Here is a 72,089-nt window from a genome sequence, read left to right as displayed (position 1 = left end):
TTCCATATGATGTTCCAGGAAGTGATGACAAGAGATGGACAAGAGGGAATGGGCTGGGGGGCTGGGTTCCATTCTCCGGCATCATTCACATGTAGCGAGCAGGATTGCAGATGTGAATCAAGCCCACATTCTAATGAAAATAAGTAATTTATGTGCATATTCATGGATGAAACCCAGATCCTGATATCGAACTTAACTACATCTCCCCACAACTTTGAGTACTCAGCTTTTCCATTTTTTGGAAAGTCCCAGTGATATCAACCCGCTTTCCCCAAAGACTCATCATTATCAATGGAATAAAAGTAGCAAAATATGTTATTCCGATTTATTATGTTAACACATGTCTAATGCCACAGAAGTTGCTTAATTTTCACCGTAGTGCTCCCTTTTTGTCCTTTGTGCTCTTTGAACTCTTCTGCTAAATATAAACTTCAGGTACCATTGAGTTACAAGAAACTTCAACTTCAACATTCGAGATGAGAATTTGTTGTTCCTTTGCTTTGCACTTGGAGACACAGCATTGCTATAGTAATGATTAATCTTTGAAACTCATACTCGTATTTCTGAAGTCATTATCTGTCTAATTTGCAGGTCCCCTTTTATTCACATGTTGTACAGCCCCACGGAAACGAGAGATAAAATACATCTCCAATTTAAAGATGCCAAGTGACTAGGAGTTGTTTTGATAGTTCACCATCAGATAATAAACTACTCAAATGCAGTATTCAAGGTCACAAAAGGATTCTGTTCAATAATTATGGTAACAATTACAAATAACTATCTTTTCTTACACTTTGCTTATTCCATGTTTCATAAACAAATCAATGATGACTAAATAAATATATAAAAGAAACTTGAAAATTGTTCCTTTCAACACCAAATAAATGCATTTGCATACTGTTGCAATCTATGTCAACATGGCAGGCAATGTGTGTACAGAAATGCCTCACAAAGAGCAATGAGATAAACGACCAGATAATCTCTTTTAAAACTATTGGTTAAGGGATAATTGTTGGTCATGACCCCCTAAGAATTCCTCAGCTCTTCTTCATATAGTGCCATTGGATCCTTTACTTGAGCAACTTGCCTTTGTTGAATGCCTCATCCAAAAGGTGGAATCTAACAGTGCCTACATCAGCTCATGAACTGATACTTGAGTTGACTTCAAAGTGAAAAAAAAAAATCAGGTGGGGTGTAAAATGTGCCACCAATTCACTATGGTCCGTTTTGTGCTACTTCCCAAAACGAACTTCACCCCCATTTTCTATACATTGAGTAACTCATTCTTTGCATGCTTTCATATTTCAGATAAACAATATGTAAAAGGATTTTACCATGCGGATTTAAATTTGGAAACGACTGACTTTCAGACTATTGCTGAATATGTAAAAAGATTAGTTTTCCCTGCTGTTGTTAATATCCCTGGAACAAGTACCACTCTTACTATATTTAATTTAAACATCAGAAAGGGTAAGTTATATTTATTGTTGCACAAAGATGTTAATATTGGAGTAAAATATTTGAATTTAGCTAATTTGTTAACTGCATTTTGGGGATGAATTTAACCTTCCCGGGTGGACACTTAAAATCATCCAGGTTACTTACTCACTTTGGAGCCAATTGGAGATGACTACTAGTGGTTTTAACCTGCTCAGTCGAGCAGGTGGCAAAGACATCTGCCCAAATCCAGCAAGATCCTGTTTTATAAATGCAAGTTGTCCAAATGAGATCAGCAGGAACCAACTGTTTAATTCAGTGAAATGAGTGAGAAGCCACAGTGAGTTTCACACCAGTCAAACCCAGTGGGGGAAGCAGATTGGAGGAAAGAATATGCACAAAAGATTTTTTCACCTTTTGTTGACTTTCCATGTAGTGTCAGGAGACTGAGGAGTGTTCCTCTTAGTCCAGAAAGGATATTATAGGAGCTCAGCTGTCGCTGACTCACCACCTCCCCCTTCTCCATTGCAAGGTTTTCGCTGCCCACCAGGTATCATGGCTGGCCATATTTAAATGAGGACAGGAGTTAACATTTCTGGAGCAGCAGGTGTGGTTCTGTCTCACACTGCTGTCCACACATCCAAATCTGGAGTTTTATTTTTATTTATTCATGCTTAGGATATGTGTGTCGCTGGCAAGGCCAACAGTTACTGCCCACCCCTAACTGCCATTGAGAAAGTGGTGGTGAACTGGGAAACTAGGTTAAAGGGCCATGACAGTAGAAATGCAGTGGCAGACATTTAAGGAGATATTTCATAGTATCTTCAAAGGAAAAGTGAGCATTTGTTCTCTCGGGAGTGAGTCTGGGGAATTAATAATGGGAAATAAAGAAACAGCAGAGGCGTTGAATTGATTTTGTGTGTCTGTCTTCACTGTCGAAGACACAAATAACATCCCAGTAAGACTTGTAAGTCAAGAGGTGAAAGGGAGGGAGGAACGTAAAACAATTGCCATCACCAGGGAAAGGGTACTGAGAAAGCTATTAGAACTAAAGGCTGACAAGTCCCAGGACCTGATGGCCTGTATTCTAGAGTCTTAAAAGAAGTGGCTGCTGAGATAGTAGATGCATTGGTTGTAATTTTCCAAAATTCCCTCGATTCTGGAAAGGTCCTATTAGACTGGAAAACAGAAAATGTAACTCCTGTATTCAAGAAAGGAGGGAGACAGAAAGCAGGAAACTACAGGCCAGGGAGCCTAACATCTGTCATCGGGAAAAGGCTAGAATCCTTTATTATGGAAGTTATAGCAGGGCACTTAGAAAATCTTAATGCGATCAGGCAGTAGTCAACATGGTTTTATGAAAAGGAAATCATGTTTGACTAATTTATTAGAGTTCTTTGAGGAAGTAACAAGTAATGTGGATAAAGGGGAATCTGTGGCTGTGGTATACGTAGATTTCCAAAAGGCATTTGATAAGGTTACTTATCAAAGGTTACTACACAAAATAAAGTTCATGGTATTGGGGGTTACATATTAGCATGGATAGAGGATTGGTTAGCTAATAGGAATCAGAGAGTAGGGATAAATGGATCATTTTTGGATTGGCAAGCTGTAACTAGTGGAGCGCCGTGTGGCTTCAACTATTTACAATCTATATCAATGACTTGGATGAAGGGACAGAAGTTATGGTTGCTAAATCTGCTGATGACACAAAGATAGGTTGGAATGTAAGTTGTGAAGAGGTAAACTGAAAAGGGATATACATAGGTTAAGTGAGTGGCCAAAATATGGCAGACAGAGTATAATGTAGGAAAATGTAAACTTGTCCACTTTGGCAGAAGAATAGAAAAGCAGTTTATTATCTAAATGGAGAGAGATTGCAGATCTCTGCAGTACGGAGGGATCTGGGTGTCCTGGTACATGAATCATAAAAAATTAATATGCAGGAACAAGAAGTGATTTGGAAGGCAAATGGAATGTTGTCATTTTTTGCAAGGGGAATGGAATATAAAAGTAGTGTTACAATCAGGTGAGAAAGGTGTCTAGGGAGTTCCTTTTAGCCTTCACCTGGTCTTATTGTAACAGGGTTTAATTTTTAAACACACTGTGTTTTGAGCTCCCCTACTCGAATCCTTGGTTCACCACTTTCCAATTATAAGGCAAAGAAATGAGCACAAACAGGCTTCCTTAAGTTTAAAGAAGAAATTTATTAAATCTTAAACTAAAAACTCTAATTCGCTTAACGCCTACGGCTCATTTACATGGCTGGGGTGAAGCGCCCTCACCCCACCCGATGACATGGAGAGGGAGGGCGGTGCGACCCCAGCAATGACGTCTGGCACCATTGTGCAGGGGCTGACGCCATTTTTAAAGCGTTTCAAGCACTTACATTTAATTTTAATTTTTAAAGAAATAGAGACTTACACTTTATTGAAAAAAATTTGATAAATGTTTCAAGCCCCTCTTCCACCCTCCCCCAAGGACCAAACGATTCATTGCTTGCCCTCTCCCCGGCAAAAATACTTTCCTTGTGCACCTGACCTTCCCCTTCCCAAAGTTCACAATCTTTAATCTTTACCCCTTCCCACCACCCCCTAGATCAATGAAATTAGTTTGACCCCTCTCTTCCCCTCCTCCTGCACTGAGGAACTTACCTGCTACCCCTCCCCACCAGTGTTCTGCCTTACCTCTCTGGTCAGAGATCCGACGGCATGGGAGTGCCGGCCAGCAACTGCAATATTGGAGTGGGATAGCCAGCAGGACCAGGTAAGTCATTAATTCGTCATTTAAATTAATTAACATATTGAAATGGCATCCCGTTGGCAAGTGGCGGGGAGCTTCCATGGGGCATCACCACCGGTGACAATGTGGGGCTGGGCCTTCCCGACATTGAGGCCCATGGTGAACCTCTCCCAGAGGCATTTTCTACCCCCCCATCAAACCCGCCACGACCCCTGACATTGGCGGGGGTGGGGGGAGGGGGGGTGGTGGGTGTGTCCATAAAATCCAGCCCACTGTTTCCTGTTAGTTAGCTAATTCTCTATTTGAGGACCAGGTAGTGTGTTGTTCAGATCGCCATCAACAGTGCGGGTTCAATTCCTGTGGAAGGCAACAAGAAACCACTTCATTTACCCTCTTCTTTGCATGCTCATCTTTTCTGTGTGGAGAAAAGAGCAGAAGACATGCTCTTGAGCAGACCACTGCCATGGCATGACTCATAAATTACCACAACACCATGAGCTGTTATCTTGAGCAGTAACCTTTTATGTGGCACTTTATCGAATACCTTTTTAAATCTAAATACACTACATCTACTGGTTCCCCTTTATCCACCCTGCTTGTTATATCCTCAAAGGAGTCTAATAAATTTGTCAAACATGACATTCCTCTCATAAAACCATGTTGACTCTGTTTGATTTTATTATAATTTTCTCATTTTCCTGCCAGTGCTTCATTAATAATGGATTCCAGCATTTTCCCAATGACAGATGTTAGGCTAACTAGCCTACAGTTTCTTGTGTTTTGTCTGCCTCCTTCCCTGAATCAAGTTGTTACATTTGTGGTTTTCCAATCTGTTGTGACCTTTCCAAAATCTAGGGAATTTTGCAAGTTTAATGTCAATGCATCCACTATCGCTGCAGCCACTTCTTTTAAGACTCTAGGATGCAGGCCATCATGTCCAGGGGATTTGACAGCCTTTAGTCCCATTAGTTTTCGTAGTATTTTTTTCTAGTGATAATGATTGCTTCAAGTTCCTCCTCCCTTTTGTCCCTTGATTTTCTACTATCCTTGGGATTTTTTAAATATCTTTTTCCATGAAAATAGATACAAAATACTTGTTCAAAGTCTCTGCTATTTCCTTGTTTCCCATTATTAATTCCCCAGTCTCAGCCTCTAAGAGACCAATGTTTACTTTAGGTACTCTTTTCCTTTGTATATACTTTTAGAAGCTCTTACTGTCTGTTTTTATATTTCTTGCTAGTTTACTCTCATTCTAATTTCTCCCTTTTGTTAGTCATTTTTTGCTGGTTTCTGAAATTTTCAAGCCTACCATTAATCTTCACAGCATTGTACACCTTTTCTTTCAATTTGATACCGTCCTTAACTTCCTTAGTTAGCCACAGATGGTTCATAGTTTTTATAGAGTCGTTGTTTCTCAATGGTATATATTTTTTGTTGAGAGTTATGAAATTTCTCCTTAAATGTCTGCTACTGCTTATTTGCTATGTTAAATTTGAACCTCCTTTCCCACTCCACTGCAGCCAACTCTGTCTTCATACCTTTGTAATTGCCTTTATTTAAATTTAAGACACAAGTTTCAGACCCAGGTTTCTCATCCTCAAACTGAATGTGAAATTCTATCATGCTATGATCACTCTTGCCCAGAGGATCCTTTACTATGAGATCATGAATTAATCCTGTCTCATTACACATTACCAAGTCTAAAATAACCTGTTCCCTGGTTGGTTCCAGAATGTATTGTTCTAAGAATTGTACTGAATATGTTCTATGAACTCATCCACAAGGCTACCTTTGCCTATTTGATTTTTCCAATCGATAAGAAGATTAAAACCACACATGATTATTGTAGTACATTTTTACAAGCCCCCATTATTTCTTGATTTATACTCTGTCCTACAGTGTAGGTATTGTTAGGTGGCCTATAGACTACTCCCACCAGTGACTTCTTTACCTTGCTATTTCTTATCTCCACCCAAGCTGATTCTACATCTTAATCTTCTGAGCCAAGATCACTTTTCACGAATGTACTGAACTCATCCTTTCTTAAGAGAGCTACCACATCCCCTTTTCCTTTCTTCCTATCCTTCAGAAATGCGAAATACCCTTGCACATTCAGTTCCCAGCCTCGTTCACTTTGCAACCACATGTCTGTAATGGCGGTCATATCATACCCATTTATTTCTATTCAAGTGAACAATTCATCCATTGTGTTATAAATGCTGCATACATTCAGATAAAGAGACTTTAATTCTGTCTTTTTACCATTTTTCCCTACTCTATTTGCATTCTTATGTTTGTACGCTCTGTCCCTTCCTGTCACACTCTGGTTATCATTAATCATATCACTGTCCTGCACTATTGCCTTCTCCTTTCTAGTTAACTTTCTAAATTTCCCCTCATGTGAACCCTCCCCCTACTCTCTACAGCCCTAGTTATATGATTCACCAGGACACTGGTCCCATCATGGTTCAGGTGAAGCCCATCCCACTGGTACAGCTCCCCCTTTTCCCAGTACTGGTGCCAGTGCCCCATGAATCGAAACCCATTTTTCCCACAACAACCTTTGAGCCATGCATTCAACTCTCTAATCTTATTTACCCTGTGCTAGTTTGCTAGTGACTCAGCCAGTTATCCAGAGATTATTAACTTTGTTGTTCTGCTTTTTAATTTATCCTCGAACCACTCATACTCCCTGAGCAAAACCTCTTACTTAGTCCCACCTATGTCATTAATACCTACATGAACCACGACAACTGGATCCTTCCCCTCTCAATGCAAGTTCCTCTCCAGCCCCGAGGAAATGTCCTTAACCCTGACAGGCAACACCTTCTTCGGGACTCACACTGTCGGCTGCAGACAACATTATCCCCCTAAATATACTGTCTCCTACTATTACTACATTCCTTTTTACTCACCCCACTTGAATGGCCCCCTGTACCACTGTGCTGTGGTCAGTTTGCTCATTCTCCCTGCAGCCCCTGTTGTCATCCATACAGGCTGCAAGAACCTCGAACCTGTTGGACAAGTACAAGGATTGAGGCTCCTCCAGTACTACTATTTGGATCCCCATACCTGTCTCACTCATAGTCACACCCTCCTGTCCCTAACCATGGACCAAATCTGAAGTACCTAACCTAAGGGCTGTGACTGCCTCCTGAAACAAAGTGTCCAGGTAATTTTTTCCCTCCCCGATGCATCGCAGTGTTTCTCTTGTGTCAAGATACAGGCATTTACACGTAAATAGCTCTGTCCATGAATTGTAACAAATTCCATTCAGTGATCATTCAGATGATTTGTAATGGTCAGAAGGTTTGTATATATCAGCTATCAGGCTCAATACTGTTTCAATACATTATTCCAGAATATTTAAGAGCAGTTACCAACTGGGGAGGTAATGAATACTGGGACATTATAGCTTTGAAATTAAGTCAGAGCGGGACTACTTAATCCACAGATTTATGAAAAACATAAATGTAAAAAGATACATGGGGAAAATCTTTGACAATTTAATAATTTTGCATATTTTTAACACTAACTTATCTAGGATATGAATGAAACTTGTTACAACTGAGGCTGGAGGAGTGCACTGTCATTTCTGTCTACTTCTCCACAGGTCACAACATAAATTTAAATGTTTACCCAGATACTGATGCGGTCAATCATATACTGTACTCTTTATCCCAGAATAAAATACACCAACCAGGTTTCTTTTAATGAACAACAAAATTATTAGTTTATCATAAAACAGGACTTAACCAGTAACGAAGCAAAGCAGATTGAAATATGAAAGTTCCATTTTACCTTAGCCCCTCATACACACACACACAGGGCTGAATTCCGGCCCGCCTGCATGGACTGCATGCCAAAGAGATGCTGTGATCTCAAGCACAGTGGATCATTTAAATAGCCTTGGTGGGCTGCCCCCCCACCCCTGATCACGTGAAGTGGGTGGGCTGTCCATGCCCGGAAATGACATCAGCTGCCTGTGCTCAGATGTTGAGGTCGTTTTTAAAGGGCAGTCAGCCCTACCGGCTTATTTAAATATTTTAAGAAATTTTCAGTAAAATTACATAAATGCATTTCTTTTGTCCCTCTCCCACCACCCCCCAAAATAACAATTAAACTAATTATTTGCCATCCGCCCCCAAAACACTTACCTTTGCCATCTGGCCAACCCCCTGCAAACTACACAAAGTTGAAACTACAACCCTTCCCACCATCCCCTACACCCGTGATGTTAATATGAGCCCATCCCCCATTCCCCACCCCCCACACCCCCGCACTGATAAAATTACCTCCTCCCCTCTCCCCACCAGTGTTGCGCCCCGTTTCCCCGGAAGGGGATTCGAAGGCGCGGGAGTGCTGGCCACTGCTCTAAAGATTGCGGTGGGCTATCATTTGCATATGTAATTCAGGTCCCGTTGCCTAACGGTGGGGAGGCCAACATGGTGCCTCGCTGCCGCTGGGAGGATTGGGCCGGGCTCTGCTGGCATCGAGGTCCGTGGCGGGCCTCATCTGGGGCCATCTTCATTCCTCCCCCCAACCCCCGCCACGGATCCTAACTTCGAGGGCCCATTAAAATCCAGCCCACACAGACAGACACACACACACATCGGTAAGCTGAACAATAAAGAGATTTTCTCTTTAGAAATCTGTTACAAAAAAAAGATAAAGAATACTTTGCCCAGATACTTGCAACTTCTTGTAGAAAAAACAGAAGATATGGAAAGATGTCAAATATCCCTTTTTTTGTCTGGTGTCCAGGGATGCGGTGATGGGTCACTGGGATCCTTTTCTGGAGCAATTAGTTCAGGTGTCGTCGAGGATTTATCCAGCAGGTTTTTGCAGCATCTCAGGAGAATTGCAGCAACAGGGGTTTCAAGCAGGCCTTTCAGGAGGAATGCAACATCAATTTCTCTATTTCTTACACTTGCTTCTAAGAGCTTCTCAAAGAGATGGAAAAACTGGCAGGCTTTTCTAACAGCTAGAAAAGGCTGAGTTGGGTTTGTCCTTGGCAGGTTGAGTTTTAACTTCTTTCTAAAATCACTGTCCATACCCCAACTGCCTGTCCAAAGTGAAACCAAAACAATATCTCAAGAGTAAAGCCTCTGGACCGCTATAAATCTTGACCTGTCACTTCTCCATAAACCTCTTCCCCAGGTCAAAAAAACCCCACTGGGTACTTATCTGAAGACAAGTAACTTCCAGTAAGGTAAAAGAAAAATACTGCACATGCTGGAAATCTGAAATAAAAACAAAAAGTGCTGGAAATACTCAGCAGGTCTGGCAGCATCCTTGGAGAGAGAAGCAAAGTCAACATTTCAGGTCTCTGAAAGTTCTGGTCAAAGATTACATACCTGAAACATTAACTTTGCTTCTCTCTCCACAGATGCTGCCGAACCTGCTGAGTATTTCCAGCACTTTTTGTGTTTATTTCAAACTTCCAGTAAGGAAGTTTACAAACCATGTCCAAAAGACCTTACGTTAACCTCTTTTCAAAAGAACAGGAAGTCCAGCATTTATAAAATCTTCACAATTTAAATATAAGTCCTCAATTTCTTTTTACAAAAAATGGAAGTACTTACGTAACAAACTGAGCATAATGCAATCTTCAGAGAACATCCCCATTTCAGACATTATGCTGGAGGGAAGGTCATTGATGAAGTGGCTGAAGATGTTTGGGCCTGGGACAATACTCTGAGGAACTCCCACAGTAATGTCCTGTGGCTGAGATGATTTGCCTCTAACAACCACAACCATCTTAATTTGTGCTAGGTATGACTCCGGTCATGAAACGTTTTCCCCCGATTCCCATTAATTTCAGTTTTACTAGGACTCCTTGATGCGACACTTGATCAAATGCTGCCTTGATGCCAAGGGCAGTCACACTCATTTCACCTCTTGAGTTCAGCTCTTTTGCTCATATTTGGACCAAGGCTGTAAAGAGCTCTGAGATTGAGTGGTCCTAGTGGAAGCATCCCCAACACCGAACACCTGTTCCTGCTGGGGGACTTTAATGCCAGGGTTGGGGCTGACCATGACTCATGGCCCTCCTGCCTTGGGCGCTATGGCATTGGAAGGATGAATGAGAATGGACAGAGACTGCTTGAGTTGTGTACCTATCATAACCTCTGCATCACCAACTCGTTCTTTCACACTAAACCCTGTCACCAGGTTTCATGGAGGCACCCAAAATCACGTCGTTGGCACCAGCTAGACCTCATTGTCACAAGGTGAGCCTGCTTAAACAGTGTTCAAATCACACGCAGCTTCCACAGTGCGGACTGCGACACCGACCACTCCCTGGTGTGCAGCAAGGTTAGACTCAGACCAAAGAAGTTGCATCATTCCAAGCAGAAGGGCCACCCGCGCATCAACATGAGCAGAATTTCTCATCCACAGCTGTTACATAAATTTCAAAATTCACTTGTAACAGCCCTTCAAAACACTCTGACAGGGGATGCTGAGACCAAGTGGGCCCACATCAGAGACGCCATCTATGAGTCAGCTTTGACCACCTACGGCAAATGTGCGAAGAGAAATGCAGACTGGTTTCAATCTCATAATGAAGAGCTGGAACCTGTCATAGCTGCTAAGCACATTGCACTGTTGAACTAGAAGAAAGCCCCCAGCGAGTTAACATCCATAGCACTTAAAGCAGCCAGAAGCACTGCACAAAGAACAGCCAGGCGCTGCGCAAATTACTACTGGAAACACCTATGCAGTCATATTCAGCTGGCCTCAGACACCAGAAACATCAGAGGAATGTATGATGGCATTAAGAGAGCTTTTGGGCCAACCATCAAGAAGATCGCCCCCCTCAAATCTAAATCAGGGGACATAATCACTGACCAACGCAAACAAATGGACCTTTGGGTTGAGCACTACCTAGAACTGTACTCCAGGGAGAATGCTGTCACTGAGACTGCCCTCAATGCAGCCCAGCCTCTACCAGTCATGGATGAGCTGGACGTACAGCCAACAGAATCGGAACTCAGTGATGCCGTTGATTCTCTAGCCAGCGGAAAAGCCCCTGGGAAGGACAGCATTACCTCTGAAATAATCAAGAGTGCCAAGCCTGCTATACTCTCAGCACTACATGAACTTCTTTGCCTGTGCTGGGACGAGGGAGAAGTACCTCAGGACATGCGCGATGCCAATATCATCACCCTCTATAAAAACAAAGGTGACCGCGGTGACTGCAACAACTACCGTGGAATCTCCCTGCTTAGCACAGTGGGGAAAGTCTTTGCTCGAGTCGCTTTAAAAAGGCTCCAGAAGCTGGCCGAGCGCGTCTACCCTGAGGCACAGTGTGGCTTTCGTGCAGAGAGATCGACCATTGACATGCTGTTCTCCCTTCGTCAGATACAGGAGAAATGTCACGAACAACAGATGCCCCTCTACATTGCTTTCATTGATCTCACCAAAGCCTTTGACCTCGTCAGCAGACGTGGTCTCTTCAGACTACTGGATAAGATTGGATGCCCACCAAAGCTACTAAGTATCATCACCTCATTCCATGACAATACGAAAGGCACAATTCAACATAGCGGCACCTCATCAGACCCCTTTCCTATCCTGAGTGGCGTGAAACAGGGCTGTGTTCTCGCACCAACACTTTTTGGGATTTTCTGGCAACTGAACGCTGGCAACTGACTCCCACGACTTGTGATCAATGTCACAGGACTTCATGTCGCATTTGCAGACATCTTTAAAGCGGAGACATGGACGGCCGGTGGGTCTGTTACCAGTGACGAGCTCGCTGTACAATGTGTCTGTGGCGATCCTGCCATCTTCCATGCGGCTCATATGGCCAAGCCATCTCAAGCGCCACTGACTCAGTAGGGTGTATAAGCTGGGGATGTTGGCCGCCTCGAGGACTTCTGTGTTGGAGATACGGTCCTGCCACCTGATGCCAAGGATTCTCCGGAGGCAGCGAAGATGGAATGAATTGAGACCTCGCTCTTGGCTGACATACGTTGTCCAGGCCTCGCTGTCGTAGAGCAAGGTACTGAGGACACAGGCTTGATACACTTGGACTATTGTGTTCCGTGTCAGTGCACCATTTTCCCACACTCTCTTGGCCAGTCTGGACATAGCAGTGGAAGCCTTTCCCATGCGCTTGTTGATTTCTGCATCGAGAGACAGATTACAGGTGATAGTTGAACCTAGGTAGGTGAACTCTTGAACTACTTCCAGAGCGTGGTCACCAATATTGATGGATGGAGCATTTCTGTCGTCCTGTCCCATGATGTTCATTTTCTTGAGGCTGATAGTTAGGCCAAATTCGTTGCAGGCAGCCGCAATCCTGTCGATGAGTCTCTGCAGGCACTCTTCAGTGTGAGATGTTAATGCAGCATCATCAGCAAAGAGGAGTTCCTTGATGAGGACCATCCGTACTTTGGACTTCGCTCTAAAATGGGCAAGGTTGAACAACCTGCCATCTGATCTTGTGTGGAGGAAAACTCCTTCTGAAGACTTGAACGCATGTGAGAGCAGCAGGGAGAAGAAGATCCCAAACAGTGTAGGTGCGAGAACACAGCCCTGTTTCACGCCACTCAGGATAGGAAAGGGGTCTGATGAGGCGCCGCTATGCTGAATTGTGCCTTCCGTATTGTCATGGAATGAGGTGATGATACTTAGTAGCTTTGGTGGACATCCGATCTTTTCTCGTAGTCTGAAGAGACCACGTCTGCTGGCGGGGTCAAAGGCTTTGGTGAGATCAATGAAAGCAACGTAGAGGGGCATCTGTTGTTCACCTGTATAAAACAATGGTTCAGCCTGAACTAGAGTATTGTGTCCAGTTCTGGGCACCACACTTTTGAAAGGACATTAGGTCATTAGAGTGGGTGCAGAAAAGATTCACGAGAATGGTTCCAGGGATGAGGAACCTCAGGTATCTGGATAGGTTGGAGACGATGGGTCTGTTATCCTTGCAGAAAAGAAGATTAAGCAGAGATTTGATCGAGGTGTTCAATATCATGATCCATCTGGACAGAGTAGATAGGCAGAAACTGTACCCATTGGCTGAAGGAGCCAGAACCAGAGGACACCAATTTAAGGTGATTGGCAAAAGAAGCAACAGTGACATGAGGAAAAAAGTTTTTATGTAGCGAGTGGTTATGATCTGGGATGCACAGCCTGAGAGTGTGATGGAGACAGATTCAATCAAGGCCTTCAAAACAGAACTGGATAAATATCTGAAGAGAAAAAATTTTCAGGGCTACAGGGAAAAGGCAGGGGAATGGGACTAGGTGTGTTGCTTTTGCAGAGAGCTGGTATGGACAAGATGGGCTGACTAGCCTTCTTCTGTACTTTAGCCATTCTATGATTCTATGATTATATGACTTTACGTTCCCGCTGCTGGGAGCAGCAGTGGGCGAAAGAAATGGCGGCCCGCACACGCAGGCTGAGCACCGTCATGCCTCTGTGGTCTAGCGTGTGGCAGCTCATTATAATGTGCAGGGCAGGCTGCCCCCCACCCCCTCTCCAATTGCGTGGCGGGAGCAGGCTCCGTGATGCCGGAAATGGCATCAGCTGCCTCTGTACAGGCACTGGTGGCATTTTTAAAGGGCTGCATGATCTGCAATGTGGAATCCTGTACCCCCCGACCATTACATAAAATATTAATTTCTGACCCGTTTCCTCCTGCCTCAAAACAATTAAAATAAATGGATGCCCGTTTCTTCCCCCCGCCCCCCTCCAAAACACTTACATTGTTGATTTGACCTGTCCCCCATCCCAACTGTGCAAAGTGCAGAGGTCACCCCTTCACCTCTGCACTATACTACAAATGCAGAGTTGACCACCGCCCCCCAACCACGCTAGAAATCCTGTTCCCCCCTTCCCAACCTTGGTAGTGCCAGCTTTCCCTGGACGGGAAAGTAAAGATGTATGAGTGCTGCCCTTCGGACGGAAGATCCCGAGGGGCAGGTGAGATCATGGGTAATTGTATTTAAATGTATTCATTTCCTTTATTTCAATATTTAATGTGGGTCCCGTTGCCAAGTGGTAGGGGGCCGACATAGAGCCTCACTGCCACCAGGCAGATCAGGCCCGGCAATCCTGATGTGGGCTCCATGGAGGGCCACTGCCAGTATAATCTTCCGGCCCCCCATCGCCACGGAGCCCAATGTTGGGAGCGCAACAAAATTCAGCCCTATAAGTCAGGCACTATCTGTGGAGAGAGAAACAGAATTAAAGGGCTGGATTTTACGTCGGGCAGACAGGAGCTGGCGGTGGTGAACCTGCTTCCGCCCAGCCTGGGGATCCATCCCGCATTTTACGGGTCCCCGGGCTTCAATTGGTCCATTATGGGACTTCCACCCATATGAGAGAGGAAGTCCCGCCTCATTGAGCTGCCGGCCAATCATCGGGCCACTTGGAGCGGTGGCCACAGCTGGGGCGAGAACATGGAGCCAGGAGTGCAGGTAAATTTGGTTTGCCTTGCCAGGGAAATTGGCCACGACCCGGCGAGGCAAGGGTGGTCGTTTGGGGACAAGGGAGGCATCTCGGGTCCTGGGGTGGTGGGGGAAGGGGTGCGGCCCTCAATTGGGCACCCTGTGCCTGTTTGTCAGGGCACACCCCTGGGGCGCTGAGAGGCCGCCAGCTTTCACTGGGCTGACTTTCACGTCTCCCGGATGCCCGCTTGCCACGGGTAAAATCCCCATGGAGGTGGGCGAAGGCCCTTAATTGGCTGGTAAGTGGCCACTTAAAGGCCTTGATTGACATGGGGCGGGTGGCCCGTTTCTCACCTCCCCCCCCCCTCAACTCCCGGACCCACGTAGAGTGAGGTGGAGGCGGGAGCAGGTTGGGAAGGCCTCCTCGAGCCTCCCGCTCAATTTTACCCCACCCCCCCGCCCCCCACCGCCACCATCCTGCTCGTTGGGGTGGCATAAAATTCTGGCCAATGTTGCAGGTCAATAACTGTTCTGATGAAAGGTTATTGGTCTGAAATGTTCACACTGTTTCTCTTTCCACAGATGCTGCCTGACCTGCTGAGTATTTCCAGCACTTTCTGTTTTTATTTCAGATTGCCAGCATCCGCAGTATTTTGCTTTTGCATTAGTATTTATTCAAAGTTAGGGGGTATGGCCATATCTTAGATTCATTAATTCTTTAGAGTTCCACTAGTCTGGAAAGTCTAATTACATAGAATTAGATACAATGTACAGCATAGAAACAGACCCCACAGCCCAAGTGGATTTTGCCAGTGTTTATGCTCCACATGAGCTTCCATTCACCCTGCTTCAACTAACCCGAGCAACATATCTTTCTATTTCTCCCTTATGTTGATCTAGCATTGCCTTAAATGCATCTATGCATCTTAACTTCTCCTTGTGGTAGCAAATTCCACATTCTAACCACTTCCTGAGTAAAGAAATTTTTATTGAATTCACTATTGGATCTATTTGTGACTATCTTTTACTCATGGCCCATAGTTTTGGTCTCCCCACAAGTTGAAACACCTTTTCTAAGTCTAGCCTATCAAACCCTTTCAAAATCATAATATCATTTCATCCCTCAGCCTTCTCTAGGGACTCCAGGCAGGGGGTTCAGCAGCACAGGAACTCCAGGCAGGGGATTCAGCAGCACAGCAGCAGCAAAGGCAAAGCAGCAGCAAAGTCAGTCAGTGAAGCAGCAGTTTAAGCAGGGCTGGCAGCGCTTTCAATTTGGTGCCAACACCTGCATTTGTCTGCGCTGATGACACCATCGGCATCTTTCTGCTCGCTCCTATCCTCCAATGGGATGGGCCCTGCGCCCCCTGCATTCAAATGGACTGGCCGCCGCGTGATCAAGCAGCGTCGCCACCCTCATCCAGTCCCGCCGCTGGGACCAGCGATGGGCCGATAAAATTCAGCTCTACATGTGCGATGTATGAGGAATTGGAAATATGAGGAAAAGAAGCCTTTTGTCATAATTATTAAGGGTGACATTCAACCAGCATGCCTTGGGAAGTTGGAAACAGTGCTGATGGGAGAAATGCTTGTTTCTCAGTCTTTTAAAATTAAACTTGCAGAGCTATGTCAAAAGAGTAAAATCAGACCGTGAAACGTTCTGAAGAAGTAAGATAACACTGACGTCAATAATCTGTTGACCTCTTCAGCAAGTATCTTCATCTGGAAGTTGGCCATTACTGCAGTCAAGGAAAAAAGATCCTGACTGATTGTCTGAAGAAAAATCTACAATCAACAGAAGTTGGCCACTTCGGGGTGATTGTATATTCTATTGCTGTTTTGAGCATTGTATTTCTCATACACCCATATTATAAACATTTCATTACTAATAATACTAGTGTTAATGTAAATAATGCTAAGTTGTCCATAGCAGAGTAGTAGTAGCTGAATAATGTGCTTGATATCTGGACCAACTTATTAAAATTTATTATCTAATTCAGATGTTTGAGTGTGTCCCATTATTCTCTTAATTCTCATGTCCAAGCCAGGATAAGTGGACAAAAAAATGTCCTGCAGAAATAAAAACAGGCAGCATCTGTGGAGGGAGAACCGGAGTTAACAATTCAGGTTGATGACCCTTTGTTATAATCTAGGTTCAGGCCCCACAGGGCTAACAGGGAGTGGGTAGTAGCCTTGCTAGAACCGCAGACCACCCGCTGTGCATCTAAAACTGATATTGGCCTCCCTGAGAGTTTAGTCCAACATATAACTTGCCATCACAAACATGATTCAAGTTACAGATTAAAAGAGTTGGACTAGTATTGCTTTGAAACAGATGTTGTAAGTTAAGTGAATGGGTAGAATCTGCTGGGACTATTTCCAGGTCCTGACCCAGATGGTTTCAGAGGTCGATCCACCTGTGTAGTCTTCCTGAAGGCGGCCAATTACAAGGCTGCCTCTGGGACCCCTGTCCAATTAAGGACACCTGGCAGGCTGCGTGGGTGTGTAGGCCTATGGGAGCTCCTGAGGCTCTGTGCGGCCGACAGCCCCACCGGGAGAGGTCGGCACTGCTGCTGTAGGTGGGGGACCAGGAGAAACCTGTGAAGACTTTTAAATGCTTAAAAATACTGTGGTCACAGCTACCAGGCCATCATTGTGGAGGGGGAGCCCCTTCACAGGCTGTCCTACAGCCACAGCTGTGGCCCTCTGGCACCCTTGGGTCCACAGGGTGTGAGGGGTGGGGCAATTAAAGGAGGCCTCACTGGCTCCCTGGCCTGCTGCTGGAGGCTACCTCTGCGGGGTGCCCATCTGCTGCTGCTAAGATCCCAATGGCCTCACCAATTTCCACCTATATGGGCGCTTATTTGGTGATGTCAGTCTCAGCCCGCCTCCAGCAAGACTGTTCAGAGGTATGAGTGGGTTGACTAGATGACCCGATGCTCATTCCAAAACTTCCCCACCCTGCGACCTCCAAAGCCACCTCCACGTGGCTTATAAGATTCTACCCAAGCTGAATTTGCTGCTGCTTTTGTTGAATATTTAAGAAACTTGATTCGAAAGCCAAACTTTCTAAGAAATCCTTCCGCCAGTGTATCAAAGGTGTACAGCTTATAGGTGTGCACCCCATAATATTCTTTGCATTGATATCTTGGAAAATTTAGGGTGAGGCTCTAGATGAACAATTAGCTCAAACTCTTGTTGTAACAAAAAGGGAATTTATTCCTTTGTTTTCAAATTTGTTTTAACAAACCTAAAACCAGCAGTTTATCAGGAAAGAAGAGTTAATGTCAGTTTATGTATGTGTATGTGTATGTCTGGCGGGCAGCCATAAAGACAGGGCTAAATTGTGGCGAGTCGAAGAGACTTAGTAGTTGGCAGGAAAAAAGACAGAGGCGCAAGGGGAGAGCCAACTGTGCAACAGCCCCAACAAACAAATTTCTCTGCAGCACCTGTGGAAGAGCCTGTCACTCCAGAATTGGCCTTTATAGCCACTCCAGGCGCTGCTTCACAAACCACTGACCACCTCCAGGCGCGTATCCATTGTCTCTCGAGATAAGGAGGCCCAAAAGAAAGAAAGAAATGGCATTGTTTTCTATATCTAATTTCGATACATTTTAAATATATTGCCTTCTCCTCAATGATGTGGATAGAATTCCTCTTATGTGTAGCTTTTTAATCTATTGATTACGAGATTACTTCTATTTCTTTTGTAAAATATGTGTTAAGGACTTATATTTGAATTATGGATGCTGATTAATCTGGAATGTTGAAGAGATGGCTGAACTTTGTGTTTTGTTTAAAAAGAGGTCACCAGAAGGTTCCTGGATTTGGCTAGTAAACAAGTCTTACTGGAAGGCACCAGTCTGTGGATAATCACCCAGCAGGGGTTGTTTTTGACTTGGGGAGATCTTTACAAAGAAGTGACAGGCCAAGATTTATAGATGTTGGGAGACTTGACTTCTGGAAGGTTTTAGTTTCAGTTTTAACTGTTACAACAGACAGTAACTTCTTGCCTTCCAGAAGAACAGCTCAGCTCTCTCCCTTGAAAACAAATCCTGCATCCAGCGTGTCAGATTCCTCCTTCCTCCTGTATTTGAAGAAACTGCATGTTTGAAGAAACCTTTGCAAATCGAATGTGTGGGAACTGAAACCTTGTTGTTGCGTTCCTGCTGTAAGACCTAACTGGAGCCTCTGCAGCTGCATCTCTTGGAAAGCCTACCCAAACTGATCTTCAACATTGCTGGGAAAGAACTGTTCCAGGAAGATCCTAGTGACAGCTACCTATACGCATTTGGTATGCCAAACCAAAATCAAGGACATCTTTCCATATTTTTTCTTTGTCTCCAAGTATCATCATGTATTCAGCCTAAGTGGGTTTTTTCTGGGTTTTTTCTGCGCTTTAAACAAAAATCCCTTTTATTTTCCCTATTAACTGGTGTGTGTGTGTGTGTGTGTGTGTGTGTGTGTGTGTGTGTGTGTGTGTGTGGGGCTAGGATAAATAAGGGGCTTTAATATTTCAATTTGTGTGTATGTTTTACTTCATTATTGGTTAAGACTTGGATTATAATAAACTGATAATTTTGTTGTTTATTAAAGAAACCTGATTGGTGTGTTTTATTCTTGGGAAAAATAGTGTATATGATTGACTGCATCGGTTAGTGGGAAAATTTAAAAATATGTTGTAACCTGTGGAGAAGTGGGACTAGAATAAACAGTACACTCCTCCCGCCTCGGTCATAACAATATAGATCATGCACAATGAGAAATTAGAGGGTATTCATTGTTCTATCAAATTAAACTCTCAGGGCCCAATGTCTGGAGGGAGTTGGAGCAGCACCAGCCCAATCTGGTTTTGTGCAGCCTGGAGAAGCACTCCTGCTCCTCTTAGCCCCACATAAAGTAAAGAGGAATTTAGCCATGGGCTTCACTTTGGCCAAGCCATCAGCTGATATCGGTCAGAATGTATGTGGTACAAGTTCCACCCAGTTCATTCAAAAAATTGAAATTGGGGTCTTATGTCATATGACTGTTATTTGCATAGTGAATGGCCCAACCACCTGACTCAGCCAGTCAGTGGTCGACCCAGGGGATCAACAGGGCAGTATTTCATTGCCCACCAGTTACAGCATCACTCTACCTGGTTTCTGCCGGGCAAGAGGCGCGTCAAAATTCAGCCCACTGAATTGTAAAAGTTTATTTCTGCTATTTGATTAATTTCACGTGCCCCAATTCCAATACCCAGTCTCAGCATCAGACATAGCATGAACAAAGTAGTCAGTAAAGCTCTCTTCCCCTTCTGTGTTAACTGAAATTTATTTAAAATATGTTAACATTACAATTATCCACCAACAGGGTACAATAATCATGCATACATTAGAATATAATGATATAGAAATATATATTAATCTGTGTATCAGAGGCAATATAATGCATAGCCCACTGTCTTAATCAAAAAGACACACAAATTCAACGTCAGTACATTTAGTCAGATGTAGTTCCTATTTATTTATCTGGCTGAACAACCATTTACTTGCAATAGCATACAATATGTCACAAAAGTTACAATGGAAATGAAATGTTAAAAACAAACGTTAAAACTTAAAAGTTAATGCTGTATTCAGCACATAGAAATAATTAAACTGTTTACTCCTATTTCTAAAATCAGTACAATTTCCTAAAGATTCACATTATTTCTAAAGTTTAGTAGTTCTCGGTTTTATTTTATTGATAGTGTGTAAAATGAAGAAATAAGAAATAAAAAACATCAAAATCTGAGTTCATATATTCACTGTATATCTAGTGTCCACTATTGCATCAATTGCTAATTCTTATCACTATGGAGAGATTGGCTTTCGTAAAATGTACATAACACAATCCTTGACACTAAACTGCAAAAAGATACAAAAAAAACCGTATCTAAAGTAAGCTATGAATTAAAATGGCCTTAAACACAGAGTGTTGCCTGGTTAATCGCGAACAACAAAATTCATTTGCAGAAACCTGGCATATTTTCAATAGAAACCTGGCAAATAGTCACGACATTGGGTGAAAGAAAGAAATTATAGCTACTTTCACAACCTCAGGATGTTCCAGCTTTACAGCCAATGAAGTGCTTTTGGGGTTTAGTCACTGCTGCCATGTAGGTGGTGGCACTGTTTGCTGTCATGTACAATAGTTTAGTTATTCAAACACATCAGCTGATTCAAGATTTGTTTTTCCTAAATTTGAAATTGGTTCAACAATTTTCTCCCTTTTTGATCCTTGTTTTCTTTTTATTTTGCCTCCCCCAGAAGATTACATGGTTGTGGAGAGGGAGAGGAAAGTATCTAGTCATGATGCTCCTGCTATCATGGGCTGAATTTTATGTGCCTGCCGCCGATTAGCCTACTGGTTAATTTAAATATTTAAAGAGAAATTGAATGAAATTCAATAAATACATTTCTTTTGCCCCTCTCCCACCCGCAACAACAATTAAATTAATTATTTGCCTTATCCCCCCCAAAAAACACTTACCTTTACCATCTGACCTTCCCCCACCCCCTCCACTCCAACTGCACAGACCTTAAACTACAACCCTTCCACCAATGCCTACAACCTTCCCCACTAGTGTTGCACCTCGTTTCCCTGGACGTGGATCCTAAGGCGCGGGAGAGCCGGCCGCCAGGCCACCATGGTGCATCACCACCACCGGGAGGATCAGGCCAGCCCTGTCAGCGTCAAGGTCCATGGCGGGCCTCATCCGGAGCCATCGTCAGGCCTCCACCCCGCCCTGGATCCCAACATCGAAGGCTTCTTAAAATCCAGCCCCATGTGTGTGAGGCGAATTGATTAATCTTTTTTAATTCATTCTCGGGAAATGGAAAAGCCAGCATTTATTGCTCATTCCTAATTGACCTTGAGAGGTAAGTAGTGAGCCACCTTCTTGAACCCTTGCAGTTTGTGTGGATTTTTCTAAGGTGGTTTTGATACAACTGAATGGCTTAGTAGGCCATATAAGAGTCAACCACCTTGCTGTGGATTTGGAATCACATATAGACCAGAGCAGATAAGTTCCCTAATTAGTGAACCGGTTGTGTTTTTACTACTGTCTAGTATTTTAATGGTCACCATTACTGATGCTTGTTTTTTTTAAATTCTAGATTTATTTAATTAACTGAATTTAAATTCCACAGCTGCCATGGTGGGATTTATACTCACATCTCTTGATTACTAGTCCAATAACATAAGCACCATGCTACCGTTCCAATTATCATTGCCTACCATGAATTTTGTATGTTCTTATGTATGTAAACTTGCGTGAAATCAGTTCCATGCAGAAAGGTACACTTTCAGGCTAAAAATCATAATCAAAAGTTCAGTTTTCAGATTTGTATTTGCCTGGTTAAAATAATCATGAGACAATTTTGTACCCAAATGCACATAATTAAAAGAACAACACACTTTTCTGCAGATATCTGCTGTATGCAGCTAAGATATACACAAACACCAATATTTACTATTTTGTCAGGATTCAAAGCAAGAGTATTTAATAAAACATCTGTAAAAATAACGTTAAACTGAAAAATAATTGAAACAAATGAAAGATCAACTTTCCTCAATGTATCGCCATATTTAGTACATGGCTGGACAGTAATCTATTGGAAATATTCATTATTAAACAATTAAACAATATTAATAAGTACTTTGAAGCAAGGCATTCACATGAGGGATTAAGCACAGTATCAATGTATCCCTTTTTGTCAAATCATAGAAAATATACAATTGTTCAACATACTTTGCAAACTTTGGAGGCAATGAAATACGTTGACAGTATCTTCGCAGTGTGTTGTTGCTGTTTCAAGATGTAGTAAATTTGTGCTTTTCACTTGTTTTCACTGCACTAGACATTCCCACATGCAGAAGCTACTCAAGAATAGTAGCGTTGTATCCCAGTGTGCCATAATTGTAATTGATTCACACCCAGTGATAAGGCGCTGTATAAATGCAAATCTTTCTTATATAAGAGAATACCCTGTGAAGTACTTTGACCTCCTGAGTACAATTGTTGAGTAATATTATGGAATCCTATAAGATTAGAACAGGGAAAAAATGAGGATCAGAGAACAATTAGAAGTCAGGTATTACAGTGCAGGGTTAGATATCCAAATTTACCCGACAAGAAGCAGCATTTCTGAAGTGCTTGTTAATGTGACTAAGTTAATTTGGTTTCACAGGGTGATCAACGTAGGGCCATTTTTTAAATTGGAAAACATGGGGAGAGGGCAGAAAAGTAAAGCATGGCCTACTCCTGTTCCTAGTTCTTTCTTATGTTCTTAAATAGGGGAGAATGGTGATAAGGGATGAAAACTGCAGTTGGGAGCCTTACTGCCTCCTTAGCCCTGCTAATGGATCGATTGTGACTTTCACAGATGTCTACCATTGCATGGATAGAAGATTGGTTAGCTAATAGGAAACAGAGAGTAGGCATAAATGGGTCATTTTCTTGTTGGCAAGATGTAACGAGTGGTGTGCCACAGGGATCTGTGCTGAGGCCTCAACTTTTTACAATTTATATAAATGACTTAGATGAAGGGACCGAAGGTATGGTTGCTAAATTTGCTGATGACAAAGATAGGTAGGAAAGTAACATGTGAAGAGGACAGAAGGAGGCTACAAAGGGATATAGATAGGTTAGGTGAGTGGGCAAAGACCTGGCAAATGGAGTATAATGTGGGAAAGTGTGAAACTGTCCACTTTGGCAGGAAGAATAAAAAAGAAGCTTATTATCTAAATGGTGAGAGATTGCAGAGCTCTGAGATGCAGAGGGATCTGGGTGCCCTACTGCATGAATCACAAAAGGTTAGTATGCAGGTACAGCACGTAATTAAGAAAGCTAATAGAATGTTACTGTTTATTGCGAGGGGAATTGAATACAAAAGTAGGGAAGTTATGCTTCTGCTATACAGGGCATTGTTGAGACCACATGTGGAGTACTGTGTACAGTACTGGTCTCCTCATTTAAAGAAAGATGTAAATGCGTTGGAGGCAGTACAGAGAAGGTTTACTGGACTAATACCTGGACTGGGCGGGCTATCTTACAAGGAAAGATTGGACAGACTAGGCTTGTGTCCGCTGGAGTTTAGAAGAGTAAGAGGTGACTTTATTGAAACATATAAGATCCTAAGGGGTCTTGACAAGGTGGATGTGGAAAGGATGTTTCCCCTTGTGGGAGAATTTAGAACTAGGGGTCACTATTTAAAAATAAGGGGTCGCCCATTTAAGGCAGAGACGAGGAGAAATGTTTTCTTTCGGAGGGTCATGAGTCTTTGGAATTGTCCTGCTCAAAAGGAGGTGGAAGCAGAGTCTTTGAATATTTTTAAGGCAAAGGTAGATAGATATTTGATAAGCAAGAGGGTGGAAGGTTATTGGAGTAGGTGGAAATGTGGAGTAATCAGTTCAGCCGTGAACGTATTGATTGGCGGAGCAGGCTCGAAGGGCCGAATGGCCTACTCCTGCTCCTAATTTGTATGTTCTTATGTTCAGATATTCGTACCACTAGGCAGCTGAAGCACTTGTCTGAAACAAGCAGCAGGCCTCATTCTTTTATGAATTATGGTCCTAATAGTGTACAGTAGTTAGGACCCGATTGCAATTTTGAGAGATGTGGATACTCTATCCCTAAGTACTGGTTCTCCAATCAGGATAAAGCCAGAATTACTGTTTCAAAATTGATACTTTGTGGAACAGAAGTGTTATTGCAGACTCTGCAAAAATATTGCAGGCTGCAACCAGCCTTGCCCCACCTTAGCATTGTTTAAGCCCCCCCTTTCCCTGTCTCCCCACCCCACACCCCTTCCCCCAACCCCCACCCCCCATCACCTACCTCCAGGCCTCTGCCAGCATCCTTAATAAGGAGATTATCTGATTTGGTTCAGGTAACTGATCAGTTTGGACACCCTGAGACACATCGGGCTGAATTTCATGGGCCCCCTAGGGATGTGAATGAAGGTGGAGGAACCCATAAAATTGTGTCAGAAGGCGGGTGGAGTTCCCGTTGCCTTCCCAACACTTTCTAATTTAGTCCAGGGTGGGAAGGCAAAAGACGGCCTTCCTGCCCCAGGCCAATTGAGGTCCAGAAGTGGCCAATTAATGGTCACTTATGGGCCTCATCCCATTTTCACTTCAATTTAATGGAAGGCAGAGGGGCCGGCCACCGCATGAAAACGCTGCCGGGTAAAACCTGGCAGCTTCCTAGTGGGATTATGGAGGGGTGTCCTTCCTTTGTGGGCAATGGAGGACCCCCGGAGTGCCCGCCTGGCAGCAGTGGTGCTCCCCACAGGAAAACACCCCTCCCCACACCCTCAACAGCACTCCACCCCACCCTGTCGTGGAGCCTACCTGAATGGTACCAGTGACCCCAACCCCACTTCCATCTCCCAGGGTCTCTGACATCTTCAGTATTGTAGGGCCTCCTGCAGTACTGGCAGTGGTCACCGTTCCCGGGGGCACTGCCAGTACTGCAGAGCTACCAGTCCCCTGATTGGCTGGCAGCTCTTGAAAGAAGGAGTTAATTCCTTAAAGGGAAGGCATCCCTGACAGCGGGCAGTTAATTGCCTGCCCACGGTAGTATCGCAGTGGGGATCCGAAGGAGGGCTGAGGTGGGGTTTCCCCCAACCTTCCAGTCCACCGCCGGAACCACCATTGCCAGAATAAAATTCAACCCATCAGGTAGGCAGTGGGCACCGTGATTATACTTGTCATTCAATGCCACACTAAGAGAATGGCCCAGGTTGCTGTTGCTCCTTTGCATTTGCCTCTTTGTTATGTTAGATGGCATGACAACAAGGAGAATTCTGAGACAACAGAAGGTATGAAAAGACTTGGAGAAAACACAATGACACCACTGGGTCATTGCTAGGACCATTTTGCACAGTACAGAAATATTGGATAGAATTTTGAAAATACTGTGTAATAGTCCAAAACCCCTTCTAAAAATGAACCTAGGTGATTTGCAATACTTCAGTATATTTATTCCTCAGTCTTACACAGACAAAAGTGATTTGCATATTTTTAAACAATGGAACTTGCAGTCAGTCAATTGTTCTCATATGTTATGTAAATCATTGTTTGTGTTTTATATACACTTATTTCCAGTCTAACAGCTGGTTTTCTTTTAAGGTTGCTAATACTTTAGAGATTTTTCTCTTTCACAACGTGGGGCACATAAGCATCAGAACAACAAATTGCCAGAAGCCCCTTAAGGTTACAGAAGGTTGAGTGGCCACTACAAACACATTAACTTGTTTAGGTAGCCAAACATCACTAATAACTACCAGCAGAATGCCTCCCAGACCAGACGTATGCAATATTTCAAATGAGAGCAGGTGAGTATCTCTTTAAATAGCACTGTAATGGCTGCTCCCAACCGTGTTACCCATGATTTGTGAGCAGGTTAAGGAAGGAGCAGTGCCAGTGCCAACTGACACAAGAAAGGTTTTAGGAGACCTGACAATGTCAGTTAGTTCCTGTTTGAAAATTTCAATTCGGCCTTAAACCTGTTTGTGGCAAAAGCACGAGTCACCTGTATGACGTTTTACCTAAAAATCACAATGACTGGCCTTCAGCAGTAAGTCACTGTCTTTCTGTACACACTCTCCCCTGATTTTTATCCTGCCATTGCCCCATTTATGGACCCAGTATGCTAATTTTGTTATCATACTGACCTTTTATTCGAAAATATCTCATAACCAGATGTTCAATAAGAATTTGAAGTTGAACTGGCCAGTAGCTTCTATAAAAGAAACAAAATTAACTTTTACCAAATGCAGTTATTTATTTATTTTTGATAGTCTTTTACTCTTTTTCTTAGTTATCAAAAAATCCCAGAATGATTCAAAGTGAAGACATGAATCTTTTAGAACAGCATCTTGTTACTCAATTTGCTTATTATGAATCATATTCTGACTAAGATAATATTCCTACAATGGTGACTACACTTCAGAAGTACTTCATTGGCTACAAAATGCTTTGGGACATCCTGAGATCATGAAAGGCGCCGTATAAATGTAAGTCTTTTTCAATAGAAAGTAGGTGTACCGAACGTGGTGAGCATGAAGGCGTAAGGATGTGTATCAGCTGGGAAAGCAGAGTGAACAAGACTGATTGATGTAAAGAGTAGGAACTGCCTGTGTGTGCAGTAACTGAATGTGTTACAGTGAGATGATTGCAATCAACAAGTCATGTGTGCAGTTAGAGCTAAAGGGCCCCGAGTCTCTATATGGTGTTCCCAGTCTCCTGCCATAACTTCAGCAGAAGATCGGAGAACCCCCTAGGGAAACTGCATTAACCTGGATATATGGCGGTTCTCCACTGTTTTCCTAAGTCACAGCTCAAGACCAGAAGAACCCCTGCAGAATCTGAGGGCTCAAAGCCAATGTAAAGTGATTTGGAATGGTTTCCAACAGGGGGAACAAAAAGACATGGAAAATGATAAGGTGACTAATAATTCATTTAAAAAAGTTATCAGCAGGAGACCTGAATGGATGAAGGACAACAGGACAGGCAGCTGCAGTAGCTAACAGAAGGGCCATTGTTGTGGTGAGCATTTATAACAAATGTGTCCAACGTATGGAAATAAGTGACATTTGAATCAGCAAAACTTGTGTTTCAATTGTGGTCATTCAGTGGCTGTATATAAACTTCTGTTTACAAACTGAGAAAAATGATATTTTACTACAAAGCACTACAGCTCCAGAAAACAAAAATTAAACAACTTCAGTTCAGAACTATCCTTCTATAGCAAGCAACAAGTTTATATTTTACAGCTGTGTACTGACACGGCGACATCTCAGATATGATGGGCAGGGGCAGGGTGGGGAGAGTGGAAAACTGGGAAAGAGGCCGGAGACAGGGCCCAAATAGCCCTTGAATGGCTGCGTCAGGGAGAAAAAGGTAACTAGAGAAGAAGCAGAGACGTAGTACAGCAGCAGGATATAGAAAGTGCTGCTGTTTAGAGGGAAATGGTAGCTAGGGTCAAAGGAAGAGCCGCCAACATTACAGACTGACATGTATGTCCTTTTTACAGGTTTTTATGGGCAGTTTGGAGTTGGGGTGTTCAGAAACCCACCAAAATCATGCCACTCACTCAATAGAAGGAATTAACTGTGGCAGCCAGTGCCATCTGGGTATCCCAAAATGTTTTTTTACAATGCAGAAGCTCAACAACCTTATCAGAGCTATCAAGGTAAGCAACTTTCTTCCACTGAGTCATCCTTGCAGTCTCTTTATATGTGTGGTACTGTTTCATTCATTATCCTCAAGGTGTCAGAGGTGAAAGTCGGATCTGACACAGGGAGCAGAGGCTCTGCAGAAGTCAGCCCCTTTTAAATGACACTAGAACCTCTACCTCAATAAATTACTTGGATAAAACCCTCCATGTTCTAATAACCTTCTCCGTGAAAAAAACAGGCACCCGATTTACACTAGAGTGCAGATTGCATATGTGGCATGCAATTACACCACCCGCCCAATTGCACTAGTGGAAGGCCCGAGCCATTTGCAAGGCTGGGCCCCACCCGCAAATGCCAGCAAACTGCAAGCGCTGAACCAACGCTCACAGGCAGCTTACCGATGAAGGAAGTGGGAAATCCAGGGCCTGAACTGTAGGTAATGAGTTAAAGGGGTGAGGGAATCTCAGGGGGAGGACATGAAGAGTCATGCTTCTCCTGGCCCCACAAAAGTCTGTAAAACAATCTGTACCTACCTGTTTCAGGCACAGTCTTCAAAGGTCCCCCCCCCTTAAGCACTGCTGATTACTTAATTCACCGCTAACTACCACAAATGAAGTGTGTGTGGCACTAAGCCCACTGGCACACAAAAATGCTGTTGGGATGCTACAAATGGTATAGGACCTCAATTTAAACATTAAAATATGGATCCTGTATGTGTATGGCATGAGCTCAGACTGCCCACTTTCAGGCCCACACGAAAATCAACTTGGGCAAGCTGGGGAGGCCAATCGGTGGGAGAACATTTTTTTTTAATTCCATCTGCTAGCGGCTTTGTTTTCATAGTTTTCCATGCCCCTTAATTTGGCATAATCAGCAAACTTTTATTCAATTGCCCTTATACCTATGTCCAAATCATTTATGTTAATGGAAAATTAAAGAGGTTCCAGCACTGAGCTCTGGAGCACACCACCACCCATATCTTGTCAAGCCAAAATAGAATTATTCTGGATTTGAAATGCAGGTAGTGCTGTTAAATCATTCAAAAATATCCACAGAAGTGCTACATATATTTATATATAGAATGAGAAACATTTCAGGACAAAAGTTGGGTAATCACTGTAAAGGTGGGCCATATCTTCTCTAAGGTCTCCCTGGAATTGAACAATTTCTACAAAGGTGATGGATCCATCAGCAACATGAAGCAAAATGTTTCCCATTGGAAGATAGGAACAGGAGTAGGTCATTTAGCCCCTCAAGCCTGTTCTGCCATCCAATAAGGTCATGGTTGATCTGTGACCTAACTCCATATACCCGCCTTTGCCTCATATCCCTTAATATCTTTGAAGAACAAAAATCTATCAATCTCAGATTTAAAATTAACAATTGACCTAGCATCAACCGCCGTTTGCAGAGACAAACTTGTATCACTCTTTGCATGCAGAAGTGTTTCCTATCTTTGCTCCTGAAAGGCTCTAATCTTTGGACTATATCCCCTAGACCTAGACTTCCCAACCTGCAAAAATAGTTTTTGCCTATCTACCCTATCTGTTCCCTTTAATATCTTGAAAACTTCAATCCGATCACGCCTTAAATTTCTAAATTCTAGGGAATACAATCTAGATTGTGTAATCTTTCCTTGTAATGTAACTTTTGGAGTCCAGATATCATTCTAGTAAATCTACACTGCACTCCAAGACCAGTATATCCTTCCTAAGGTGTGGTGCTCAGATTTGCTCACAGTACACGAGGTGTGGTCTAACCATAGGTTTTTATAGCCTAAGCATGACTTATACTCCCTTGTATTCTAGTCCTGTAGGTATAAAGCTCAGCATTCCATTAGTCTTATTGATTATTTTCTGTACCTGTTCATGACATTTCAATGATCTATGGACCCCCAGTCTCTTTGGACCGCCACAGTTTCCAGCTTTTCACATTTAGAAAGTGGATGACCTCACATTTGCCTACATTGAAATCCATTTGCTACAGTTTTTCCCAGTCAATTAAACTATCAGTATCTCTTTGTAATTTTACCTTTCCAATTACATTGCTACAATGTTATCTAGCTTTGTGTCATTGGCAAATTTGGATATATGTCTTTCTATCCCATCATCTAAGTTGTTAATAAATTTAGTGAATAGTTCAGACCCCAACACAGATCCTTGCAGGACCCAACTAGTAACATCCTGACAATTAGAGTATCTGCCCATTATCCCTACTCTCTCTCTCTTGCCACTTAGTCAGTTTCCTAAACAGGTCAATAATTTGCCTTCAATTCCACGAGCTTCAACTTTAGCTTATAGTCTTGTGAGGGATTTTATCAAATGCCTTCTAGGTGACACTATAAATAACATCCATAAAAATTCCTTTGTCCATTACTTCCGTCACCTCTTCAAAAAAGTCAATCAGGTTGTCAGTCATGACCTACCCTTTACAAATCCATGCTGGCTATCTCTGATCAGCTGAAAATTTTAAACATGTTTAGTCACCCTAGCCTTAATTATAGACTAGCAATTTCCTGACAACAGATGTTAGGCTAACTGGTCTATAATTCCCTGGTTTCCCTTTGTCGCCTTTTTTAAAATTGCAGACTGATGTGCATAATTTTCCAATCTAAACAAACAGTTCCCAAATCAAAAGAATTTTGGAACATTATAGTTAGGAAATCTGCAATGTTCTGACCTTCCTTTAAAACCCTGGGATGGAAACCATCTGGTCCTGGGGTTTTGTCACTCTTTAGTGCCATTTTTTCTTCATTACTGTTATTTTGTTTACATTAATTTTAGTGACCCTTGTCCCTGATTCAATATTAGTTTCCTTGGGATGCTGACCTCTTCCTCTACTGTAAATACTGACACAAAGTAATAATTCAGCATGTCTGCTATTTCCTTATTTTCATTGACAATATTACTGTTATCAGTTTAAGGAGCTCGCATTCCTCCTGATCACCCTTTATTTCCTAATGTTAACTGTAAAAAATATTGTATAGATTTTGATATCCCTCGCAAGTTACATTTCATGCACCTTTTTTGTAGCTCTTACTGTTTTGTTACCCTTTGCTGTTCTTTGTATCACTCCCATTTGCCAGGATCTGTGCTATTTTTGCAATTTTGTATGCTTTTTCTTTAAATTTTATGTTGTATCTTACCTCTTTAGTTGCCCATGGTTCTCTTTTTGGCAAATAAAACTCTTGCCCATAGGGATATAACTGGTTCTGTAACACATTCAATTCTTTTTTGAACACATCCCATTGATCTTCTGTCGTTTTACCCATTAATAGATATGCCCAGTTTACTGTGGACAGTCTCTGTCTCTTCCCATTGAAGTCAGACTTATCTAAATCTAGAATCTTAATGCTGTTTCACATTTTTCCCTTGCAAATATTCCGTTGATCTCTTATGATCGCTATTATATAACTGTTCCTAGACTGTTAGACTGTTAATCAAATCTGGCTCATTACTCATTATGAAATCTAATATGGCATGCCCCTTGTTGGTTCTAAGATACATTGCTGCAAAAAAATATCATGGACACATTCAAGAAATTCACTACCTTTCTGACAGGAGCAAGTTTGCTTATTCCAATCTGTATGAAAGTTTAAATCCCCCATTAAAAACTAGCCTGCTTGTCTAATCTCTGAATTTATACAATCTACCACTTCACAGCTACTTTAAGGGGGCCTACATACAACTCTCACAACTGTCTGAAATTCTTTTCAATTTTTAATTCTACCTATAAAGTATCCACTGCTTGCTTACCTCTAGTTATATCCACTCTTATTATTGAAGTAATTTCATGTGTAATCACTAGGGCTACTCCTCCCCCTCTACCATTTTCCCTACCTGTCCTGTAGACCTAATAACCTGTTGCATTTAGTTCCTGGTCCTGACTGTCTTGCAGCCATGTCTCAATAATGGCAACCTTGTCTTACCCTCCAAGTTGAATTTGCACCTGCAATTCATTCAGGTTGTTTCTTATACTCTGTGTGTCTGTATAAAGAATGCTTATTTGGACCATGTACCCTAGCTTGTCCTTTTGTTCTAATGTTTTACTGACACATTTCTTATTTTTCTCCTTTTTTAGTTCTCTTTTAGTTTTCCCTTTACCTGTAGTGCCTAAAGCACAATTTCTAACTGTTACTCTACTCTCTTCCCTTTCTTGGTTTTCAAACTATTGTGTATACTACCTTTTCCACCTGAACCGTTTCCCCACCCCCCACCCCCCCACTTACTAGTTTAAATTCCTTGTGACCACCCTATTTATCTTTTCCACTAGGACTTTGGTCCCAGCCTGGTTCAGGTGGAGCCTGTTCCAGTAATACAGTTCCTTTCTGTCCCAGTACTGGTTCCAGTGTCCAATGAAAAAGAAACCCTCTTTCCCATATGACTCCTTTAGCCATATATTCACCTTTCTTATCTGCTTATCCCAATGCCAATTTGCATGTGGCTCAGGTAATATTCTAGAGATTATAACCCTTGAGGTCCTGTTCTTTAGTTTAGCTCCTAGTTCCTGGTACCTTCCCAACAGGACCTCTTGCCTACTCTTCTCAATATTCTTGGTCCCAACATGGATCACAACAATGGGATCCTCTCCCTCCCTCTCAAATATCCTCTCAAGCTGCTATGAGATGTCCCTCACACTGGCATCAGGTCGGCAACTTATTATGTGGGACTCTCAATCCTGAGATAAGGCGGCACAGTGGCGCAGTGGTTAGTACCGCAGCCTCACAGCTCCAGCAACCCAGGTTCAGTCTGGGTACTGCCTGTGCGGAGTTTGCAAGTTCTCCCCGTGTCTGCGTGGCTTTCCGCCGGGTGCTCCGGTTTCCTCCCGCAGCCAAAGACTTGCAGGTTGATAGGTAAATTGGCCATTATAAATTGCCCGTAGTGTAGGTAGGCGGTAGGAGAATGGTGGGGATGTGGTAGAGAATATGGGGTTAATGTAGGATTACTATAAATGGGTGGTTGTTGGTCGGCAACCCTCTAGAGAGAGAGGGGAAGATCACAGTAACATTACAGAAGGCAGTATAGCCAGGGGCTGTGGAAAGATCCAGCTAAACAAGAAGAAGCCCTATTGCTAATTCTACACTTCAACTTGCTGCAGCAGAGAACTGAAAATGACCGCCACCTCCAGTCTGAAATCTTAACCATCAGAAATCTAAAACACCTCAAGAAGTTCAAGACTACAAACCTCAGGACCTTTAAAAGAGACTGTCCTACTTAGAAGGTTCAACAGGTTTACTGTAAACCACGAACATCTACCACAGCTTGTACTCTTACCCTTTACCTTCAATCTATTTTCCCTTGAGAGTGAATGTGAGAGTGAATGTGTGCGTGAGTGATGTTGCAAACATTTTGGGGAATGAATGTTGTTCACTAAATTGTTAATCTTCTGTTTTAAACCTATAAGAAAACCTGTCATTTGTCTGTTTATTTGACCCTAAAAACACTTAGGGGCTAACTCATCATTTTAAACAAAACATGATTGCAGTCATTTGGGAGATCAACAGTGGGAACCACCCAAATCATTTACTACCTGTCTGTAACAATGTGAGAGCTATATTCTGACCGAACTGAACATAAACTTACCGACTTTTGGGAAGAAACTGGTGACAACATGATCTTCTGCATTAGGGCATCTTGTACCTAATGTAATATCAGAGTAAAAGAGTTTAAATGTTGTGTAAAACAGATGAAATTGTACAAACTGGTGATTATAACTTACCTTACTATCCATGATTATTCCAAAAACCAAAATAAAGAATCCCTGGAAAAAAGAAAAATATATTTAAGCCGATAAACAAGTCTTCAACTAATCAGACCGAACACTAGCAATTATCAATTGTTTGTTCTGTTCGTCCACTTTACTCTGACTGAAATCATACACTTAAGCAAGCTTTTCTGACAAGCAGTAATCAGCAGGGGTATAGCTGGGATAATACATTTTGTTCACCATTTATCCTGTTATATCCTCCCCCATTCCCATTACTAACACCGTCCTTTAGCTCGTGAATTATAACTTTTACACTTGTCCATGGGCTGGATCTATGTATGATTATTATATATTAGCTGAAAAGTATGCCACTCTAAATACTTTTCCAAACTTATAAGCAAGGTACTTTACTTACCATTTGAAATCTATAACATGGGGTTGACAAAGCATCAATCAGCCCATGATAAAATTCTTGTTGGTTCTCTGCCTCTTTGCTTCTCCCTCGTTAAAACTCAACTCTTTGCTCAAGCTTATGGCCGCCTGACCTAATACCTCCTTATGTGCCTCAGGTTAATTTTTGTTTGATAATACTTCTGTAAAACACCTTGGCATGCTTTGCTATGTTAAAGGTGCTATATAACTGCAAGATGTTCCTGTTATTTTCACAGAATACACCTTGATGATAAGCTCTATGTGCAACCAGAGGGTCTGCTGAGATTGTCAATAGCTACATAGGGAGCTAATAATCAACTTCAGCAGCTGTGAACGGATCTTCCAATGAGATGCATGAATAGGCACACATTGCCTTTCGCAGGTCTATAGTTGGAAACTCATTGCTTGGACACTACCATGAATGTAGCCCAAGTAGAATAAAAACCATACACTATGGCTTACACCTTGGTAGCCAGTAGCAGAGTTTTACATGGGGCAGCGGATGTAAAACCACAAAATAATGGCCATTAGAATTTACCTACCATATCTAATAAACATGCAAGCATATTGGCAGCTAAAAGTCCTGTTTTAACAGGAAGTGCTCTAACCCCCATGCACCAGCATTGTTGGTATTCTCAAAACAGGTGTAGCAAATAGAAAGAAACAAGTTGCTGAGCAATTTTTAAAATTCATGTTCTTTACTTCGATATTCACAGTCCTCGTTAAGTAGACTCTCTATATCTAAATTATTTATGCCTCTCAACATTTTAAAAACCTGAATGACATTCCCCTCAATCTTCCTTTCTCCAGTGAAAATAAAGCTTCTGTTATATTGAGGCTACCAGTTTTAGACTAGTATTTGTGAAATGTGATATACAGTAGACATACCAGAGTAATACAGCCAACTGCAAGTTGCTTTAAGGTCAACCTACAAAGGAGTTCTGTCCATGTAAGTTTACACCCATGTGCAATACGCTGCTCACCATTGGCTCATTTTTTATGGCAGGAGCGCGTGAGCAGTGATATTCTACTTTCTCCTAATGCTAAGCAAATTCCATGTACTTGTTTTTAGAACAAATCGGGTGGTGGGGCGTCCAACAGACCACTTGTGCACTTCTAAAATGCTGCTTCCTGCTGGATGATTGCATGCAAGAATGAGGGGAGGCCAGGCTTGTTTTGGGCGTACTGCTGCATTTTCAAGATAAGGAGGATCACATCATTTGATGTATCAAAAGTGATAGCGACAAAGCAAGAAGGGCTGAAAACACTGTCATTCAGAACTGTTTTGAATAGGTGATGCCTAACCCCCTTTCTTCAACCATTCCACTGGTATTGAAAACCACACCTTGAAACCTCTAGAGCATGTGAACAGTTCCTAAAGGTGCTTTCTGTGTGTGGGGGGGGGGGGGGGGGATGCCTGCTGCTCTTCCAAATTATCTCTAAGCCATTCCAATCTCACAGAGACAGACTCCTGTGATTGGGTGTCCAAGTTTCAATCACAACAGTAACAGTACTAGTTAGCACACGTTTCTGAACTGAGTGTCCTGCTGCTTTGGGACTTCCATGCAGAATACTGTGAAAAAGCCACTCATTACATGGTGCTCTGCCTCTGAGTAAACCCCACTCCACCACTGCAGGGAGGTGGTTTGCTGCATAGTCTTGGATAAGTGCTGAATTTTCCATTGCAAGTGTATTGCATGCAAGAATGATGTGTGAAGGAAACATATTCTATTCGTTTGATAGCCAAGGGACCTACTAATCCGGTGTGCTACATACACCCATGGCTTAAGGGACAGCATTGTACAAAGAATTTATCTTGCCACTTTTTCCAATGTCACTGAGCTTTTTCCCCATTTACTCCCAGGTCCAAGGTGATCATTGCCAATCTGCTCTTCTACTTTCTGTCAGAGAGTTTGAGCTATCACCTTTATTGGAGCCTGGACCTTTGCCCCAGAAAAAAATTGCCTTCAGGATTGCATCACTGAACGGGTGACTTTTGCCCAAATTGCCTCTTCCAGCCATGGTTCGACTCCCCTTTAGGAGCAAGGATCCTTCTTTTAAATGCAGATGATGGACCTGAATGAACAGCTGGCTATTAGTTTTACATTGTACCTTCCTGTGTATGACAAATCCTATACCCTGTGTGGGTGTTACCATGCGTCTTGGGCATGCACAAGCTTAACTATGTAAATACTGAAAAATTGGGATTCTAATGCATAATAGGCCTTTGATTACTTCTACACTTCTGTTGACCTGACCATGTTGAATTCTTGCCTCATAACATATTATCACAACATCCTCAGTTAGTCATATTTTTCATGTATAACTTGCATAACACAAACTAGAAAAATATCGAAAGTTACAGGCATTATTTAATAGATACCTGGAGTCCATTGAGAATATTAATTGCATAATGGATGGCAACTGACGGATGTTTGTCCAGAAATGCAAATGCAAGTAGCCAAGTGAGACCCAGGAGTGAGGTTAGGATAGCAATGCTTCGTGCAATTTGTTTGGGCACATTTTTGTCCTTTGCATGGCTGCTGAGCTTCTCCCCAATGGTTGGTCGCAGCATCTTACACATGGCTACAAATGCAATGAACATGTTGATTGTAACAATGGTCAATATTGGTACAATAAAAGAAAGGTAAAGGTAGATCTCCTCTGTGTTGAGCCAGCATTTATCCTTTTTTATGTATTGATTTCTTAGATAGGCAACTGTAAATGTGCTGATTGAAATTATTGATGGACACAGGTAGCCCAAGGTAAATGAGATTGTCATCATAGCAGCTCTGCTGAAATCTTTGAAAAGAAAAATCAAATGATAAAGAAGCAGTAGGGCTAGAGTGAACATCCAGAAAAACAAGGCAAGGAACAAAAAGTTCATTAAGAAAACAGTCGGTATGCAGACTGCTGTATTTGGCATCACATATTCAGATGCAATGAACAATGTATCAGCAGTCAGTAGAGACAGAACAATATTCAGCATTATAATATGACGGGCTTGTGAGATTTTATTTTTGGTCACATGCTTCCACACAACTCCTTCGATAATAACGCTGATTGCCAAGCACCCCAGAGATATGCCAGTTGTAATGTGGCTTATATGGCTCAAAAATGGGCTTTCTTTAGGGATTTGATAAAGCAGCAAAGTAGAAAAGGATGTCAGGTGGTTACACTTGCAGACAATATTACTCCCATTTGTTTCAGGTCTGCATCCTGTTTGATCCCAGCCTCCAGTACCGTTAAGAGCAAAGTTCCAAAATACACATTGGACACTGGCTGGATCAAATGTAGTGTTCAGTGGTATGAAAGTCATCTCAATACAAGTTGAACTGTTTTCTGTAGTTGTTGTCATAATAAGACCATTCAATCTGGAGCTGCTAGTATTGCTTGATTGGAAAAGGATATCAATCATTGTTCCATATGCAATGCTGATAGCAAGGGAGTTCTTTGAAAGTTTCGCCAATTCACTTTCAATAATGATCACAGTACCATTTAACAATTTATTTCTGACCATTAAATCACTGAAATTTACAATATAAGGCTTGCCAGAAGTGGAGTCAACCTTCATCCCCTTCAGTTGAATATTTGGTTGTATGATTTTGAAAGATTCTTCAGTTGGGGACAATAACCTGGTAAATACCTCTACTGACTTTAACAATTCGGAGCTGGTGTTGTCGTTCTTTTTATTTTTCACTGTTTTCCAGACTGACTCCGAGTGTCCACTGATCAGACCATTTACTGTTCCGAGGAAATCCTGGAAACACAAGATACAGCTTCATTAGGTAATTCATCAGATAAAATTCTTATTGGAACAAAATAGAGAGAAGCAGTTTGAGAAAGGTAACTATTAAAATAGGAGGTCTAACCAGTCCCCATCCACTACCACCCTCCTCCGCTTAGCTGAACTTGTTTTCATTTTGAGCAATTTCTCCTGAAACTCCACTCATTTCCTCCAAGTAAAAGCTGTTGCTATGGGTACCCACATGGCTCCTAGTTATGCCTGCCCTTCTGTGGGATATGTGGAACATTCTTTGTTCCGATTCTACTCAGGCCACCTCCCACACCTGTTTTTCTGGTACATTAATGACTGTACCAGTGCAGTTTCCTGCTCTCGTCCTGAACTGGAAAATTTCATCAACTTTGCTTTCAATTTCCACCCTTCTGTCACCTTCACATGGTCCATCTCTGGCTCTTCCTTTTCCTTCCTCGACTTCTCTGTCTCCATTTCTGGGAATAGGCTATCAACCAACATTCATTATAAGCCCATTGACTCCCACAGCTACCACTTCTGAACACCCTGCCCCCTGTAAGGACTCCATTCCATTCTCCCAGTTTCTCTGTCTCCATCACATCTGTTCTTATGTTGCAATCTTCCATATCAGCGCTTCTGATATTTCATCCTTTTTCTTCAACCGAGGATTCCCCCCAACCGTGGTTGACAGGGCCCTCAAACAGGTCCATCCCATTTCCTGCACTTCTGCTCTCACCCCATCTGCTCCATCCCAGAACCATCATAAGATTTTCTTTGTCCTCACCTTACACCCACCAGCCTCCGAATTCAATAGATTTGCTTCCCCATTTCTGCTACCTCAAGCTGACGCCCCCCACCAAACACATCTTCCCCTCCTCTGCCCTTTCAGCATTCAGCGGGGGCCATTCCCTCTGTGGCACCCTAGTCCACTCCTCAATCACCGCCAACACCCCCTCCCCCGGCACCTTTCTGTGCAAGTGCAGAAGATGCAACACCTGCCCTTTCACCTCCTCTCTCCTCAATGTCCAAGGTCCCAAACACTCCTTCCAGGTGAAACAGAGAATTACATGTAAGTCTTTCAATTTAGTGTACTGCTCGCAATGTAATCTGCTGTACATTGGGCAGACTACACGCTGATTGAGTCATTGTTTTGCAGCACACTTCTGTTCAGTTGCAAGCGTGACGCTGAGCTTCCGGTTGCCTGTCACTTTTATGCTCCACCTTGCTCTCATACTGACATCTCTGTCCTTGGCCTACTTTAGTGTCCCTTTGTAGCTCAACGTAAGCTCAAGGAACAGCACCTCATCTTTCAATTAGGCACTATACAGCCTTCCAGGCTCAACATTGAGCTCAACAATTTCAGACCATAACCTTTGCCCCTATTTTCTTTCCTTTTTCTTGTTTTTAACTCACTGTCCTCTTGTTTTTGCTTTTGGACAGCATCTGTTCAGTACTCTGCCATTCACACCTCCTCTAGGCACATCTTTTGTTTCTTTACTTGTCCCATTACCACTTCCTTAGGCCTTGCACCACCCACTCTTTGGTCATTTAATCTCTCCTGTCTTCCACCCTATCACAGACCTTCACTTTTGTTCTTTTTCCCACCCTCCCCCCCTTGCACTTGCTTAAAATCTATTCCATTTCTAACTTTTCCCAGTTCTGATGAAAGGTCAACGACCTGAAATATTAACTGTTTCTCTCTCCACACATGCTGCCTGACCTGCTGAGTATTTCCAGCATTTTCTGTTTTAATTTCAGACTTCCAGCTCTGCAGTATTTTGCTTTTGTATTAAAGTAGCTCACTAATTCTTTGATTGCTGAATGATTTTGTGTAATTCTGCAAATTATACAGCTGAAATAAAACCAGCAAATTGCAACAGCAACCTTTCTAATCAACACAAGTAAATGGAAAGTTGAGGGAAACATGCGGCTGGATTTTGTTCCCAGCCTGACATTGGATTCTGTGGCGGGGGCGGGGGGGTGGGGGCCAGAGAATCAGAGCAGCAGCGGCATACCAGGGAACCCAACACCAGGATTCCCGGGCCCAATCATCCTAGCAGCTGGGAAGCTCCATGGTGGCCCCTCCGCCGCTCTGCAACAGAACCCTGCTTTCCATATGCTAATTAAATGTTTGCATTCATTTAAATATAACCCGCAGTGATCTTTCCTTCAGTGCGACGTGCGGCACTCAGGCACCTTGAGTTTCCCATCCAGGGAAAGTTGGCACCACTGAGGTGAGGAAGGGGTCAACTCTGCAGTATGTGTATAGGGAGATGGGGGTGGGGGGGGGGGGTGGGGGAGGAGTCAATTCTGCAGTCATTATATAGGGAAGGGAGTCAACACTGCAGTATTTGCAAAGGGGAAAGGGGGGAAGGGATCAACTCTGCATTTTGTTGAACTGTCTCTTGGGCTAGCAGCTTTTAAAAATCGCACCAACACCTGCTTCCACATCAGGTGATGCCGTGAATGACATCACCAATGCCGCCCCCACCACATGATTGGTGACTGTGGCTGCCATCAATATGTAAAGTGGCGGCCCGCCATAGACATTAAAATTCTGCAGGGGCCAGCAAAATTCTGTGGGGAGAGGCCTGCCTCGACCTGCGACGTCGAGAAGGGCCCACCGCATATTACTGACGGCGGGCCCTTCATCTTCATATGTTGATTGCCATTAAATATATATATTCAAATTAACTTACCTGCTGTCCCACGGTGATTTTATGGCCACCATTTGGCCTTCCCGCGTCTTCGGAACTCCGCATGTGAGAATCTGGTGGGGAGGGGGGAGTAATAAAATTTCGGGATGGGAGGGGTGAAGGAACGGGGAAATCAATTGTTTTTGGATGTGGAGATGGTGGGAAGGGGTTGAAGGGCAAAAGATTTAAGGTTGTTTGGGGGGGTGGATGTTAAGGTATTTGATAAATCAATTGATGATTATTTTGAGCAATGAAATGACCATGGTGGGGGGCGGCGGGGATTGGGTTAGGGCCTTCATCACTTAATTTTATACTTACGAAACATCAATAATATTTTCCCTTTAAAAATTAAAATTAATTGTAAGGACTTAAAGCCCTTTAAAAATGGCACTGGCACCTGCACGATGGCACCGTCATAGGGGGCGGCCGCTCCGCCTCCTCTATTTAAATGAGCCCCCGCGTGTAATATTGCGGGGGCTTGGCGGCGGCCGCTGAATGCGGGCATGCCGCTGTGTTTAAAAGGGTGCCGCCGCAGAGAGTGGCGCCCGAATAAAGTTCAGCCCATTATATCTATATCCAGATCAAAACTGAGAGTTCCCACTTGTTCTTGAAAGAGGTTGAAGAGGGAGGGCTGAAGGCAGGGATTTCAAATGCTGGAAGTTCCTACTTCCCTGGCATAAATGGGATCCTGCAAATGTCTGCAGACTGGTACACTCGGTCTCTTTCTAAAATTGTAATATGAACCCCCTTTGTACGGAAGTTAAAAGAGTTTTTAAATTGTGCCTTGGGAGTGGGGTGTTGTACTCCTCCAAAGTTGCCAGCAATGGTGCAGCAGGTAGGTGACCAAGATGCACCTTTAGTGGTGCAGGCACCTGCTGACTCCATGTGGATCAGATGTCCTTCCATTGACTTTGCATACTCCAGCAAAGTCAGCACTTGAGGGCACTTGTGGGTGCAATCCCAGCATAATAGTGGGGATTGTGCTCTGCATGTTTTCATGGTCCATGGGATTTTTTTATGCACTGATAATGAGGAAATATTTTAATGGAATAAAAACCTAGTGGGCTGAGTAGTGTGTGGGCAAGCCATTCTGCCCTATTACTACCCAAGCGGTGAAGACAAAGAATGCATTCCTAAAAAATGATAATTTAATGTTTTAAATGTATATGTTCCAGTAATCCTGATCTATTAACTTAAAATTCTACTGTTTTGTTGTTTTCTGAGTGATGTTGGTAAACACCTGTTGCCAGATTGAAAATTGATGTTGGGAACAGATGTTGGTATTTGACATTCACTTCAAAAGAAATGAGCAAAGCAGATTGCAAATATAAAAGTAATTTTTGCAATATATCTTTGATGCTTCGGGTGTCCTGAAGCCATTTGAAACCTGTCATAAGGGAGAAAAGTAACCTCAATTCTGGGATTTTTAAGTTGCTGCAAGCCTTTGAGGCTTAGAGCAATATATTGCTTTCCTGTTTGTCATGCAGTTGCAATGAAGTGTACTGTGCAACACTTGCTGGCAGCAAGCCTCCACAGAAAATGCAGCTACTTTGGTGGCTTCAAGGCTGAAGTGCAGTTGAGCTGCACGCCACATCTTGCGTGGACAGAGGGTCTAAGAAAGTCAGTACTCCCCTGCTTCGCCTCTCACTGTCATAAGAAGTTACTTGAAACAGGTGACCATGTTCATGGTTACAAGAAAAACATTAGATATGAAGTTGAAATAGCAGAATCAATGGTCCTCCACAATATAGTAAATGTTAGTCTTTCTGCTGAATCTTAGCAATAATTGCTGTCACAATTTGGGCATTTTGACTTTTGATTGCACTGTGCATAATTCTTACCTTCATGTCAGACTGGTTAATTGAAACATTTGTTATAGATGCAAAAGTCTTGAGGATATCAACTGTGGCTAAAAGGTTTCCAGGCGTTATAGCGCGTTCATGATTTGAAATGTTGGCTAATTGCCTAATCAGACCAGGAAGATTCTTTGCTAATTCAGTTGAGTTCTCAATGTACTGGGGGGAAAAAAAATGAAAAAAAAATTAGAAGGAAAAACAATGTTGCTTTATGGTATATATTAGAAAGGAAGTATTTTTATATATTATACTTACTAGGTATTTCAGAAATACTCTCTGGGGACAAATTTTTAGAGGTGGCATTGCCCGCTCATCCACCTTAACTTCGTTGGAAGAACTGCTGAAAGCTCGGGGGAAAAAAACGGCAGACAAGTGGGACAACTCCCACAGAAACTCACTACATAATATTTTAAGTAGGTAACATAGATAGCTTCATGACAGGTTTAGATAAGGTAGACAAGGAAAAGCTGTTCGCATTAGCTGATGTTACAAGGACTAAGGGACACAGATTTATGGTTTAGGGCAAGAGATATGGAGGATCTGAGGAAAAACCTTTTTAACGCAGCAAGTCGTAATGACCTGGCACTCGCTGCCTACGAGGGTGGTGGAAGCAGAGACAATCAATGATTTGAAAAGGAAATTAGATGGCCACTTGAGGGAAATAAACTTGCAGGACTATGGGGAAAGAGCAGGGGCAAGAGATGTCTGGATTGGTGTAGAGAGAGCTGGCATGGACTCGATGAGCCTTGGCCTCCTTGAATGCCCTAAATGATTGTATGACCCTCTGTAACACTTGGTCTTTTTGATCTCCTGGACTGGTTTGAGGGATGGAGAAGAATTTTTCCTTTATTGGCCTTGGGTTATTTTTCTTTTTTTATTTGCATCTCCCAGGAGATTACAGATTACATGGTTGTGTGGGAATGGGTGATGGCAGGGTGTGGGGGCTGGGGGGTTGGTGGTTCAGGCTTGGTGGAAGGAGGAAATGTTGGTCAAGATGCTCTAGCTGTCATACTGTGGGGCAGACTTGATGGACCAGTTGTTGTTTCTTGCCTATCAATTTTGTACAATTGCGTATATATTGAATTACTTTCAAGTGCAGTACCATAGACATTTATAAGGATGAAAGATGGTTAATTATAAGACGATGAAAACTGCCTTTGAGATCCTACAAATAGTGGCTCAGAATTTTATCAAAATGTGTTATGCCCCCATTGCACCTGTGTCATAGAATGATAGAATGGTTACAGTACAGAAGGAGGCCATTCGGCCTGCTGTATCCATGTCAACTCTCTGCAAGATCAATTTCGCTGGTCCCACTGCCCTGCCCTTTTCCCATTGCCCTGTAATTTCTTTCTCTTCAGGTGCTTATCCAATTCCCTTTTGAAAGCCACGATTAAATTTGCCTCCACCACACTCTCAGGCAGTGTATTCCAAATCCGAACCACTTGCTGCATAAAGAAGTTTTTCCTCATGTCACCATTGGTTCTTTTGGCAATCACCTTAAATATGTATCCTCTGGTTCTCGGCTCTTCCACCAATGTGAACAGTTTTGTTTATCTATTCGGTCTAGACCTCTTATGATTTTGAACACCTCTATCAAATTTCCTATCAACCTTCCGTTCTCTATCTTCTCCAATCTATCCACGTAACTGAAGTTCCTCATCCCAGAAATCATCCTCACAAATCTTTTCTGCACCCTTTCTAAAGCCTTCACATCCCCTCTAAAGTTTGGTGGCCAGAATTGGACACAATACTCCACTTGAGGCCAAACCAGTGTTTTATAAAAGTTCATCACAACAAAATCACTACTAAGTGAAGGCACATATGTAAAGGAATGAATGCCTGGAGTGGGATTTGATCCACAGCTGCAGGGTAGACTGAGACCTGAACGCTGTACCTTAGACAACTTGGCTATCCTGACCTCTGAAAAGAAAACTTGTGTTGAAATCCTGCAGCGGGTTTTAGATGCAGGTTTCCTGTTCATTTGCATTCCTACTGATGCAGTTGTTGCCATAAAACCTGAATATAAGAGAGCAAAATGAGTGTAGGCAGCTGAACGATGTGGAAATTCCTATGCAGCCTTTATACATAGAAACATAGAAAATAGGAGCAGGAGTTGGCCATTCGGCCCTTCGAGCCTGCTCCGCCATTCATTATGATCATGGCTGATCATCCAACTCAGTAACCTGTTCCTGCTTTCGTCCCATACCCTTTGATCCCTTTAGACACCAGAGCTATACCTAACTCCTTCTTGAAAACATACAATGTTTTGGCCTCAACTGCTTTCTGTGGCAGCGAATTCCACTGGTTCACCACTCTCTGGGTGAAGAAATTTCTCTTCATCTCAGTCCTGAAAGGTTTACCCCGTATCCTGAGACTATGACCCCTGGTTCTGGACTCCCCCACCATCGGGAACATCCTTCCTGCATCTACCCTGTCAAGTCCTGTTAGAATTTTATAGGTTTCTATGAGATCCCCCCCTCACTCTTCTGAACTCCAGCGAATATAATCATAACTGATATAATCCTAATCAATCTCTCCTCATACGTCAGTCCCGCCATCCCAGGAATCAGTCTGGTAAACCTTCGCTGCACTCACTCTATAGCAAGGACATCCTTCCTCAGATAAGGAGACCAAAACTGCACACAATATTCCAGGTGTGGCCTCACCAAGGCCCTGTATAATTGCAGCAAGACATCCCTGCTCCTGTACTCGAACCCTCTTGCTACGAAGGCCAACATACCATTTGCCTTTTTTACTGCCTGTTGCACCTGCATGGTTACCTTCAGTGACTGGTGTACGAGAACACCCAGGTCTCAGTTTATAGCCATTCAGATAATAATCTGCCTTCCTGTTTTTGCTACCTCACATTTATCCACATTATACTACATCTGCCATGCATTAGCCCACTCACTCAACTTGTCCAAATCACCCTGAAGCCTCTCTGCATCCACCTCACAACTCATCCTCCCACCCAGTTTTGTGACATCTGCAAATTTGGAGATATTCCATTTAGTTCCCTCACCTAAATCATTAATATATATTGTGAATAGCTGGGGTCCTAGCACTGATCCCTGCGGTACCCCACTAGTCACTTCCTGCCGTTTGGAAAAAGACCCATTTATCCCTACTCTTTGTTTCCTGTCCGCCAACCAATTTTCTATTCATCGCAATACACTACCCCCAATCCCATGCACTTTAATTTTACACGCTAATCTCTTATGTGGGACTTTGTCGAAAGCCTTCTGAAAGTCCAAATAAACCACATCCACTGGTTCCCCCTCATCAACTCTACTAGTTACATTCTCGAAGAATATTAGTACATTTGTCGAGCATGATTTCCCTTTAGTAATCTGCCCGATTCTACCACTATTCTCCAAGTGCTCTGCTATAAAATCTCTAAAAAGACAATTCAACATATAGTTGTCAGCAGCAGACGGGGGGACACCCAGGTAAGAGAAGAACAATAATATAAAAGCAAAATACTGCGGATGCTGGAAATCTGAAACAAAAACAAGAAATGCTGGATTCACTCAGCAGGTCTGGCAGCATCTGTGGAAAGAGAAGCAGAGTTAACGTTTCGGGTCAGTGACCCTTCTTCGGAACAATGTTTGACTCTTTCCCTTCAAACTCAAATAACTTCACTTCATGTCTTAGCAATATTATTATATTTTCACAGAATAATGCACTCTGCCCAAGAGGGGTACTCCTCCAGACCTCACGAGTAAAATTTCAGCCTTCCCTGCCCCAGATTCCCTCCTGCAATACCCTCTCACAACTCCCTTCCTCACATCTAGTTGCAATGCCAGTATGTGGTGATTTCCTGGAGGACAACAGTCAAGTCCTGCTTATTCCCCAGCTGTTTCCAGCAGGAGGTGGACCAATGAAATGGTAATCAGGCCCCAGAGTTAAAATAGCCTGGGCCTGCATTCTAAAGCAGAGGGTGAATTTGCAAATTCACATCAGCACCCAAACCCTGCCAGAGTTAAAATTGGAGTTTCCGCTGCATAGGAGCACAGGGACAGGAGTAGGCCATTTAGCCCTTCATGCCTGTTCCACCATTATGAGATCATGGCTGATGTGTGACTTAACTCCATATACCCATCTTTGCCCCCTACCCCTTTGGTTAACAAAAATCTATCAATCCCAATTTTAAAATTAACAATTGATCTAGCATCAACTGCTGTTTGTGGACGAGAGTTTCAAACTTCTACCACCCTTTGCGTGTAGAAGTGTTTCCCAATTTCATTCCTGAAAAGCCTGGCTCCAATTTTTAGGCTATGGCCTCCAGTCCTAGAGTCCTCAAACAGTGAAAATAGTTTCTCTCTATATGCTTTATCAGTTCCCTTTAACAGCTTGAAAACTTCAAAGTACCCCTTTAACCTTCTAAATTCCAGGGAATACAACCAGAGTTTATGTAATCTCTCCCTGCAACTTAACCCTTGGTGTCCAGGCATCATTCAGGTAAATTTACACTGCACTGCCTCCAAGACCAATATAGCCTTCCTAAGATGTCATAGAGAGATACAGCACTGAAACAGGCCCTTCGGCCCACCGAGTCTGTGCCAACCAACAACCACCCACTTATTCTCATCCTACATTAATCCCATATTCCCTACCACATCCCCACCATTCTCCTACCACCTACCTACACTAGGGGCAATTTACAATAGCCAATTTACCTATCAACCTGCAAGTTTTCGGCTGTGGGAGGAAACCGGAGCACCCGGCGGAAACCCACGCAGGGACAGGGAGAACTTGCAAACTCCGCACAGGCAGTCACTAGAGCTGTGAGGCAGCAGTGCTAACCACTGCGCCACTGTGCCGCCCCCAGAAATGAACACAGTAATCCAGGTTTGGTCTAACCAGGGCTTTGAGGCACATTTATAATAAAGGTATACTAGCAGAGTGGGAGCAGCAACAAGGAATTTCCTAGCCTAAATAAAAAGCCTGAAACAGAAATGTTGACATTTGTTATACAGATGAAATATTTTCAAATGTCATGACAAAAGGCACTTAAATCAAAGTGTATTCTGAAATATTGCTTTTAAGAGAAAGAACTGAATGAATTACAATCTGTAGTACCTGCAGAATGTTGTTGATTTCAGCTGATACACAAAAGTCTTCTTCTGCACCGTATATTCCATGTGTGCTGCACGTTTTCATCAATGAGCCAGTCTGGTTATTCGGGCAATTTATGCATGCTGTATTTCCTGACTCAACTACCCCATAGTCAGGGTCGATACATAGCTTGCAGCGAACTGATTAAAGGAACAGCACTCACAGTTATTGTCAGAATGTCAAAAAATTGTACACATTGATGTGGCCTCCAAGGCATTTGTGTAAGGTATGAAAATGTTTTTATGGAACTACAAGTTATAAGTCATCTTACTGATTTACTCTGTTCCGACTAAGATCACATATTACTTATTTAATTTTGAAAAAGTACAATATCAATCAAGTTGAGTAGACTTTAGGGAGCATTGTTTCTATGCTAATGTATCTATGTCATGCTGTATGATTTAAATGCCCTGGAATAGAGTAATCACCATTGGATCAGCCAGCAAGTTTGTACAGTATCATTCCTCAAGGGGTGGATTTCTGTTGGCCATGCTCTGGCTGTGGGAATGGTACTTAATGGCCTTTGACCCCACCTGAGATGTGCACAACCATTCCCAGTTTCCAGTCATTCTACACCAGCTCCATACGGGAATCTGCCAGTTGCTAAGAGGTCACCGGTTGAGAGCAGAATATTGGGTCTGCTGCAGCTACGTAAAGAGATGCAGCAATCTTATAAACAGAAGGGTCTTTCTGTGGGGCAAACAACTTGAGGAGCAAAACTGCTCACATTGGCTTTGAATAGAGTCTTCCATAACAACCACAAACTCCACTGGGGCCCAGATACACTGAACCCCTAACTTGTGCGGAGTTTTCTGTCATCTTGATTGGGGACAAAGGCTTTGTCTGCTCAAGACAAAGCCACTAACGTGGAGGGAGGGGGTGGTGGTGGCCAGGGCTAAGTACAATGGTTCCCAAGCGAGTTGCTTTGTCTTTAGTTCCACCTAAATTTTGAGACATTGAGTGAGGAGGCATATCAGCCTCATGCACTGCAGTGTGGGATCAGGGATGGAGGGTGGGGGTTGGGTGGTGGTGCATTCAGGCTATGATCCCAGCCTGGACTCCCAAAGATGGTAAGTTTCATCTCTTTTTTTATTGATGTAACTATAGAATTCTGCAAATTTTCATATTGATTACATCTTAACTTATTGTCAGAGGATACTTGAAGTATCCAAACAGAAGTTAGTTGGAATTATTCAAGTTTATCACCTCAAGATGGCATCTTACACACAGTAACGAATTGTAGAAAAAGTAAAGTGGTTTCTCAGAAAATTATAATAAGCCTTGTTTTTATATAGCAGTAAAAATAACCTACCATTTTCAAAACTTGTACACACAGTAACATGAAAAGACAAATTGGAACAGTCCAGAATTCTCGGATATTGATCTACGCTCAATTTAAAGGAGCAGCTTCTTTGTGTAGGTCCTGAAATATTAAAGCGTACAAAAACAAAAAGTTAAAAATTCTCAATACTTTGCAAAGCTAAAATCAAACGTTGGCTGAAGAACCCCATCATCACAGATGCCAGCCTTCAGCCAATTCAATTCACTCCACATTATATGAAGAAACAGCTGAGCACACTGGACTCAGCAAAGGCTATTGGCCCTGACAACATCCTGGCTGTAGTGCTAAAGACTTGTACTCCAGAACAAGCCACACACCTAGCCAAGCTGTTCCAGGTACAGCTACAACACTGGCATCTACAATGTGGAAAATTTCCCAGGTTTGTCCTGTCCATAAAAAGCAGGACAAATCCAATCCAGCCAAGCACTGTCCCCATCAGTCTACTCTCAATTATCAGCAAAGTAATGGAACGTGTCTTCGACAGCACTATCAAGCGACATTTAGCAATAACCAGCTTACCGATGCTCAGTTTGGGTTCCGGCAAGGCCATTCCGCTCAAGACCTTATTACAGCCTTGTCCAAACATGGACAAAAGAGCTGAATTCCAGAGGTGAGGCAGAGTGACTACCCTTGACATCAAGGCAGCATTTGAAGTGTGGCATCAAGGAGGTCAAATAAAATTTGAAGCCAATGGGAATCGGGGAAAACTCTGCACTGGCTAGATTTATAACTAGCACACAGGAAGATAATTTTGGCTGTTGGAGGCCAATCATCTCAGCCCCAGACATCACTGAAGGAGTCCCTCAGGGTAGTGTCCTAGGCCCAACTATCTTCAGCTGCTTCATCAATGACCTTCCCTCCATTGTAAAGTCAGAAGTAGGGATATTCGCAAATTATCTTTCTTTTATTATTATTTGTTCATGGGATGTGAGCGTTGCTGGCAAGTCCAGCATTTGAGTTCACAGTGTTTAGTTCCATCAGATAATAAGGCAGTCCATACCCACATGCAGCAAGGCCTAAACAACATTCAGGTTTAAGCTGATAAGTGACAAGTAACATTCGCACATTCAAGTGTCAGGCAATGACTATCTACAACAAGAAAGAACCTAATCATCTCCCCTTGACATTCAACAGCATTACTGTTGCTGTATGGCTCACATCAACATCCTGGGGGTCATCATTGGCCAGAAACTTAACTGGACCAACCGCATAAATACTGTGTTGACAAGAGCAGGTTATATTCTAAGAATTCTGCAGTGAGTAACTCGCCTTCCAGCTCCCCAAAGCCTTTCCACCATCAACAAGGCACACGTCAGGAATGTGATGGTATACTCTCCACTTACCTGGATGAGTATTGTTCCAACAACAGTGTACAGTGGCAGCAGTGTGTACCATCTACAAGATGCACTGCAGCAACTTGCCAAACGTCCTTCGACAGCACCTTCCAAATCTCTACAACCTAGAAGAACAAGGCCAGCAGCTGCATGGGAACACCATCAACTGCAAGCTCCTCTCCAAGCTGCACACCATCCTGACTTGGAACTATATCGCTGTTGCTTTACTGTTGCTGGTTCAAAATCCTGGAACTCTTTTCCTAACAGCACTGTGGGTGTAGCTACACCACATGGACTGCAGCGGTTCAAGAAGGCGGCTCACCACCACCTTCTCAAGGGCAATTAGGGATGGGCAATAAATGCTGACATTGCCAGCGATACCCACATCCCATGAATGAATAAAAAATACTAGTTCAAACTTATATCCTAGGATCCCTAGATTCTATATTATTGCACAGTAACACAGCATTAAGAACATTACACTAAATGGCATCTGTTGCTGAGTGAAATAGGGGTGGGGGGAATGGGGGTGGTGGTGCAGGAATGTGTTTTCCACTGGCTGTACCAAGCGGAATTGGAGCAGTACACCTTAAACATTGCGTGTATAAAATTACTGTCCTGTTCCTGCTTCCAATCTAGCCATGGCCACTTAGAAATGGATATCCTGTTAGGCAGCCAAAACCACTTATTTCAGTTAGTAGGACTCTTTAAATATTCAGATATAAGGTCCTATGATGTACATAAGAACCCTTGCAATTTTGGGAGACAACTGGGTGCAGCATGCACCTTGCACTCTCTGCCCAATTTTACCTAGTAATACAGTCAATGAAGTAAGTTGCAAAATGATTTTGTGGGGCCAGGAGGAGCAGGAATGCTCATCCACCTTCACAAGAATAGTGTGGGCTGCTGTTGTGCCAGCCTCCAACCTTCTACCACCTACTCCCCCTCCCCCCCCCACCTCCACCCCCACCCAGCTAATCCCTGTGATCAACCACCCCAGCACTTCGCTTGCTGTTGGCTGGGGCAGCCTCCAGGCCACCCGATTAATGTCTGCAGTTGTTTAGTATCATGGTAATGAACATCGGTCGTAAAAATGGACTGAGTTACCTGCGGGCACTATAATGCAGCCAGCTGGTAAACTCCACCCATCGGCCACTCTATAGTTAAAATCTGTACGTGGACATCAAGATTTTACGTACTCCTAATGATGTTAATTTGACTGACATTCAATGTAATGTTTAATTCAAGTTAAGTGAAAGGAAAATAAATCTCTATAAGTAAATACTTTAAATACTGCTCCATCAACACAAAGTTAGCATGGTATTTATTTATACAGGCTGGTTATCTGAAATTTAAAAATCTACAGAAGAATTTAGACATTACACAGACACACTTTGGCACACAGATGCGATGACCATAATTTATTACTTTAATTAAAGTTTAGTTGACCTCCATCCCTAGCCAGTGTCAATTTAGGAATACCTCCAGCTTGACTTCAATGATCCCTCTGCTTTCTATTAATGTCCAATGTTAGATTGTCTAGCCATAGTAAATACATTGCTAGTTTCATGACTTATATTGCTTGAAAGGGGCAGCTGAATGTACCCTTTTCTGGGATACAGAGTGTAGACATCCAAGTCATTCACTTGGAAGCAAATGAGCAAAATTAATAAAGGTTTCCTTCTATGTGGATTAAATTTTTTTAGGAAAAGACCAAATGAGCACAATCCTTTTTCATAGGTTACAACCTCTCATACTCTATCCACTTATGTTGGACTTTACGAGGTGGGATTTCCATATATGTTCTCCTGACAGTCTGCTATAAACTCATCAGAAAGTCTATGGAAAACTTGGGGAAATGCCTTAAATAGCATTATAATAACTAATTTGTTTTGATTTGTTTATAAAACATTGAATTTACTGACATGAAGAGAACATGGAGTCATTGTAGGTTTTACCACAGTATTTTAATCACTAGACAATATAAAAGTGCAGATGCATCTTATTTCTTACCCCCTATTACTTTCTTGTCTTTTCCAAGCTTTGCTTCACATGAATAAGTTGAGGCCTACAAATAAGACATATGACAAACAATTTAAGAATGAAAGGATTGGTTTTCAATGAAAAGTTTGACATTTTTCTTATAGCTTTTTTGTGGCTCCAAGCACAATGTATTAGAGCTACAATTCTTCATCTTAATCTCAATAGATAGGCACCAATGTCACATTCACTAATTGACCAATCAGATAAACCTTCTAGATACATGCAACCTACTCAAAATGAACTCATTCAGGATGGTTGATGAGTGTCTTGAGGTAACCATTTAAATGCCATTTAAAGATTATCTGAAAGAGGTTCTCAGACAGGTCAAAAGTTAAGTATAACATAAGGCAATATGTATACAGAAGTATACCATAAAACATACATTATGTTCAAAATATAATGCATAATTCCTTCTTCAGAGGACTTGACGCATGTGAAAGCAGCAGGGAGAAGAAAATCCCAAAAAGTGTGGGTGCGAGAACACAGCCCTGTTTCACGCCACTCAGGATAGGAAAGGGGTCTGATGAGGAGCCACCATGTTGAATTGTGCCTTTCATATTGTCATGGAATGAGGTGATGATACTTAGTAGCTTTGGTGGGCATCCAATCTTTTCTAGTAGTCTGAAGAGACCACATCTGCTGACGAGGTCAAAGGCTTTGGTGAGATCAGTGAAAGCAATGTAGAGGGGCATCTGTTGTTCACGGCATTTCTCCTGTATCTGACGAAGGGAGAACAGCATGTCAACGGTCGATCCCTTTGCACGAAAGCCACACTGTGCCTCAGGGTGGACGCGCTCTGCCAGCTTCTGGAGCCTGTTTAGAGCGACTCGAGCAAAGACTTTCCCCACTATGCTGAGCAGGGAGATTCCACGGTAGTTGTTGCAGTCACCGCGGTCACCTTTGTTTTTATAGAGGGTGATGATATTGGCATCGCGCATGTCCTGGAATACTGCTCCCTCGTCCCAGCACAGGCATAGCAGTTCATGTAGTGCTGAGAGTATAGCAGGCTTGGCACTCTTGATTATTTCAGGGGTAATGCTGTCCTTCCCAGGGGCTTTTCCGCTGGCTAGAGAATCAATGGCATCACTGAGTTCCGATTTGGTTGGCTGCATGTCCAGCTCATCCATGACTGGTAGAGGCTGGGCTGCAGTGAGGGCGGTCTCAGTGACAACATTCTCCCTGGAGTACAGTTCTAGGTAGTGCTCAACCCAGCGGTCCATTTGTTTGCATTGGTCAGTGATTATGTCCCCTGATTTAGATTTGAAGGGGGCGATCTTCTTGATGGTTGGCCCAAGAGCTCTCTTAATGCCATCATACATTCCTCTGATGTTTCCGGTGTCTGAGGCCAGCTGAATATGACTGCATAGGTGTTGCCAATAGTCGTTTGCGCAGCGCCTGACTGTTCTTTGTGCAGTGCTTCTGGCTGCTTTAAGTGCTGCGGATGTTAAATCGCTGGGGGCTTTCTTGTCGTTCAACAGTGCAATGCGCTGAGCGGCTATGACAGGTTCCAGCTCTTCATTATGAGATTGAAACCAGTCTGCATTTCTCTTCGCACTTTTGCCGTAGGTGGTCAAAGCTGACTCATAGATGGTGTCTCTGATGTGGGCCCACTTGGTCTCAGCATCCCCTGTGGGAGTGTTTTGAAGGGCTGTTACAAGTGAATTTAGAAATTTTTGTAACAGCTGTGGATGAGAAATTCTGCTCGTGTTGATGCGCGGGTGGTCCTTCTGTTTGGAATGATGCAACTTCTTTGGTCTGAGTCTAACCTTGCTGCACACCAGGCAGTGGTGTGTGTCGCAGTCCGCACTGTGGAAGCTGCGTGTGATTTGAACACTGTTCAAGGCGGCTCGCCTTGTGACAATGAGGTCTAGCTAGTGCCAACGATGTGATCTTGGGTGCCTCCATGAAACCTGATGACAGGGTTTAGTGTGAAAGAACGAGTTGGTGATGCAGAGGTTATGATAGGTACACAACTCAAGCAGTCTCTGCCCGTTCTCATTCATCCTTCCAACGCCATAGCGCCCAAGGCAGGAGGGCCATGAGGTATGGTCGGCCCCAACCCTTGCATTAAAGTCCCCCAGCAGGAATCGGTGTTCGGTGTTGGGGATGCTGCTAATGATGTTATGGAGTTCCTCGTAGAACTGATCTTTAGCTTCAGGTGGGGAGCAGAGTGTTGGAGCATAGATGCTGAGTAGGTGTACTAGACCAGAGGTGGTGGGCAGTCAGATGGACAGCGTGCGTTCCGAGCCATTTGAGGGAGGCTCTATCATGCTAAGCAAGGAGTTTCTGATGGCGAAGCCCACTCCATGCTGTCTTGGTTCTTCAGGATCCCTGCCCTGCCAGAAGGTGGTGTAGTCTTGCTCTGCTCGAGATCCACTCGCAGGGAGGTGAGTCTCCACCAAAGCTACTAAGTATCATCACCTCATTCCATGACAATATGAAAGGCACAATTCAACATGTTGGCTCCTCATCAAAGCCCTTTCCTATCCTGAGTGGCGTGAAACAGGGCTGTGTTCTCGCACCCACACTTTTTGGGACTTTCTTCTCCCTGCTGCTTTCACATGCGTTCAAGTCCTCTGAAGAAGGAATTTTCCTCCACACAAGATCAGGGGGCAGGTTGTTCAACCTTGCCCTTCTAAGAGCGAAGTCCAAAGTACGGAAAGTCCTCATCAGTGAACTCCTCTTTGCTGACGATGCTGCTTTAACATCTCACACTGAAGAGTGCCTGCAGAGTCTCATCGACAGGTTTGCGGCTGCCTGCAATGAATTTGGCCTAACCATCAGCCTCAAGAAAACGAACATCATGGGGCAGGACGACAGAAATGCTCCATCCATCAATATTGGCGACCACGCTCTGGAAGTGGTTCAAGAGTTCACCTACCTAGGCTCAACTATCACCAGTAACCTGTCTCCAGATGCAGAAATCAACAAGCGCATGGGAAAGGCTTCCACTGCTATGTCCAGACTGGCCAAGAGAGTGTGGGAAAATGGCACACTGACACGGAACACAAAAGTCCGAGTGTATCAGGCCTGTGTCCTCAGTACCTTGCTCTATGGCAGCGAGGCCTGGACAACGTATGTCAGCCAAGAGCGACGTCTCAATTCATTCCATCTGTGCTGCCTCCGGAGAATACTTGGCATCAGGTGGCAGGACCGTATCTCCAACACAGAAGTCCTCGAGGTGGCCAACATCCCCAGCTTATACACACTACTGAGTCAGCGGCGCTTGAGATGGCTTGGCCATGTGAGCCGCATGGAAGATAGCAGGATCCCCAAAGACACATTGTACATCAGACCCATCGGTCGTCCATGTCTCCGCTTTAAAGATGTCTGCAAACGCGACATGAAATCCTGTGACATTGATCACAAGTTGTGGGAGTCAATTGCCAGCGTTCGCCAGAGCTGGCGGGCAGCCATAAAGCCAGGGCTAAAATGTGGCGAGTCGAAGAGACTTAGTGGTTGGCAGGAAAAAAGACAGAGGCGCAAGGGGAGAGCCAACTGTGTAACAGCCCCGACAAACAAATTTCTCTGCAGCACCTGTGGAAGAGCCTGTCACTCTAGAATTGGCCTTTATAGCCACTCCAGGCGCTGCTTCACAAACCACTGACCACCTCCAGGCGCGTATCCATTGTCTCTCGAGATAAGGAGGCCAAAGAAGAAGAAGAAATGTATAATGAAACATATTCAATACAAGAAATGTTCACAGTTTACAGTGAAATGCACACACAATACAGTCAGATTAATTATTGTACAAGCGGTAGCAGGAGATTCCGAGAGTCTGCAATTTTGCTAATTTCTCCAATGTTTCCAGTCACTAATAGAAGCATAGATACAATTACATTTAGATCCTTAATCAATAACCTAACTGCAATTCAGTAAACCTCTTCCAGAATTCCTTCACTTAGCCAACCATAATGAAACTAGTCCCTTCATATGATCAATCAGATTTCACTCCATTTCAATTTCTATGCATTTTCATTATAATGTCCCTCAATCTCTGCAAATTCTCCTGTCTGCCAACTTCAGAAAGAGTTTTGGATTACAATTGTTTGTCTTAATCCCATTGTGGTATTTCACTACCGTGAGTCTGATTCCCCTTTGCGTTCAACTGATATTCTTCCTACTCATGGTTGTTGACCAGGGTTGTCCCAACATACAGCCTGCGGGCCAGGATCTAGCCTGCGGATGTAGTTCATAGAAGAGAACTTTTCCATTGTCTTCTTCTTCCAGACTAGCTTTTGAAAAAAATATTGCAAGCCAGTTTCCCAGCTGACAGGTGCTGCATGACAGCGGTTTCCCAACTTCGGACAGGTTCGGGGTTTTCCGACTATTTTTTAAAAGGCTTATGGAAAACCCTGACTCTGTACGAAGTTCAGAAACCATTGTTCCCGACGTCAGAACCTGTCAGCTGGGAAACTCAGCGTGATTTTTTTTTAAAACTGACCAACCACAAAGCTGCTGTGCTGAGAGCTCCCACTCCCTGTAACTATCAGAGAGAGAGGGGGGGGGGAGAACAGAGAGAGAGAGAGGGGCAAACAGAGATGGGGGAATAGAGAGAGAGGAGGGGACAGAGAGAGAGAGGGGGACAGAGAGAGGAGGGGACAGAGAGAGAGGGGGACAGAGAGAGATGGGGACAGAGAGAGATGGGGACAGAGAGAGAGGGGGACAGAGAGAGAGGGGGACAGAGAAGGGGGGGGGGACATGAGAAAGAGAGAGGGGGGAGAGAGAAGAAGGGACAGAGCTGGGGAAACAGAGAGATGGAGGATAGAGAGAGAGAGAGGGGGGAGAACAGAGAGAGAGAGGGGACAGACAGAGAGGGGGGAACAGAGAGAGTGGAGGGGGACAGAGAGAGGGGGAGAGAGAGAGAGAGAGGGGGACAGAGAGAGAGGAGGGGACAGAGATGGGGAAACAGAGAGATGGGGATAGAGAGGGGGGGAACAGAGAGATAAAGAGGGAGAGGAACAGAGAGGGACAGAGAGAGAGAGAGGGGGCAGTGAGAGAGAGGGGTCAGAGAGAGAGAGTGAGGGGACAGAGTGAGAGGACAGAGTGAGAGAGAGGAGGATAGAGGGAGAAAGAGGGGAGACACAGAGAGTGAGGATGACACGGGGGGGAACAACACAGTGAGGTGGGGGGGGAATAACACATTGAGGGGGGAACACCGGGAGAGAGAGAGTCAGAGAGAGAGAGGGAGAGAGGGTGATCAAGAGCACTCCTGACAGATGGACATCCGCATCGCTACAAGTGTGGGCGCAAACACTGACTACTTGGGCAAGCAAAAAAATGCCAGGTATCTCACTAAATCAGTGTCCAACATAGTGATGAGAAAGTAAGTCAATAAATTAATCTTCTCATTTAAAGCTTCTTCACAAAAATGCACATTTGTTGTTGTTTTGACATATAGTAAGATAAATTTTTAATGCCTTTATCTTTCCAAAATTGTCTCACTGCCCTCCCCCCCCCCCCCCACAATGTAAGACAAAAATTGTAATGTGGCCCCCCATGCAAAAAGGTTGGACAACCTTGTTGTAGACTGTCAAACTCAAACAAGTTCATGGAATCTTTGTACATAGCAACTTAAGGGAGCACCAGATTTTGTTTCTCACTCCATTTTAAAAAATAAAACTCTGACTAAATCTTATTATGATTACTGCTTCTAAATATCCTCCAAGGCATTCAATCAAATTGGCTAATGTGGTATTATGGAAAACTTGCCAACTAAAATGTTTTTGGGAAACAGCTCTGGGGGACACCAGTCACACTACACTGTAACAGGCATCTCCTTTGTGTTGTAGATGTTTCCTTCTACCTCAGCTCAGCAGGCTCCTGTCAAAGGTGGGGAGCCCACCAGAAATATGTTAGACTGCTCTGTAGAAAATCAGCCAGGATCACGAGTGCTGCAGTAGGATGGGAATAAAGCCCATCCCAGTGACTATAATGCCATAATTCCACCAAGGCAGAAAATACCAGCCCTGGATATTTATGAGAAAGAAAAATGTTGTCCATGATTTTGTGTGGCCGCCAGAGGCGGGGGGCACAGAGTATTGTGACAGGTGTCGGGGGGCAGGAGTCGACAGGCCTGTCGCCAGGCGATCTTCCCAGGGGCAGGATAGGCTGATGACAGCCTTCCTTCCCAGGGGCCAATTGAGGCCCTTAAGTAGCCTATTAATGGCCAATTAAGGGCCTTTTCCCATCATTGCTAGGATCTTACCAGCAGCTGGTGGGGTGCCCCCATCATGTGGGCAGGATACTTTGTAACACAAGGCAGCCTCCCTGTGGGCTAGGGGAGGGGGGGGGCCTCCTCCATGGGCAATCTGTGGCCCACGAGGACCTGTGCCGGGAACCAGTTTACCCCTGGGACCCCCCCTCTCCCCCTGGACTACATGACCACCTCCCCAGCCCCCGTCGCCTGGGTCTTCTGGACTGGCCCCAGCAACCCCGCCTCACTCACTTTGGGTCCGGGGTTCCAGCACTGGACTTTTGCCTGAGGCCTCTGCAGTACCTGCAGTGGCCACTGGTCCTGGTGGCGCTGCCGATACAGCTGAACTGCTGGCCCTGTGATTAGCTGGCAACTCTTGGAGACGGGATCCCTGTCTTTAAAGGAACAGGTATCCCAGGTCCTAAAACTGATTTAAGAAGACCGGAGGACCAGAGGGGGGCATGGAAAGGCAGACGTGGGCTTTCCCCTGCCTTTTCAGCCCAGTGCCAGGAGCCCGCCTCCAACACAAAACCCAGCCGGTCAAGGTAATGTTTTGGAATAACATTTTAAGCAATTTATTTGTTTAATTTCTGCCTTTATGGGTAGATTTTCAGCATTTTTCATAGTTACATGGTTCTGATTTATTGTGGTGATCATTTTGTATTGTTTTTAGTGATTTGGTTGGTTCAGTTTGGGTTTTTATTGTTGGTAGAATTTGTTCACTGGTCATTGCCATACAGTTTTGATTCATTACTATTACACAAACATGAAATTTGAAACAATCAATAAAATGCAACTCCAGAGCATGATGCCAGAATGTAATATAGGCAGTGTGCACCGGAAGTCTAATACTATTTCCATTATTTTCTTCCATTTCTCCCTTGCTCTTTCGCCAAAACTACGGCGAAAAAGCAGGAGAATTCGCGAGGTCTCTAACCGACAAATCACTGATTTCATTGAGATTTCTGAGTGTTTTTTGGATCCAGTAGGACTCCCCCTTCTTATGGGTAGAGACACAATTACACTGTGGAATATTGAGGGAATGCGTGATTCAAACTGAATCCTATTCACCAATCTCAGAAGAGCAGTTCCACAGCAAAGCAATGGATCCTGGAAATGTTTTGCAAGTTCTTTCACCTCTCACCAAAAGCAGTTTAGGGATCGGCATGCTAAACACTTCATGCCTGCCACTCTACTAGTGGCAAAGTGGTGCAGTGTGAAGTCTGCTTCCTTCAATTAATATGGTTCATTAAGGCCTCCTATCCAGTCCACCAGTATTTTCGATTTCCATGGAGATGGGTTCCTATCACTGTTTATTACCTGTGTTTTTGGGTGGGCTACAGGCACAGAGCTTTGGCTGAATGTATTTTCACACAGTTGAGAACAAGTCACAAATAAATCAAATATTAAACAAAGAGAATGCTGAAAGTCAGGAATACATTTCTGATAAAGGGTCACACCTGAGACAATGGCCCTGAATTTCCTCAGAATTTCTGCCATTAAACTGATGTAACTTCTTCATATGGGTTGTGGTGGTGCAGTGGCAGAAGTTCTGCGGAAATTCAGGGTCAGTAAATTTTTCAGATGCTGATCAACCTGCTGTGCACTTACAATATTTTCTCATTCCATCATAAAGAACTGTCATTGTGTTAATGGTAATATATAATTAATAACTGAATAAACTATTCTATGTAAAATGTTCCTTCAATGTTAGTGTCATGATACGCTTATAACAGTTGTATTTGATCTAGGTATTTAACATGAAGTACAAAGAACAGTCACTCACTTTTGCCAGGGACTGTGAACTTGAAAGAGAAAAAAGCACAATCACAAGAAGTGTCACATCCATGATTCTGATATTTTCCTGGAAGAAAGTTTAAAAAAAACTGAAAGATTAAACTAAATAGTGAAAATGTGAATTTGGCTAGGAATTTGGTTTGGCTACTCCTAACTAGGTCACCAGTCAAGAGTGGTTGGTAATTTTCTCATTCACAGCCAGCTGACAAGTAATGAGCTGGTATGGCAAGTGAGACCCGATGCAACAGCCCAACATCCAACGGATGTGGGCCACTTGACAGTCCATGCTTGGATTGTGGCCTGAACCCCAAAGGGGTAAATAATTTACAGAAGGATTCCCCCAACCCCAACCTTGTGGCAAGGGTACCTTGAAATTAAGTGACCTCCCCCTTGACTATGCCAATTTTAGGAGGGTCAGCACCAGAGGTCACAAGTGGATGCTCATGCTGGGATGGACAGCTCACAGGTTTTCAGGGTCACGATATCTCAAAAACATTGTCTTACGTGGTTGCTGGAAATATAGAAGCATGTGGAAAAATTGTACTGGGATACCAATGAACAAGTCACAGAATAGCATAGTTTACCTAATATATGCTCCAAATACCTGTGCTGAGCAAATGATAGTTAATTCTCTGTTTAAATTCTGAAAGGAAGGAACTTAGTTCCAGGAAATTACAGTATATTTGAAGAGAGTTCTAGTAAAGAAAAAATTGCTCGAGTATATATATTTTTACTCATTCTTGGGGTGTGAGCAGTGCTGGCAAGACCAACATTTATTGCCAGTCCCTGACTGCCCTGAGATGGTGGTGGTGGGACAGCTGAGTGGCTTTCTAGGTCACTTCAGAGGGCACTTTCAGTGAACCACATTGGTGTGGTCCTGTAGTCACAAATAGGTCAGACCAGGTAAGGGTACCAGGTTTCCATCCATAAATGTCATTCATGAACCAGTTGTGTTTTTACAATGATTCAATTGCGTCATGTTCACTTTTTTTTTTACTGTTACCAGATTTTAATTTCTTCTTTTTTGAACCAAATTCAAATTTTCAAACTGCCGTTGTGAAATTTGAACTCACATTCTCTGGAATATTCATCTGGGTAACTAGTCAAGTAAAATAGCCACTATGTTACCATGCACCTGATGTATCGGACCTTTCATGTCCTCAGGTTGTCCCAGCCAATAAGTTGCTTTAAAGTGCATTCAGTGATGTTATTTAGGCAAACACAGCTGTCAATTTGCACACAGCAGGATCAACTAATATCAAATGAAATGAATGACCAGTGTTTTTGCTTGTATTGTTTAAGGGGTAAGCGTTGGCTAGGACACTTGCATAAGGAGATATGGAAACAGAGTCCACCCAATAAAGCCCCTTCTGACTGAATGAATCCTGCTTAAGGACTGATTTTTGTTACAAATATTTATTATACATCACCAAAGAATAATAGAATAATTTGATAATTTTAACTGTGCAAAACAGATTAATTGTTGAAGTTAGGCATGATAAAACCATTGTACATAATTTGAGGTGCTGGAAATTTTTCTTTGGGGAACCTGTAGAATTTGATACAGGGGAATTTGTATTTTTAAAGCCACAAAGCAATCAGGTTGTGAGCTTTCTTCAATCATATTTCGATGGCACTAGTTATTTGGATTAAGAAACCATCTCCCTATGTCATTTCTTAGTATCTTAGAAAAATTAAACAGACATTAAAACAAAACCAATGGAATAATTTATACTCACCATTTCCCCAGAGATTTCAGGTCCTTTTGTTAAAATTTAGTTAAAACAGGACAGTAGATCCATGATTTTTATTTAACTGCTTGATGTTAGCAATGTTTTCTAACTCTCTTCTTTCCAAATATAATTGATGATGTCTGAACTGATGGTCTGATTATCTGAGCCAATGACTAAATGTGCTTATCTGTCAGAATAATCTCAAGCAAATCAAACATGCTACCAGAGGCTACGCAAGGAATTGCAAATATATTTGCATTTTGATCAAAGATTTGCAAATTCTTGTTCCACGAGAGGGAAATTTCAACCTACCAGCATAATTTGTTAATTCTAAGGGGTAACAATTGGACCTTGTTATGAACTGTACCCAAGGAGCCCTGACTTATGTAAATGAGGGCCCTAACACATGTTTTAAGACCCGTCAGGAAATTGGCGACCCGAGGAGTCAAGCAGGTGCTGGGCCTGTTTTGCTCAGCTTCAGCTGGTGTGGACGTGGCCAAGGAACGGGTTGCCATTTAATGTTTTTTTTAAGTTCACCTGGATCTGGGATGAACTTGGCTACCTTTCTCCATCGCCTTCCCCTCCCCACCAATTCTACTTTCCTCCCCATCCCCCCTCCTGAGGCTATTGCTGGTGAGGCAGGTGCCCTGAAATTCATTCATGCAGAAACACGAGTTTCCTGTGAACATAAGAACATAGCAACATGAGAAATAGGAGTAGCAGTAAGCCATTTGACCCTCTGAGCCTGGTCCGCCATTCGATAAGATCATGCTGATCTTCTACCTTAACTCCATTCTTCCTGCACTATCCCCATATCCCTTAATTCCTTTAGTACCCAAAAATCTATTGATCTCTGTCTTGAATATACTCAATGACTGAGCACTCATAGCTCTCTGGGTTAGAGAATTACAAAGATTCATAACCTTTTGAGTGATGAAATTTCTCTTCATTTCAGTCCTAAATGTCAACCCCTTATTCTGAGATTGTGACCCCCAGTACTAGATTTCCCAGTCAGGGGAAACATCCTTCCAGCGTCTACCCTGTCAAACCCCTTAAGAATTTTATGGCTGCAAAATTGGGGTTCGTAGTGCCACTGTTGCTAGTGCTACAGTAGCCCTGAAGAGAAATAATGGCAGCTAGAATGATTTTGGCTATATTCAGTACTACCTGCGTGGCACGCCCTGACTGACAGCATCCATGCAGCTTGTGACATCAATCGCCTGCATTCGACCATATGAATTAGGAGCAGAAGTAGGCCATTCGGCCGTCGAGTCTGCTCTGCCATTCAATAAGATAATGGCTGATCAGCTTGTGTCTCGAATTCCACACTCCCATCTACCCCCGATAACCTTTGATTCCCTTGCCTAACATGAATCTATCTACCTCCGCCTTAAAAATATTCAATGACCCCCACCTCCACCACCTTCTGAGGCAGACAATTCCAAAGTTGCACAACCCTCTGAAAGAAAAGAATTCTCTTCATCACTGCATGAGGGACCCCCACCCCAAAAGATGTTATTTAAAGGGACAGCCATCCAACTTACAGGTGAGGTGCTTTTGACGTACCTTTGCTCTTGCAAAGTTTGTGGAAGTACTGTGGCGTGTTCTTGGAGGAGCTTTGGTGACTTGTTGGATTATGAATACATGTTGCTGCACTCTGACAGGGAGGTCAGTCAGAGGAGTTTTCTGCCCGATGAACTGAAAGCCTACTCGAGTTATGGGGGATATAGTTGTGGTCCCTCTTGGCCTGCAACATGACAGAGAGATGGAGCACCTATGTGGATGGCAGCCCAGCAGTCTACGACGGGGACACATGAATGCCCGCTGCAAGCGGCCACTCTCGAAGCACCTTGTGGGGGTCAACAATGACAGACGTGGGCCTCTCATCAAGATGCAGCCATGCCTCTGACCACATGTGCTACTGCCTGACCCCTTTACCACCGACTGGGTGTTCACTACCTCTCTACCAATCACACCCTCTCACATTGCTACATGCAAGGTCCAAAGGGAATAAAGGTATGGAGTACTCACAATGACAGACCGAATAATGTCATTGAGCCCTTTCGGCACTGAATCCAGGTTCTGGGGGTGACCCCATGGCCGCTGACCTCCTCTGCGACCAGGCTTGCTTAGTCAGGTCGGCCGGTCTCCTCCTCCTGGTCCCTAGGGAAGAGGACCTCTCACCTTGCCATTGCAGCCTGGAGGAGAGCCTACACGGACGCATCTGGGATCTTCCTTCTGACATTCTGGCTGCAGGTTTCCAGGCAGACAGGAAGTTCCCATTAAATACAGTACTGGCAGCCCTTTAAATATGGCGCCAGAACCTGCCATGTCATGACCTGAAGTCAACTTCACCGCCTCGCATCTCACCCCCACTCTCTCACTGTATGGGCACCAGGCCTCCCAACTGTTTAATGGCTAGCTGCCAGAAGATCACATGCACAGGCTGATCCCCGCCCGAATGGAATTGGCACCCGCTTCCAGTCTCCATGTCGCTTCCATTTCCTTATTCCCCATTATAATTTCTCTGCATCTGGCTCTAGTGAACCTGCATTTACTGTTGCTAATCTTTTCCTTTTTACATACCTATAGAAACTCTACAATCTGTTTTTATGTCGCATGCTAGTTTACTCTTGTATTCTCTTTTCTGTTTCTTTAATAATTTCTTGGTCATTCTTTGCTGAATTCTAAAATCCTCCCATTCCTTAGGCTCAAAATCTTTTTGACAGCTTTATAAGTCTCAAACTTTAATCTAATACTATCTTTAACTTTTCTTGCGAGCCACAGTTGAACCACATTTCCTATGGGGTTCTTATTTCTTAAGGGAATGTATATCCATTGGAAATTATAATTTAATTCTTTAAATGTTTGTCATTGTTAATCAACCATATTTTTCAATCTAGTTTCCCAATCTACCTTAACCAACTCACTCCTCATACCTACATAGTTTGCTTTGTTCAAATTTAAAACCCAAGCTTTGTACTTAACTAAATCACTCTCAAACTCAATATAAAATTCTATTACATTATGATCATTCTTCCCTAGAGGCTCCTTTATTACAAGGTAACCCTTTGTCAGTGTACAATACTAGATCTAAAATAAGCTGTTCCCTACTTGGTTCCTCCTCATACTGATGTAGAAAACTATGTTGTCTAAATTCCGTGAACTTGTCCTCCGCACTATTACTGCAAATTTGGTTGCCCATATGAAGCTTAAAGTTCCCCATTATTACTGTATTACCCTTATTATAAGCACCTCTAATTTCCTGATTTATACTCTACCCTACTTTACAACTACTGTTTTTGGCCTATTAATTACATCCACCAGTGTTTTTTGCTTCTTGTTGTATCTTCGCTTCATCTAGAATGATTCTACATCTTGATTTTCCAAGCTCGGAAACTTTCTCTCCATTTTCTTTATCACATCCTTTATTATCAGGGCTACACCACTCCTTTCCCATTTTGTCTACCTCTTCTAAAAGTCAAGTACCCTGGAATATTTAGTGCCTGTGGAGGCATGCCGGGCTCACACAAATTATTTAGATGAGGCACAAATCCCAAATTTGGGCTAACCATGGACCTCCTCGAGAGGGCATACATTTTGGGCATGTTGCCACCTTTGAGCCCTAAATTGGGCATTGGCAAATTTCTATCCTGAGAAATCTGTGCAGCATTATTACAGCAGCAGTCAAGTAGACTGACAGATTGACCAGGAATATTTTGTCATTTTCCACTATAGAACCCTCAGAGTTAAATTGGATGTCTCCCAAAAATGCAATGTTTGGATAACCCATGCCCATTCAGTGTAATGCAGGCAGCACACCAACTTGGTGCGATCTGCTCATTATAATAAAATCTGCATACAACCACACTAACTACACTGTTCATTGGCTGCACACATCAGCTAGGAGCCCAATATCATTGGCAACTTGCACTACTTAAAACTAGCTTGCACTTCTTAAAAGGGTACATTGTGGCTGCAGCAGATGCTGGAAGTTGTCCTGCAGCTGAATTTGACCTGGAAAAGAGTGAAGAATGGCTGACCATGGGAGAGAGCAAGCACCTGGGTTTTTGAATGCTGCAATAAAGGTCTTGGTGGGGAAGGTGGAAAGAAGCAGAGATGTCCTGTATCCACGTGGAACAGGAGGCCCCAACAGCTTCACCACTAGCCTCAGCCACTGCTCAAGTCACCACACTCACAACACTCATCTAAAAACAATCCCTATTATCAGGTTGAAATGGAAATAGGTCAGTGCAGTTCCACAGAGCTGAACAACAGAGTTGGGTGGTGAAGTCAACTACATTGAACACTATGGAGAGGTTGAGGAGGGAAAGGAGAGATAATGCACCATAATCAAAGCCGCAGACAATATCATTCATAACATTGGCCAAGGCAGTTTTAGTGTGTGCAAGTCAATGATGGTAGAGCTGGGATAACAGATGGAGAGAGATTTGGGAGCTTGAGAGTGGATTAATGAGGGAGCTATGGAAAAGATCTTTCCAGGGTTAGTGGTTGTAGTGGTGGGTATGGGGAAGGTAGGAGGATGTATATGATAATGGAGTCAAGGAGTGGTCAGAGATAAGAGTTGCCACTGTTTGAGATCTAGGAAGTGGAGATGCCAAGAGAGATTTGAAGGCTGAAGGGTGGCTATGATTGTGGATGGGAGTGTTTCTGTGATGTATGAGATTGGATGAGGATGAAAGAGCAGAGATGTCTGAGGAGAGGGAGCTAGGAGAATTTAGTTGCAGGCTGAAACCACTAATCAGAGCAAAGGCTAAGGAAACAGGGACGGGAGGACATCTTTGTGAGGAAGTCAACATGGTGATTGGGAGAATGGCGCACAATGAGGATTTTAAGAGAAAGGTTGGAGAGCTGGAAAAGAGTGAGGATATTGAAGGAGGAAACACCAAGGTGCTATATGGTGATAAAAGAATACAGGCTTGAGGATTATTGAAGGAAACAGTAGCAGATGCCATGAAGGACACAATGGAAAGTACCATTGGAGGGGCAGAAGGAGACCATGGGCTTGCTCTAGAGGGACTCGACTCTGGGAGAACAGCAAGAATGGAAGTTGGCTCAGAATGAGTGACAAATGAGGAAAGGGTTTGAAGAAGGCTTGGTGCTGCAGAAGGGAAAGATGAAAAAGGGGCAAGGCTGGATGAAATGAAGAGAGCAAACAGAGCAGCTATTGAAATCAAAATTGACTTAGCTCCAGAACAGTAGCCATTTATGTTGGAAAATAGACTTTTATGCTGTGAAATGCAAATACAATATTAAAAGCAATGATGCTTTTGGAGCTACTTTACATATGATCAAGGAAGTATCCAACACAGAAAACAAAGTTATTATTCTGTATCCAACAGTAATACAACAATAGCAACAACCTATATTATATAGCGCTGTTGACAGTTCACAGCTGCATTACAAAGCAAAGTTTGACACCAGGCCACATAAGGCAAAATTAGGACAGAAGGCCAAAAGCTTGGTCAAACTGGTAGGTTTTAAGGAGTGCCTTAAAAGAAGATAGAGAGGTAGAAAGGCAGAGAGATTTAGGAATTGAATTCCAGAGCTTAGGGCTCAGGCAGCTGAAGGCAGGGCCACCAATGGAGGAGCAATTAAAATCAGGGATGCTGAAGAGGCCAGAAATAGATGAGCGCAGATATCTCCGAAGCTTGTGGGGCTGGAGGAGATTACAGAGATAGGGAGAGGCGAGGCCATGCGGGGATTTGAAAACAAGGATGAGAATTTTAAAATCGAGGTGGTGCTTGACGGGAGCCAATGTAGGTCAGTGAGCACAGGGGTGATAGTTACATTATAACATGAATATTCATTAATGATAAAGTAAACAACTTGGTTATTGTCATGGTTACTAGAGCTTCATTAACAACCTATGACTGTATTTCACTTTGAGTATTAACGTTAATGGAAAAATAAGTGGCCCCAAAGTTACTTAAATTTATTTAGATCTCTTACCAACCCTGCTGCTTGCACATTCCCTGAATCAAGCCTAGCTGAAACTTGGCTAATCAACCTCGCCTAACCTGAAACTAACCTAAACTGAATCTAGGCAAATCTGTTCGGGAAATGTTCAACAATTATTTAAATTAATGGGCCTCATACACCTCCACAAAGATTCCACCACCAGTGCACTGTAAGAATCGGCATTTTAAATTTCTTCCATAACATGAGACTAAGTAAAAAAATAGTTAAGCAAAGTTGAAATGTTGAGTACATTTATAGGAAACAATATCATGTTATTTCCATAGTTGCCCATCTGAACTGAGAACAAAGCTGAGTAATAAACAGCCTTAAACTCCTTACTCAGATGCTATTAATGTCTACCATTCAAATATTCCTGGATAATGCTTGGCCAGTCCTCCAGTATTTAGTACGAGTGAAGATGAAAGTCATTAGTGAGAAGCAAGCCCTTTGAAAACTCCATTTTACACCAGCTACAGCTGAGCTGCCAGACACCCCTAATTAAAGGTGGTAGGTGCAGAGACAGCTGTCACTGTTTTACTGTGATCCTGGGAATCTGGATTTACTGCCTCACATCAATTAACCCAGTACAAACTGTTAATTTGACACAGGCTTAGGCTTCACCATATGTATAATGATTTTAATTATTATTCCTTAAGTATGCACTGAGCTATGAATCTAAGATCATCTCAGAACAGATGAATACTGCATCTCTCAGTACCAGTACAACACAAAAAAAATGCTATTGTGGATTATTTTTCAGAAAACTTCAAGAACAATATACAACTAATATATGGTTAAATGTGAGCGTCAGTGCTGTGGTTGAGCTCTGCAATATAATCTATGGAGGTGCATTAACAAACTCCATTTATACCAGTCGCCAGCTCCCATAAATCAATAGAAAAAGAGCCAAGAGGGTAAAGATTCCATGTGCCCATTTGAGAACTCAGAAGTGCAGTGGGGTGGGACTTGCACCAATCACTTTGCTCTGCCGCTGACTCCTTCCCAATTCCTAGGTAACAGCCTTTTAAAAATTTGTGATGAGCACCCACTCCTGTAGAGATGCAACAGAAATGGCTGCCCTGATGAAGAAATAGAGCTCAGAGTGGGATCCTGCCAATCTAAGAGGAGGAACCCAAAGTCAAAGTTGGACAGAAGAATGTAGTCCATAAGTTTTATTTTCATTCCCCTCCAGGAATGGAGAGGCAACTTTTGTAAAAGTAATCGATCTATTTTGCTTTGAGCTTTGATAGGGCCCTCTGAAGGCCCAGAACAGTATTTACACCTACTCTCAGAAGGTATAAGGCTAGCTGGGCTTTTCAGGGGCACAAAGACCAGAATTTCTCAGGAAGTTTCCAGTTCCACTTGCAAAGTTCATCTGCAACACAAGGAACCAAGCCTAAGAAGTGTCTCCCAACCTCACAGCACAATTTCCAAATGTCGCTCAATTAGGCAGAAGCCGTGGGATCTGAGGTCCACCCCAAAATTCAGCTTCCCTTTCTTCCCTCTCTCTTGCAGGAGAAGGTGGTGCACAACCAGGCCCAGAATCTAACCAGAGAGGCAGCAGGGGACCTGCATGCTGTACTCCCCATGGAGGAAAATGTGTTGGCTATTACAGGAAGGGCCATGGCCAGTGGCGGGGCTGAATCTATTCAAGATGACGATATCTTCATACCTAATGCTCCTTCTCAAATCCCACCTCCCCCTCATCCCACAATGTCTTCTGACATGCAAGCTGCAGATAGTATAAATATGCACCTGGTGCTATCCCCCCTTCCTTCAACTCAACCTTATCCCCGTCCCTTTTTCCTTTCATATACCCAATTGTCAATGGTGTTCATGCTGTTCTCCCTTAGCCAGTTACAGGAGAAATACCGCGAACAACAGATGCCCCTCTACGTTGCTTTCATAGATCTCACCAAAGCCTTTGACCTCGTCAGCAGCGTGGTCTCTTCAGACTACTAGCAAAGATTAGATGTCCACCAAAGCTACTAAGTATCATCACCTCATTCCATGACAATATAAAAGGCACAATTCAGCATAGCGGTGCCTCATCAGACTCCTTTTCTATCCTGAGTGGTGTGAAACAGGGCTGTGTTCTCGCACCTACACTGTTTGGGATCTTCTTCTCCCTGCTGCTCTCACATGCGTTCAAGTCTTCAGAAGAAGGAATTTTCCTCCACACAAGATCAGATGGCAGGTTGTTCAACCTTGCCCGTCTTAGAGCGAAGACCAAAGTATGGAAGGTCCTCATCAGGGAACTCCTCTTTGCTGACGATGCTGCATTAACATCCCACACAGAAGAGTGTCTGCAGAGACTCATCGACAGGATTACGGCTGCCTGCAACAAATTTGGCCTAACCATCAGCCTCAAGAAAACTAACATCATGGGACAGGACGTCAGAAATTCTCCATCCATCAATATTGGTGACCACACTCTGGAAGTGGTTCAAGAGTTCACCTACCTAGACTCAACTATCACCAGTAACCTGTCTCTCGTTGCAGAAATCAACAATCGTATGGGAAAGGTGTCCGCTGCTATGTCCAGACTGGCCAAGAGGGTGTGGGAAAATGGCACACTGACACGGAACACAAAAGTCCGAGTGTATCAAGCCTGTGTCCTCAGTACCTTGCTCTATGGCAGCGAGGCCTGGACAACGCATGTCAGCCAAGAGCGACATCTCAACTCATTCCATCTTCGCTGCCTCCGGAGAATCCTTGGCATCAGGTGGCAGGACCGTATCTCCAACGCAGAAGTCCTCGAGGCGGCCAACATCCTCAGCAAAGACACCCTACTGAGCCAGCGGTGCTTGAGATGGCTTGGCCATGTGAGCCACATGGAAGATGGCAGGATCCCCAAGGACGCATTGTACAGTGAGCTTGTCACTGGTATCAGACCCACCAGCCATCCGTGTCTTCACTTTAAAGACGTCTGCAAACATGACATGAAGTCCTGTGACATTGACCACAAGTCGTGGGAGTCAGTTGCCAGCGATCGCCAGGGCTGGCGGACGGCCATTAAGGCGGGGCTAAAGAGTGGCGAGTGGAAGAGACTTAGCAGTTGGCAGGAAAAAACACGGAAGCGCTAGGAGAGAGCCAACTGTGTAACAGCCCCGACAACCAATTTTATCTGCAGCGCCTGTGGAACAGTCTGTCACTCTAGAATTGGCCTTTATAGCCACTCCAGCCGCTGCTTCATAAACCACTGACCACCTCTAGGCACTTACCCATTGTCTCTCGAGACAAGGAGGCCAAAGAAATACCCAATTGACGATAATGTTCAGGCAAGAGAGGAAGACCAAGAAGAGGGTGATGATGAACACTCACTGTCACTTGATTTCACACCTGCTACCACCAACTCTGATACTGAGGATAGCATAGAGGCAGAATCTGCTATTGGTGAGAGACTGGGCACAGGGGTGTTGCAACAGGGCAGGGACAAGGATAGCGCAGGTGCCAGTTCGTGGACGGTGAGGTCACACACAAGTTCTGCTCTGGAGGCTTCCATTGCTGCACAAGCAGCACCCACCGAAAGGCTGAGTGCTGCAGTGGAAAAAGACTGCTGCCATGCAAGTTTAGATTGACGCTATCATAGCTGTGGATACCAGTGTTCAAAGGAGCTTGCAGGGTATCTCCAACAAATTACTAAGATTGTCGAGATGCCTCCCCAGGAGAGTGACAGTTGCTTCATGGAACACGAGCCTGTTTTCGTCTCTCAGGATGACACCATTCCAAAATTAATTTCAAATATTGCAGGATCAATTGCATTGACAAAATATAACTCCAAGTTCAGTTAGGTGGGCTTTTTAAAACACTAATAGGTGCTCCTATGTTGTGCTCCCCCTGCTTTTTCAGCTGAGGTGGAGACAGGCTGCTGACCCTTGTGCTCCGTGACTTTCGATGACCTTGGAAGACGTCCTCTGGTTGCCTGAGATCTGAAGGGCCTGGGCCTATTGAGGCCCCCCTGCACAGGTGCAGAAGCCACCTCTGACATCGTGACTTTATGAGACGCTGGGGTCACTGACAGACTGGATGAGGACCCGCCGCCTATGCCAGGAATGCCCTGCGAGGAGCCCCAAGATGCTTCAGGGAGCTGCTCCTCTACCCTTTCAGGGCACACTTGTCCCTCCCTGCTCACCTGAGGAGTTTGAGGACCTGACGGTGACTCCAGGTGCCTCGTGCACCCGCCTCTCGCCCAGCGATTGCTCTACAGAACTCATGGAGGTGGCAATAACATGCAGGTCTGTGCGCTTCTCAGGTATCCACTGTATGGTATGCTGGATGTGGCTCTCCACGAGGGTTACCAATCTCTG

General features: G+C 43.5%; 1 protein-coding gene and 2 long non-coding RNA genes across 3 annotated transcripts; all 3 read right to left on the bottom strand.

Moving 5' to 3' along the window:
* Positions 1-22,017: 22,017 nt before the first annotated feature.
* Positions 22,018-33,425, bottom strand: LOC137352329 (uncharacterized). Its single transcript, XR_010969682.1, has 3 exons — positions 33,367-33,425; positions 26,279-26,346; positions 22,018-22,640 (listed from the first exon to the last, which is right to left on the bottom strand). It is a non-coding gene; the product is annotated as an uncharacterized lncRNA (long non-coding RNA).
* Positions 33,426-33,475: 50 nt separating this feature from the next.
* Positions 33,476-48,685, bottom strand: LOC137367059 (adhesion G protein-coupled receptor F5-like; the record flags this gene model as incomplete). The annotated part of the gene is made up of 5 exons (XM_068028538.1): positions 48,665-48,685; positions 47,317-47,492; positions 42,217-42,390; positions 36,306-37,682; positions 33,476-33,544 (listed from the first exon to the last, which is right to left on the bottom strand). Coding segments are annotated over exons 2-5 (1,701 nt in total), but the record flags the coding sequence as incomplete, so codon positions are not given.
* Positions 48,686-48,692: 7 nt separating this feature from the next.
* Positions 48,693-61,910, bottom strand: LOC137352320 (uncharacterized). Its single transcript, XR_010969675.1, has 4 exons — positions 61,804-61,910; positions 60,054-60,131; positions 52,042-52,096; positions 48,693-48,775 (listed from the first exon to the last, which is right to left on the bottom strand). It is a non-coding gene; the product is annotated as an uncharacterized lncRNA (long non-coding RNA).
* Between the last annotated feature and the right edge of the window lie 10,179 nt (positions 61,911-72,089).

The sequence above is a fragment of the Heterodontus francisci genome, chromosome 3 (assembly GCF_036365525.1).
Source record: "Heterodontus francisci isolate sHetFra1 chromosome 3, sHetFra1.hap1, whole genome shotgun sequence".
Classification (NCBI taxonomy): domain Eukaryota; kingdom Metazoa; phylum Chordata; class Chondrichthyes; order Heterodontiformes; family Heterodontidae; genus Heterodontus; species Heterodontus francisci.
This window is presented reverse-complemented; position numbering and strand designations above follow the sequence as displayed.